Source organism: Lolium rigidum, chromosome 6 (genome assembly GCF_022539505.1).
Source record: "Lolium rigidum isolate FL_2022 chromosome 6, APGP_CSIRO_Lrig_0.1, whole genome shotgun sequence".
Taxonomy (NCBI): domain Eukaryota; kingdom Viridiplantae; phylum Streptophyta; class Magnoliopsida; order Poales; family Poaceae; genus Lolium; species Lolium rigidum.
The window spans coordinates 63,024,404-63,096,492 of NC_061513.1; the positions used below are offsets into that span (position 1 = coordinate 63,024,404).

The 72,089-nt window shown below is 44.6% G+C and overlaps 3 protein-coding genes, 1 long non-coding RNA gene, 2 other non-coding genes and 1 pseudogene across 10 annotated transcripts in view; 6 read left to right on the forward strand and 1 right to left on the reverse strand.

Moving 5' to 3' along the window:
- LOC124659054 (probable LRR receptor-like serine/threonine-protein kinase At1g51880) overlaps positions 1–1,679 on the forward strand; it is a 4,750-nt gene extending 3,071 nt beyond the window's left edge. Inside the window, exons 6-10 of the mRNA XM_047197013.1 lie at positions 1–58; positions 156–421; positions 536–662; positions 835–900; positions 1,003–1,679. The exon at positions 1–58 is cut by the window's left edge and continues 112 nt beyond it. Coding sequence (XP_047052969.1) covers positions 1–58; positions 156–421; positions 536–662; positions 835–900; positions 1,003–1,679 — 1,194 coding nt within the window. The remainder of the gene's footprint in view (positions 59–155; positions 422–535; positions 663–834; positions 901–1,002) is intronic.
- Positions 1,680–7,597: 5,918 nt separating this feature from the next.
- Positions 7,598–18,799, forward strand: LOC124667767. Of its 5 annotated transcripts, XR_006991393.1 has the most exons (9): positions 7,598–7,708; positions 7,791–7,892; positions 8,182–8,323; positions 10,667–12,536; positions 13,821–13,886; positions 14,566–14,663; positions 15,478–15,566; positions 15,753–15,990; positions 18,135–18,799. It is a non-coding gene; the product is annotated as an uncharacterized LOC124667767 (long non-coding RNA). The 5 variants fall into 5 exon arrangements; XR_006991395.1 differs by lacking the exon at positions 15,478–15,566 and having other exon boundaries at positions 14,566–14,729; XR_006991394.1 differs by lacking the exon at positions 15,478–15,566 and having other exon boundaries at positions 18,124–18,799.
- On the forward strand, positions 13,856–13,953 carry LOC124668846. The gene has a single exon (XR_006991919.1). It is a non-coding gene; the product is annotated as a small nucleolar RNA Z101 (small nucleolar RNA).
- On the forward strand, positions 14,015–14,099 carry LOC124668856. Its single transcript, XR_006991926.1, has one exon. It is a non-coding gene; the product is annotated as a small nucleolar RNA Z102/R77 (small nucleolar RNA).
- LOC124668850 lies at positions 14,192–14,276 on the forward strand (annotated as a pseudogene).
- A 7,129-nt stretch (positions 18,800–25,928) lies between the features above and the next one.
- Positions 25,929–27,697, forward strand: LOC124662705 (probable LRR receptor-like serine/threonine-protein kinase At1g51820; the record flags this gene model as incomplete). The annotated part of the gene is made up of 5 exons (XM_047200511.1): positions 25,929–26,076; positions 26,174–26,439; positions 26,554–26,680; positions 26,853–26,918; positions 27,021–27,697. Coding segments are annotated over 5 exons (1,284 nt in total), but the record flags the coding sequence as incomplete, so codon positions are not given.
- A 1,150-nt stretch (positions 27,698–28,847) lies between these two features.
- On the reverse strand, positions 28,848–30,206 carry LOC124668164. The gene has a single exon (XM_047205349.1). It carries the CDS (start codon positions 30,204–30,206, stop codon positions 29,040–29,042), a length of 1,167 nt encoding a protein of 388 aa, XP_047061305.1. The 3' UTR covers positions 28,848–29,039.
- Positions 30,207–72,089: the final 41,883 nt, after the last annotated feature.

A 72,089-nucleotide genomic window follows, 5' to 3' on the forward strand; every position in this document is an offset into this window, starting at 1 on the left:
ATAGTATCTGTGGCACTAGTAGCCTTTTGCCTGCTAAGACGGCGGAACCAGCAGAGAGGTGAGAGTGAGGCCCTTTTCTCCATGATTTAGCTATGGCACATCAATATCCAGAAGTGGTATGTATCAATTTATGAATTTCCTATGTCTACATGAAGGATTGATGAACAAGACCACAGTAAAGCCAGAAAACGAGGAAGAAATGTCGACGGGCTATGGCGATGACAATGATTCGCTGCGGCTAGTTGAGAACCGCCGGTTCACGTATGAGGAACTCGGTATGATAACCAATGGTTTCCAGCGAGTGCTCGGCCGGGGAGGCTTCGGCAATGTCTACGATGGCTTCTTACAGGATGGCATTCAAGTGGCAGTGAAGCTACGGTCTCACTCCTCCAATCAAGGAAACAAGGAGTTCCTCGCAGAGGTACCATGATACCAAACTCTTTTAAATGCATGGAGTGTTTACTGTATACATGTAGGTGTTCAGTTTTAAGTGGAAATCGGCGGTTTCGATATGAAAATTTATGTGCTTGTGCAGGCTCAGATTTTGACCCGGATTCATCACAAGAACCTTGTCTCTATGATTGGTTACTGCAAGGACGGGGAGTACATGGCACTTGTGTACGAGTACATGGCCCAAGGAACCCTACGAGAGCACATTGCCGGTATGTATACAAAGTTTATTTCACTTTAGAATGGTCATTAAAATGGTGTTTTGGACTCCGAGAAAAGATTAGAGCATATGAAAAGTCTAGCAATGCAAATATGCGAGTCTGGTTCATCTAAACTACCTACCGGTCATTGATTCAGAAATCATGGTGTTATTTGTATTTGCAGGAAGCAACCACAATGGAAATTTACCATGGGGAGAGAGACTTCGAATCGCACATGAATCTGCACAAGGTAAACACCACTCAACTTCATTTTTGAAACAAAGAAGACGCCACTTTTCAATCTTCAAAGCCACACATGAAACTTATAGTTGTCTGGTCATGTGATGTGTAGGGTTGGAGTATCTACACAAGGGGTGCAATCCACCCCTTATCCACAGAGACGTCAAGGCCACCAACATCCTACTGAATGCAAGGTTGGAAGCCAAGATCGCCGATTTTGGCTTGTCCAAGGCCTTTGACCAGCACAACGACGCCTACATTTCTACAAATACACTTGTTGGTACACCCGGGTACGTCGATCCGGAATACCAGACCACTATGCAACCAACGACTAAGAGTGATGTGTACAGCTTCGGCGTGGTGCTTCTAGAATTAGTCACAGGGAAGCAGGCCATCCTTTCGGATCCAGAGCCCACAAGCATCATCTATTGGGCACGGAGGCGACTGGCCCGAGGCAACATCGAGAGTGTGGTGGACGCGCGCATGCACGGCAATTACGATGTAAACAGTGTGTGGAAGGTGACAGAGATCGCCCTCAAATGCACCGCGCAAGCGTCGACACAACGACCCGCCATGGCTGACGTGGTGGCACAATTGCAGGAGTGCATCGACCTCGAGGCAGGCCGTGCTCATGGCTTGCACACCAGTGGTAACAGCGGCGAGGACTCGAGCTGGAATTATAATGCTTACACCAGTGCGCAGTCCGCTGATGTGAGCACCGATACTACATTTGAGACAGAGCTTAGAATGCCTACGGTGGTCACAGGTCCAGGTCCAGCTGCACGTTGAAGAACTCTTGGTCTAGAACCAGCTATATAATTGTTGTTTTCTTCAATTCTCTGTGAGAGATTGTTTATCATGTCGTTATTTACTATGTAAGTTAAGTGCAAATGGAGCAGTACTTATAGGTTGACAACTGGTGTCCTAATATTTATATACTCCTACAATGCTGCCTAAATATTTGTACTATAGTGGTTTTAACCTTACAGCAGCTTGGGAAGGAAAGCCACTCCAGAGATGGTTCAGGACTAGGCAGTTAGCTATGCCAAAATTATTATTCACGTACATAATGTATATGTGTATGGGTGAGTCCATGAGAAAAATTCAGAACCATTTGTGTGGCAGTGGCTAGCATGATTTATAGATGATGGTAGCACTTACAATATAAATTTCCCATTTGACAATTCAGAATCTCTGCTGCACTTGATGATGCCAAGATGATGCCAAGATGCCTCATACGTTTGGTCGTCCCTCCTCCACACACATCACCTCTGATTTTCTTAACATGAAACTGCAAACAAATTATTACCATCTGTTTGATCATCACCATACTTCTCTCGGGAGAGAAATTATGGGCACCAATAGGTATATAGGCTTACGGTAGTAACTTAGCACTTACCACCCAGAGTGTTCATCGTCATTGATCTGTACAATAGTCCTCCAGGCTGCAACATGTTCTGCTATTGAAGCTCTGATACTGGCCTCAAGGCAATTCAAGCAAGACGAAACTTTGCGCACAGTGTTTCAATGACAAATTCCAATTAATGAGCTGTCAGATTATAGTATGTCAAGATTGGATGACGAGGGTGAGCCTGAAGATAGAAAAAGAAGAAGAGGAATGGCCAATTCAATTCACGATATGTAATCCATGAAAAAAGAGGTGAGAGATGTAAACATATTCAGTTTGTCTTGCAGACAAAACATCTCCATGAATAAACTGATTATGAAGAAACAAGGAAATTGGAGAAATACCTGGTAACTTAGCAGACCCAAAAGAGTTAACCTGACAGAGTACCGTAAGAACCATTTGAGAACACTCCGCAGCTTCCGCATCATTATCCACAAAGATATCAATAGTGCAGACATACTAGTCACTGATACTTTCAATATGTGTCCATGAAGCATGGGTGTTGATAAGTTCACAACCATACCAATCTCTCTTCTCTACTGATTGATGTAGTGGGCATAACCCAACTCACAAATGAAATATCAACTTTCAGCTAGAAACGACAGAGCCAGCAGGCAATAGCAGAGAACAAACATCCAGTTAGACACAATGATACATGAATGACCAGCTTACAATAAATCTTTGTTGGTGGAGTATGCATTTTCAAAATTCAGCACGCTGCTCTTGGTTCAAGCAAATATGAACCTATCAGGCACTTCTCCTCTGCAAGCGGCTGCATAGTCTTGAGCGAGGTGCGGTGCGGCTTCACTGTGAGGGGATATGTACTTGTCCAAGAGTACCTTCTGGGTCGCCTGGACAATTGTATAGTACCCCAAATTGTGATGTAGCAATCCCTTTTCCTTTAGAAACTTTAGGACATAGTACCGGGGCCTGAGCCGGCCCTGCAGGCTAAGACAGATCATTACGGGCCGGTGAGCAACGTACGCCGGTTCCAACCCCACCTGAGAGATAAGAAACTCCGATTTGCTCTGCAGCATGTCCTTGGACCTGGTGAGCAGCAGCGGAGCCTTAGAAACAGCAATACGCACCTCAGCATCGGACCACCTGAACGTCTTCTTCAAGTGGTCCGCTTTCGCGGAGATCTTCTCCTCGCCGAGGAACGCGACGGCGTGCAGCGCGTGTCTGAACATGGGAGAGCCAGGGGACACGCCTAAACCTTGGGCGCAAGCCAGGAACACCCGGACGCGCTCCGGGTTGGTGGTGAGCATCCTCGGCATACCTATGCTCAGCTTGGCAATATCAGAGTCAGCTAGACCGCAGTCCCGCAGGATGGCGACGTTGGGCTTTATGATCCTCTCGAGGCTGTATGTGAGGAGACTATTGGCGAATTTCATCGCTCGGAGGAGTTTCTGGCAGGAGCCGTAGAGCAGCAGGCAGTACGTAATGGCGGCGGAAAGCGGGAGACTTCCGGCGGCTTGGGTATGCCGACCATAGATACTAGTAGTACGTAATGGGCCTCCATCGTCAAGTTTCATGGTAGGATGGGCTCCCAGACTCGATGGCCTCCTTCACGACTTGGAAAAGCCCGGGGACTTGACCAACCGCCCGTCCCGCAGCATCAACAAAGCGCGCGCGTCTCCTCGTTTCCAACTTCCACGGAATTAATGACCGCCTGGGTCATTCACTCACGCCGCAGTGGTACGTGCCGTCGATCAACACCATGCGTCAACGAGAGTCGATCCCGTCGTACGACCCTTCCTTTCCACGGAATTAATGTCCGCAGTTGGCCAGCCATTCGTCCCTAATTACGCCGCAATTAATGATCGCTCGCATTCCCTCCATCAGCTCGCCTGCTTTCTCCATCCACCCGCTCCTGAGCGCGAAAAAAACAAGCCAAACCGCCCGCCCGCCCGCCCGCACGCACGCAATTGCAGTTTATTGCGCTGCTAGTCTGGCCTTTTCTCTCGCTCGCCCTCTGGAATCCATCCTTTCCTTTTTTTTCTCAACGGCCCACTACAAAGATGCAAAGCTTTTTTTTCTTTTTTTCTTTTGTTGGTTTTGTGTGCATTTCCCTCGATACAAACATGCAAAGCTTTCGCTTTTTTCTATGCTCTGCTCTTCTCTTCTCTTCTCCTACGTACAATACGCAATTCCCCTCGAAAAAAAAAACGTACAATACGCAAACCTAGCGGCCTATTCATTGCGTCCTTGCACACTCCATCCAATTCCAACCCAATCACACCTGGCCGGGCAAGCACGAGTACGAGAGTGCAACCAACCACGGAATGCAAAGCCAATTTTTATTTAGACGGAAAAGGCAACAAAGCCATTTCATGATCCATGTAATTAAAAACCCAACTTACTTACTTAGCATTTCGCAAAAAAAAACTTACTTACTTAACAAAGCCTCCTTGTTGGAACGCATCGAAGAATTTAAAGTCAACGGTACCTACTACCCGTGTCATATCTTTTAGATTTGCTTCATAATTTTGTGAAACGATAAAGTTGGTACTATGCATGCATGCACAGTACGTAGTAGCTTCGATTAATATATGTAATCATAAAACGATCCAATATACCCGTTTGATCAAGATGCTCCATCTCCGGACGGTCTCTCCAAGTCGCGCTCTGCCGGCTCATGCTTAACATCGCCGCCAGCCGCCGATGACATACTCCTGATGGTCTTGCCGCCAACCATGTCATGCTTGTCGATTCGTTCATCATTCATCACGCTTCGCGGCATACACCTTGTCACTTTGAGACTTGCTTGCGCTGATTAGGGTCGTATTGTTTCATCACGCACGATGGCGGATACATCAACCATATGGAAGGTCGTGGGAACCAGTTCTTTGATTGCCTAACTCTTCCCAGACCCTCAACTGAACCTTTTATAACAGTAATCTGTCTTTATGTTTCCACACAAATGTATGAGCTAAAGCGACCTGGGGGGGGGGGGGTGGTCTGTGTTTCCTCCTTTCCGAATCTCGCTCCATTATTGCCCTACTGCCCATAAGGAATCATGTCATGGCCACAAGCAGACCCACTACTAGCTAGCTCGACGCGTTCATCATTCATCACGGCTTGCCGGCAGAGACCTTGTCACTTTGAGACTTGTCGTACCGTCATCACGCACGGTGACAGACACATCAACGAAACAAAAAGGTCGTGGGAACCATGGTTTCGGTTCCCCTAACTCTTTTCCACCTCTATCGAATCTTCTTAATAGTACCGTGGTAATCACTGTTTATGTTTCGAAACAAAAATGTATATGAGCTAAAGCGACTTGGGGGTCTCGGTGTTTCATCCTTCGGAATCTCGCTCCATTATTGTCCTGCTGCCCACAAGGACTCCTGTCATGGTCCGGTGTGGACCCAATGTGCGTCGCTCGAAAATGCTAGACATGCCCACCTATTATTTTATTGTAAATTTTGCTCACATCATGACGGCGAAGATTTAGGCCTTTATTGAACCACGGCAGCACATGTCCACCTATTATTTCATTGTAAATTTTGCTCTGCTCATGACGCTCGAAGAATTAGCCCTTTACTGGACCACCGCAACACATGTCCACCTATTATTTCACGTGTCTAAGAATTGTCTTTTTGACTAGCAAGTGACATCAGCTTTTAATTAGTAATTTTTTTGCATTACAAATATGTATATATCATGCATCTACAAATTACTCTTGCATTTGGCAAAACAATTAGTGAACACTTCTTTTTCACGATTGGACGTAAATATCACTAGTTAATAATACATGCAAGCTCCTCACGAGGCTTGATGGTGCTCCACCGTACCCCGTGCGTGTCCAGGAGGATTTTGTATATTTGATAGTAATTGTCTTGTTCGGGCAACCTCGTGGTAATCAGACGTGAGAGGGAAGCACCAAAATGCAAATACCTGCTGGAGCATATCCGTGTACATGTAGTTCTAGCCGACTATAGCATGCATGCTAGCCTGGCCTCCTATGCCAGCTTTTATAACTTGTCCATGGTGATTTCACAAAGTGTTGGTTGCTGGTGATATGATCAACCCCGACCAGATGCATAAAGTAACCTTGTCATTGATCATGCTAGTGGCGTGGTGGATTTGGGAGCATCAGAACAAGGCGGTCTTCGACAACGCTTAGTCCTCAGTACCCACGTTAGCCGACACGATTAAAGTAGAATCGAGATCGTGGGGAAACGCGGAAGCATGGGTGCTTATCCATATTCGCCCTTAGTTAGGGTTTTGTTCTATGGCGCGGTGTTAGTTCATTAATGGGCTTGTTGTACCATATAACCTTCTTTTTTATCAATGCATCAAAACACAATGTTTTTGCGTTTTCGCTAGAGAGAAAAACTAGTCGGCGCCCCTCGACTTAGTGATCAATTCATTAACCATGGTTCATCGCCGTCAATTTTAGATGGCATGCAAGTTGACAAAAATGAAAATAACCTAACAACAACTAGTTAATTTCATCTTTGTTATCCTTGTTAAGGGCGAAGATGCCAAAAGTTTAGAAAGGCAATATAGTCATTATGTGAAGGAAGGTGGCGGCGAGGATCTTGCCGCTCTGCGGATCGCGAAGAGGGCTTTATTGTCCTCAGGAGATGAGGGCGGTGTTGAACCGACGACAAGGAATATGCACCGGTGGTGCTCGCCATCCTCGTTGGTGTGATCTCTATTACCATGTCTTCTTTCTGCGATCTCGTCGTAAGCACCTTGCTTCGTGTAAGGTGATTTCTTTTTCTTCCCTTGATCATCATGATATATATGGTTCCATTTTTCACCACATGTGCAGAAGTATCAGTATTTGTGTTCTGCTCACAATAAAATGATGTGCGGTTCACGTCATCTGGTTTGGGCATGGTTGGTTAATTAATTTGATCCATCTAAAAACGAATCAGCTCCCAAATTACATCTCTCCCTATGCTCAACGGGCCAAAAGCCCAAAGCTAACATCACGACATTGTCTCCTCGATCCCGTTCCCAGCACGCATACCTCATTAATCTCTCGTATTCCCGAGACGAGACCAACTCAACCAAACCCAAAAATCTCTCTCCCTGGATTCCCCCTTTCTTCCATGAATCGAACCCCAACTTCGCCGCCGTCGTCGCTCCCCGCCCCCCGCCCGCAATTCCTCCACGCCGGCCACCGGCCCCGCGCCCGCGCCAAGCCATAGAGGCGGCTGGCGTCAAGGACCTCCGCCCAAGGAGGGGCCGTCGTACGAAGCGTCTGGAGCTGGGCGCCCCTCTCCCGCCGCCTCCCGCACCGGCGCCTTCGACCTGGGCTCTCCATTCCTGCGCCTCCCTTCCCGCCTCGACCCACCAGCCGTGGAGGCCATGGCGACGGCTCAAGCAGCAGCAGCGGGAGATGGACGACCTCCTCCGCTGCGCCCTGGACGTCGACCTCACCCGTCTCCCTTTTGTGAGCTCCCGATCACATCTCATCTTCCCATCCATACCTCGGATTTTTGTCATCTTGCTCATGTTCCTGCACGTTCTTGTAGATAACTATAAGGAGCTCATGCTTCTATTGCCCCCCACCGTGTGTGCCAGGGGTCGGATGCGCCGCTGGTCGGCGCGCACCGAGATGGCCATCCCCATCCCAGGTGAGCTCCGTGTCAGTCGCGATTCTTGCCCTTCATGTTTATATGTGATAAGGAGCAATTTTGGAATCGTATTTGTCAAGTAGCTACATTACTTACATTGTTCCAAGTCTGGACCGTATTCTATAGTTTGCACAACATGGCCAGACCTGTTTTTCATTCCTTTTCCCACTCTAGATTACCACTGAATGGCCAAAATTTTCAGGCATAATGTACTATACTTTTCAGCCTACATTTATTTGATTTATAGTCCCATTATTGGAACACTGACATGGATGGTATTCCACTGCAGAGAAAGTGGAAAAGAGAGGTGGGGGAGGTGATTGCGTGCATGGCCAACAACAGGGGTGTTGCCTCCTAATACCTTTCACCTCTGCCCTTGCTGCCGTGCGATGGCAGTAGAGATTGCCTTCCTCTGCGTCTCCTTAGTTTAGGTGAGTTCTTCTTTTTTTGCTTCTCCCCTTTCTCCTCCATGTGCTCTGCTTCTGTTTCTTATTGTGTGATGATCTCCAATAGTTGAAGCTGATATTTTACTGCCACTATTTGGGTGGGTGGATGGTCTCCGTTTTGGTCTTCCAACAGAGTAAAAAAATGCATTTCTATGAGCCTGTGTTTGCCCCAATTTCTCGTTACTCAAATAGGAAAATAGCAATTTCGTTGGGAGCTGGCATTGCCTTTGTGTTGTCACCATATTTTTATTTGAGATGTAATCGTCTAGTGCGATGCAAAGCACCGAGTTTTTTTTGACATCTAGCGCATACGTGCTTTTCGTGGGAGTTGAATGAGGGCTTCATACTTTTCTGTACTTGGCTGAATATTCCAAATCATATTAGTCAAATAGCTTGATTACTACTTACACTCTTTGAAAGTAAGAACAATAAATTGTAAGAAAAATCACAAGTCAAAATTCCTTTATAAGCTATAGCAAATGAGCCACAAGTCCTTGCGTTTTGTTGTCCCAAATTGCATCCAAGCAAAGTCTCCCATTGTTTATTTGTTTGCTGCAGTCTATTTCATAGACCTAGTGGCTTCATGTTCGCTATGTGTATGAGATGCAGGTTCTCTTCGTGGTTTTGCGCCTCTTGGTCTTAGGGTGTATTAGCCTGTGTCACTACAGAATCACTTCCCAGCTGAGACATGTTGACCCTGTACAAGCAAGGCTCAGATTTTATCATGTGTTTGGTAGCTCAGGTGACTTCATACATGCTGATCCAAGATATTTTTTGGTGGCATGTGTATGTTCAGATATGAGTTATTGCACACAAGTCCAGCTTTCTTCCACACGGGACCTTAAATAAAACAGTAAAAAGCAATCAAGTCTTGAGCCATGGTCTCCGCTCGCCTGCAGCCATGGTTCACTCGCATGCTTTGGGGCTGGGCTGTGAGACTGTGGGGAGGAGCTGCAGGCTGCACAACGGCGTTGGAGCTCTGTGGCCAGCGCTCGGAGCAGCATACGGGAGCCACCCGCGGCGTGTTGTAGGTAGTTCGCAGGACGAAGATGCAGGCGGAGGATCTTGGGACGGAGCTACCGTGTAGGCTGGGTACGGGGAAGGAGAAGGAGGGAACTCGACGGAGTCGGGGGCGAGCGGTGTTGGGTGCCTAGATCTCGTGAGGGAGAGAGGGGTGCGGGCAGGCTGCTCGGGGGGGGGGGGGGGGTTCCGGAGGGGTGAGGGAGAAAGTTTTCGGGGTGAGTAGCAAACCTCGATTTGACATTTTATACTCAGCCTTGCTGAGAGCTATTTTCGGGGTGGGGTGGGCAGTGCCCAGAGGAATAACACGGGCTAAGACTGAAATGTTGGGTGTAGTCTGCAAATCTGAGCTCCCCTGACATACAAAACATGCCCTTAATGTTTTAGGCGAGCTTCTGCTTCCTCCCTTCTTTTTTCCACGTGATTTGTGATACCTGCTGGTATAGGTTTCAATGCTCTTGCTCTTGTATAATGTGGCTGGTTGCTCAAAATTGTCTCATGCGCATTACTTGTCCTTCATATTCGTCTATTGATGGAGTTGTTATTTTGATTTCAACATATATAGTTGTTTGGTTGCGCTTCCGATCATTTTTTGTAATTGCTCATTCATAGTACTGTCTTGACCTTTTTGGTCACTCAACACTATGGTTCTGATATGGTAACTTGTGCTCATCCATTGCACTGGCTTGAACCGAAGGTTAGCTTTCAGCTGTGATAAACAGATGCAGCAACTTTGGTCTTAAGCTTCAAAATAAACCTTTTTTATCTTTCATAATGAAAAATTAAATGTGACTATGGTATTTCCTGATGGAGGATGTGCTCTTTATGATTGGTACAAGTGAGAAAAAGTAGATAAGCTTAGGCTAATTTTGTTTCCCTAAGATCTGGTACACCTGGTTATTGTCTGTCAAGTTGCGGTGCTATTTAGTACTCCATAGTCATCACTGCTTGTGGAATTTTTGTGGGCCAGTTCAGTATGTTATAACTATGTTGCTATGAAATAAATCTTAACATACGTAGTTGTTTGCATGTGATTATGCCGGTCGGTGCTTGTAGAATGTATTACCATTTGATTTCCTTATGTTCTAGAACTAATACAGTTTAATTTCTGTATGCAAGATGGTTATAATTACATTTCCTTTGGAAAATTTTGATTTTTGAATAACCGAACGCTAGTAGCACTACATATATAGGCAACTATAGCATTGCATAAATAGGCAGCAGTAGCACTACATACCCATTTATATGTATTTCTAGTATCTTGCAAATACTAATTGACATGTTATTTTTCCTAAATATATTCTGCAGGTTGCTGTCAGCCTTGAGGCAGCGTTGATGATGGGCGGCAGTGGGTTAAGGGAAGGCGACTTGCTCTGCATGTAGGATGTCAGGACAATGACGGCTGCTGCTGGATTGTGCTTCCAGCTGCCTTTTCTTTCGTTGACAGTGCTTTCTCTTTTATGTGCATGGTGTTGCCCTACTCACTAGGTTGCTGGAAGTACTTATTGATTGCAGATGGCATGTTATGTACTGGTTTGTGGTTTATTGGGAGAGTACTATATGGTACTATTAGTTTTGAGAGCGATTGGAAAATAGGTACCACCTTTGTGGTTGTGATGTAGTTTGAAACTAGAGTAAACTCTATCATTTTGGTTTTCTTCAAGTGTTGAGTCCTGTGTTATATTCTTCGAAATGGTTAGATCTATAGGAGTCATTTTCTGTACTTTTTCTATCGCATTGTTGTTGGTTTTGTGGTTTTCTGCCGATGAGTGAAGTTGTTGCTCTAAAATAGGTATGTTCTGCACATTGGTAGGTTCATTAGTGCTACACAGGTAAGATGCATGATAGCTTGAGATTAGCTTATCTAGTTTTATGATTTGACTTCAACTACACACAACAGTTGAGGTTGAAACATAAAATGTAGCCAACATGTATTTGCTGCTTTGTTCTGAATTATTCCTATGCTTATCACTGGTTTTATTTCTTTGTTATGAATTATTCCAGTGTTTAGCACTGTATGTTTACAATATACAAAATAAAATCAATTTACTGTAGCCAACATTCACATCTGTTTTGGAGTTAAACTCTTAGTTGTGTTTTTGGAAATAATATGGAGATTACCATCTGGAAGTTAAACTTTTAGTTGTGATTTTTATCCACTGCTGCTAGTTATTTAAACTATTAATATCCTGGTACTTAGTAAATATGTTACTATTTTTTTGAATCATTTCTGATTATCATACATATGAACATATGAATTCCCCATGTGCTATGAAAGGATCAATCTTCTCATGTCCTGTGTCTACACTAGATTACTTGTACTGAGATGATATTTCCGGTACCAAATTGTTCCTTCAGGTAGCAGTAGTAACATAGCCACCCTCTCGTTCTCTTTGCATCTTTGAAGGCTCTCTCTGGACTCTTTTTACATGTTCTCTTCATTGCTTTAAGCATCGTAGCATAAATCTAGCTACTTGTTGGTATTGAGTATTGACCTATTCTTGATTTATCTGCCTTGCCTGCTTTCAATGCTCAGATTAAGTCAGCCCGAGGTCATGAGCTGAGCTGGCACCCTCTTTTGATATCACAGTTAGAACATATATTGCTCATGTCTTGTTGTTGCACATGTAACTCAATCCGATTCATTCATTTTTTCCTTTTGCTGACATTTCTCATTGATTTCTTCTAGTTCATCACACCTAAGGTTTAGGCATGCAATCACACATGTAGTTGATACTACCGGATTTTGATTTGTAGTTGATACTAGCTGCTGGATAATGTTTACTCTACTGAAAAATATCTCCTCTTGATTACTATTTGATACTAGATGCCTTTAACTCTTGCGTCCAATGAGGAATCAATGACCAAATGCATCTCACCATGGCCGCTGTTGTGCAACATCTCCAGGTTGTGCATGCAAGAATCAAGAACCATCGACAGGAGGAGCTGTGGTTGGCGTACCTCTACCTTGAGGAGGAAGGATGAATCGACCCGGTTCTTGTGCTGCATCGCAAGTGGTACTGGTGTGGCACCCTTGCTGCCAAGGGTCACCATCGATGCTCCGGTCACTGACTGCAACGACGCTGCTTGTGTCACCGGAGAGGAGAACGCCGTCTTTTCCACAGCTGCCACATCGTATCGCTGTTTGAACGGGGACGACCATGACATCGTCAAGAAGGTGTGAACACTTTATGCTATATTGCATATTATAGTAAGAGAAGTTTCAGAGTATATTACTTGCTACATTCCAAAATTACATTTGCTCACAGGATTATTTTTTCTAGTTTGCACAGCCACCTGTTCCTGCTCTTTTCTACCGTGCTAAGCATTTCCCATTTTTCTTCACGCTCTAGTTTACTTTATGCTGGATAGAGAGAGAATATATCATGTACACAATACAAGGGTTTTAGAACGTTATACTAGCTTTGTTCACGCAACACTTGACATTGTCGTTATACTTTATTTTGCCCTAGGATTTACATGATTACGCCCTTATAATTTATTTTTGGATTGGTGCTTCATGGTTAGATTATAACGGTGTGGGCTTCGAGCGTTCCTTTACATGATGCATACAAAATTTTGTGTTTGATCTGCATTTTCACCAGAATACAAGTTGCATTGTCCACTATTTGATGCTCACTTAAGGTTATGCATGGGTGAAGTACTTCTGCAGTTCATGCGTCTTTCACCAATTGTGTCTGAATGAACAGAAGTTTAAATTTTTAGTCTTTCACCAATTGTGTCTGAACAAAAGTTGATATTTTAGGGTACTGGAGGAAAAAGCATCTACCGCTTCACCTTTAATGATGAGAACTTCAAATGTATGTGTTACAGTAAACTAGACGCTATGCACGCTTCAAATGCCATGATAGCTGATGATTGCATATCATTTAATGTTCTTAGTGGTTCATACTGGACCTTCTGCTTGACTGCTTACTTCTTGCGTGAATATTCTTAACTTCTGTAGGTGAGATGCATCTATTTTGTTGCAAAGCACCTGATGGATCTATCTTTGTATGGGGTAGCTATTTAAAACCTGATACAACCTAGTTGTTGTGTTGTTGATTATCCATGCTTATAAATAGTAGTACATCAGCCATATTTCTGTAGTGTTGCATCATATTCTAGAGTTATGAGCTTGGCTAGGTACTTATGTGGTGAAATACAAATTTTATGTTGGATAGCTGACCGTATCATTTTACTTGATTATTGGAGATCAAACCTCCTCTGTTCTGTTTGATCTAGTAAGTCTTGTAAAGAACACATTGTATGCTATGCGAGCTATATTTGTCTATCTACTCAGAATGAAGCCTGAATTTTTCGATTATGTACCTTATGCAAGTGATGTACTGATTCTGATGTGCAATGATTATGTATTAGCTCTATCTCATCACATCCCCCACTGAGTTCGATTCTGTATTTTGCACGAAAAAACTCACTGGTTTTTATTGCCCCCTTCTAGAATTTGATGGTTCAGTTTGTTTGGATGAATATGGTGCCATGCAGCTGATGAGATACGAGTTTATAGGTAATTTGTCTCTGAGGAAATTGTATGATTTCATTCTCTTTTTCACCTTGGAGATCTGACGCCTCCCCTCTCAATGATTCTTTTACGTTCTTAGTACTCCTTATTTTACTTTTGGTTTAATGGGCCAGAGATGAGATGATGAATCATATTAATATCCCTAATGGTTTGATTGGCTGATATGATGGCATAAATACTAAATGAATCTTATCATCTCATTTCCACGAGAAAACAAATGTTTTTTGCTTGCCTTATATATCTTCGCCAATTGTATATTCTTTCCTGTTGCTATATTTGGAGGAGCATTGTTAATGTAGATGAGGCCACACATGTTTTATGGGTAATTTGCGTCTAAGGCATCTATGCGAACACCTTGGATATCTTATGCATGAGAAGTGCTTTCTTTTTAATAAACTTTTATTGAGAATTATCCATGCTTAAGTTGTTCTCTGATTATTTAGTTATTGTGTGTAGCTACATTTCTCTATTGGTTTCGATCTGATTTTTTTAAGAAACATTGATAGCACATCAAGTGAATGAATGCATATTTCTTAATATTTCCTGTTCAAAAGCATTGATGTTAATTAATGAAACTACTAGTACTACTACTATACTTACTAAATGTACATGTTCAGATTTCTGAAGTTTAGGACTGATGTGGTGCTTGCTTACATTGTACCAGCTTCGGAGAATGGTGGTACATGCAGTGGCAGTGATGGGCGTCAGCGATTGGTTCATGTCCGACAACAACTTGCTCTTACTCAGCTCAGACGATGCTGGGTATGAGAACGCCTACGGCAAACCCCTTCTCTTCTCTTTAAAAAAATCACTTCATCACCTCTGTAGGTTGGTAGCTCGATGATGGCTAGTCCATCCTGTATTTTGCAGCCATCTATTTATCTAGTGACGCGTCTCCTGTCCACGGCCTGAATAATTAATTGATGTTTTGTAGTCATGCGCGCTACTTGTGCATGCGACGATGGAGTTGTTATTTAGATCTCGACATACATAGTTATAGTTTGCTTGCGATTCCGCCGCTGCTCGTGTAATGTACAAACGAATACACTCTTTTGACGAATGCATTCTTCTGTTCTGGAACTTGTACACTCTTAACATCCATTGATTGTGACTAGCATGCTTTAGTTGTAGATCAAGTTGATGATCCTTTAGGTGGCCTCAAGAGGACGCCCAATTGTTAAATTTTGGTTCTGAAAGAGGAGAGTAGCATCTAATTATTCATCTTTCATGCCTTTTGTTGCACCCTCTCATAAAAAACCTTTCCCTTTAGGGCTTGTTCAGTTTCAGCTGATTTGAGGGGGATTGACGTGTATTGAGCTGGTGGTTTAAACCCCTAGCTAGGGGTTTAACCGAACAAGGCCTTAGTGGGGAATACGACGCATGTGCTCTGCTGTCAAAACCTTTAATGGTTCTACACAATATGGAATTCTTTCCTGTTATCTGGTGGCACTAATTGCTCTAGTTACTGTTGCATAAGATTCTGGACCTGACTTGTATTACTTCAGTTTTTCTTGCTAGTCTTGTTCATACCCATGGCAAGATTGTAAAAGATTGATGTGCGTGTTTATCGACTCAGGTCTATCTAGTGCAGCTAGTTGTTGGAGCAGAATGGAGGCACTAGGTTCTGGTTTAAAATCACCATGTTTAATTAGTGCGTCAGCCACAGTAAGATATCAATTTGGACCTGTTTTGATGTATATTCTGGTCGTCTATTCTATATTTGCTTTTCCACAAAGCTAATCATTTTCTATGATCACCTTTTTTTCTAGTGAATGAACTGTGTGCCTGGTGTGTGAGATCTATTAGTTTCTATATTAGACATAACAAACTGATTTTGTCTCGGTTTGGCAGGGCAGAAGGTGATATCTTAATTGCGGTGCTGGAGCATGTGAAGGTGCAGCTGGCATCCCATCCATGTGAAGAGGGAGGACATAGACGGGATGCTGGACTGGGTGAGGGTGCTCGCCTAGAGTGTCTCGGAAGAAGGCGCCATGGCCGCTGGATTGGCGGATCGGTACTTCTGGCAGTGCGGGAGGCGGTGGCTAGGAAGAGGGTTCGGCACGCATCGACGAATGGCCAGTTCTTGCAGGTGATTCCGGTACTTATAGAACCTGTTATTGAAAAATGTTTTAAAATTCATCTGTTGAATCATTGCATATGTAGACATTAATAAGAATTGAATCTTCTTCTTTGACTAGTCCATATTGTAGATTTCCTGCTGTTTACGTTCTGGAAAGATCCAGTGTGCTTTATATCCGTGTGTGTTGCGTTGCTTCAGGTTGAAGGTTGAGGTGCTGATCTGGGCATGAGCATTTTATCCATATTATCCCTGGTCTATTCGGTTCATGTTTCAATGAAACCCAACCTAGTTATTTTCGGTTTGTTCATATTTATGTGTTCTAGAGAAATAGAGAACACCAGAAAACTAGCTTTAGATATTCATGTGGTTCAGTTCAACAAGACTGTAGATTGATTACTCATGTCACGATTCATCAATTTCTCTAGTCTTATATATTTTGACAAAACAATCCATGAATTCTTCCGGACAGGCAGCATAACATGTTATTCTTGACGATGTCAAGCATCCGAGATGAGCTTAGTTTCTTGCTTTGCCAAGTATTACTCTTCCGATGTTAGGAGCAACTATGGAGTCATTGCCACCTATTAGATTAGAACCATCTGTTTGTACCTCGGAAGATACAAACAACTGTGACTGCATATTTAGTGATTAGACTAAATAAAAAATGGAGATGCGTGTATGATTTTTTATATCATTCTCCATAAAATGTTTGTATCCAATATTTGGCAAACAAGTACCACCTTTATGGTTGCGTTGTAGGTTGAAACCCGAGTCATCGGTTGTTTGGGTTTCTTTGAAGTACTGATTTCTGTGTTATATTCTTGGAGATGGTATAGCTCTATAGGTCTCCTTTATGTATTTGTGGTTTAATATTTTCGTTGGTTTTGTTGTTTTATACAAGATTCAAATGGTGCTAGCTCATCTAAGGCTGTTTTCTTTTTATTGCATGCTTTGGTACTTCTTAAATCACAAGTTTAGTCTTTCTTGAACTTGGTTTTCGTCAGGATTATTACTTAAAACTGTAGTTTCTAGGATCTTGGTTTACTGTCTAGCCACACTGACTTAAAACCAACGAATAAGTTTTGAAGCTGAATAATTACTAGTCTAATGTTTCATATACTCCCTCCAATCCGAATTAATGGACTCAACTTTGTGTAGTTACGGATGGATCTAGACGTGTTTGTTAACTAGACATATTTCAAAATTAGATAAAGTTAAGTCAATTAATATGAATCGAAGGGAGTAGAAGAAATGTTGGTCGCATGATAGAAGCTAGACAGTGAATACCAGTTTAAGTGTTTGAGATGATTCAGCTGCAAATATGATGCACTATCCGCAAGAAGGATTGACTATATAAATAACATCAACAAATATGGGAAGAAAAAATACGTGTAGGCAGTTCCTATTTTTGTGTACAAAAATGCTATCATCTTATACATATCTTGATCATTGTAAGGACTAGCCACAACAACATCACATGCCTTCATGTTCTTTAATGTTGTGTCTTGTTGCATTCGTTCGGTATCATTATTGTCCATGCAGAAGTGCTGCTTGTTGAAACATCTAGGTGGAATTAATTCTAATTTTGAATGCATGTAGTCAGTGTATGTGCCAAATAGCATTAAGTTAAACAAAATTTTACCAGCGGAATATCTTTTTATGAAGACAAATTGTGCTCTCTCTCATAGGTTAAAACATAAAGCCAAAGTCAAAATTAGTACATAGTTTTCTGTAAATATTCAGTCACAGATGAATAGAGGTGTACTATGTCAAGAATAGGAAGCGACTATGCCAGGAGTATTGCTAGCTAGTTAGGATCATATGGCACTTTGACTAGCTAGTGTTTTCTTTCATCTTCATAGCTACTGCTTGTACCTACTTTTTCGAGCAACCCAGATCATCTCATGCTTCTTGTGTACTTTGATAGTTTGACTAGCTAGTAGCTAGTGCTTTTTCATGGATGTGTGAACCTGGGTGCTTCTTCTTTTCTGCAAGTTGTGCTTCTAGGTTTTTAGTTTTCATCAAATTTAACCTTACCATGAGCCTGAGTTGCCTGCTCTTGTTCAAGTCCTTAACTTGAACTTCTCTATTTGTTATTGTCTTGAGGGCTATTGTGTACATGATTGATGTTGATATATACAGTTGGAATGCAGGACCAACTCGATGAGAAGATTTTCTAATGTATTTTCATGGTAGATATTGTTGAGAAAATTCTGACCATGGTAGAGGCTGCTGATGGATCATGGTGGAACCTGATAATATCGACACATGTTTCCAGAGGTTGGCAGTGAGCTATACTCATGATCATCTAGCCGTCGAGCCTCGTTTGAGCATTGGTAGCCGGATGAGATGCTAGATGGAGCAGTCTGCGGGTTGCCATGGCGCTCATGTAGGGGATGCTCATTTTGCCAAGCCGGCCAGACTTGCTCTTTAACTTGATGGATGTTATGTGATGTTGGTCAAGCTAGATGTGTGTTCATCGTCAGCTCTCCAAGGCTATTTTTGATGTATGGTATTTTGAGATGGACATGGTAGTAGCTAGCTATTGGTTGGTGTCGTGTTGTGTTCTTTTTTTTAATAACAATCGTGTTTTGTTCTTGCGGCAACCTCGAGTCAATACTTGGATCTGATCGGTCGATGTGTAGGAAGCTAGCTAGCTTATGCATGGTGGGTTCATACGAAGGGTATGTGTGGTAGATTAACACACATGAATGCAAATCACCAGAATGACAAGCAGAACGCGGTAGCTAACATGTATGTTGGCTTGTGTATTCATATATATACAGAAATAAATCTAGAATTTCAGTTTGCTGTTCTATCTATGATGCTAGATTGTAGCGTACGTACCTGATGAAATCGATTCTTTTATATTTTGTTGGTCGAAACCATTACGTACCTGATGAAACCGATTCTTTGATATTTTGTTGGTCGAAACCATTACTCCCTCGATTCCGAAAAATAAGGTGTTCTTGTTTGCCGTGTTTTTTCTTCGACTAAAATTTTCTCCATATATGTAAAGATTGTTGGTATAAAATTAGAATCAACAGAAAGTGTTTTTCAATACGAATACAACGATACTAATTGCATACAATATAATCAAGATTTTGTTGCTCAATTTTTTGGGGTCAAAGTTCGTCTTTGCAAAGCGTGTGCGGATTATTCAGCGAAACGGAGGTCGGAGGTAGTAATCATCTAGATGACGGAAACAAATTCTTCGGCTGAAGCAAAGGTAGAAATGTGTATTGAAAATTTCAATTCACCGTATTAGGAAGCAGGGAAACTTATCATATTTATCGAAGAAAACAAAGCAGGAAGGACGATTGCTGTGTTCATCCAACGTAGCCGTGCATTAAGTAAGCATCGGGAACAAACATAGTGGGTTGATACCAAGGGTATGTGTGGGTGCAAGAGAGTTAAGCAAAGGACGACTTGTGTCATTTCCGAAACATTTTCTCCCACCTTTTGAGGAAGAAGCGGGTGACCATCACTGGTAGTAATTAAATAACGTGGGTGCAAGAGAGTTAAGATGAAATCCATGTCATCAATCCGTGTCACTAGTCATCTACACCGTTCAACCTCACCAGATCGCTGGTTCCATCCAACCTCACCAGGCTAGCAACAAAGGGAGAACAGAAAACTGCCTTTTCCCTCCAAACAACGTCTTAGCCTTCCTGTCTATAAATATGAGATGGGGTGCATCCAACGCGTGCGTCGCGTGTGACTTAGACTTTGACTCTTGCTCGGCGAGGAGAGGAGAGGAGAGGAGAATGAGGGCCATGGCCGAAGATGCAGAGGTACTTGGTGAGGCGATTCGACCGGCGGCCTTGTCCGTGATGCAGGTAAATCATCGCCCTATTTTATTGTTTGAATTGGTTTCGGTGACCCATTCTCCTTATCTCTCTTTAGATTGACCTGTTTATTTCGTCATCCTCATCTCCATAAAATGTTTGTATCCAATATTTGGCAAACAAGTACCACCTTTATATATGGTTGCGTTGTAGGTTGAAACCTGAATCATCGGTTGTTTGGGTTTCTTTGAAGTACTGATTTCTGTGCTATATTCTTGGAGATGGTATAGCACTATGGTTCAAAATTAGTCAACAAGGCATTCAGCCATTGGTTTTGGTGTATTTTATTTTTTGAGAATACACCATGAAAGGCGCATCTGGCCCCCGTGGTTCGACGCCACGATATGGACGGAGATGTCGACGACGGGCAGGGTGCTCAACGGTGACGAGAAGGACTTCTTCGTGGCCCCCACAACGGTGATGCAGACGGCGATGAAACTGCAAACAAATTTGCTGCCTAAATATTTGTACTATAGTGGTTTTCACCTTACAACAGCTTGGGAAGGAAAGCCACTCCAGAGATGGTTCAGAACTAGGCAGTTAGCTATGCCTAAATTATTATTCACGTACAGAATGTATATGTGTATGGGTGAGTCCATGAGAAAATTCAGAACCATTTGTGTGGCAGTGGCTAGGATGATTTATAGATGATGGTAGCACTTACAATATAAATTTCCCATTTGACAATTCAGAATCTCTGCTGCTTTAGCCTTGATGATGCCAAGATGCCTCATACGTTTGGCCGTCCCTCCTCCACACACATCACCTCTGATTTTCTTAACATGAAACTGCAAACAAATTATTACCATCTGTTTGATCATCACCATACTTCTCTCGGGAGAGAAATTATGGGCACCAATAGATATATAGGCTTACAGTAGTAACTTAGCACTTACCACCCAGAGTGTTCATCGTCATTGATCTGTACAATAGTCCTCCAGGCTGCAACATGTTCTGCTATTGAAGCTCTGATACTGGCCTCAAGTCAATTCAAGCAAGACGAAACTTTGCGCACAGTGTTTCAATGACAAATTCCAATTAATGAGCTGTCAGATTATAGTATGTCAAGATTGGATGACGAGGGTGAGCCTGGATGAAGATAGAAAAAGAAGAAGAGGAATGGCCAATTCAATTCACGAGATGTAATCCATGAAAAAAGAGGTGAGAGATGTAAACATATTCAGTTTATAAGGTTTAAGGACCAAATCTTGAACTGGACAGTAGTTTACAGACCAAAAGGCTTTTTTATTTATCTTTAGAAAATGAAACTGATCTTCGTGTATGTATTTTTTTAGGAATTTGTCCTCCAATGGCTTGAATGGTGATATATCATCTTCTTTCGCTAACCTCAAAGCTCTCCAATACTTGTATGTTTGGATTTCTTGATTTATTTGGCTTATTTATTTATAGTTTTCAGCAACATACGCTTTACGAAAATAAATATATTATTTCTTTACCTTGCAGGGATTTGTCAAACAATAACTTGATAGGCTCAATTCCAGATGCCCTTTCACAATTACAATCATTGACATTTATGTAAGTAGGGCAACAATAAACACAAATTAGCTAATTACACATTGCCTCGTACGCACATACATTTATTTACACAGTGAAACAACAACACATTGCATGTATGTAATAACGAGATCAATTAGTTCCAGCAAAGGTATATATAGGCAACTCTCAGGAAACATTGACCGATTTACTAATTGACTGATCATGCCACCAACATCCTACTGTATGCAAGGTTGGAAGCCAAGATCGCCGATTTTGGCTTGTCCAAGGCCTTTGACCAGCACAACGACGCCTACATTTCTACAAATACACTTGTTGGTACACCCGGGTACGTCGATCCGGAATACCAGGCCACTATGCAACCAACGACTAAGAGTGATGTGTACAGCTTCGGCGTGGTGCTTCTAGAATTAGTCACAGGGAAGCAGGCCATCCTTTCGGATCCAGAGCCCACAAGCATCATCTATTGGGCACGGAGGCGACTGGCCCGAGGCAACATCGAGAGTGTGGTGGACGCGCGCATGCACGGCAATTACGATGTAAACAGTGTGTGGAAGGTGACAGAGATTGCCCTCAAATGCACCGCGCAAGCGTCGACACAACGACCCGCCATGGCTGACGTGGTGGCACAATTGCAGGAGTGCATCGACCTCGAGGCAGGCCGTGCTCATGGCTTGCACACCAGTGGTAACAGCGGCGAGGACTCGAGCTGGAATTATAATGCTTACACCAGTGCGCAGTCGGCTGATGTGAGCAACGATACTACATTTGAGACAGAGCTCAGAATGCCTACGGTGGTCACAGATCCAGGTCCAGCTGCACGTTGAAGAACTCTTCGTCTAGAACCAGCTAAATTGTTGTTTTCTTCAATTCTCTGTGAGAGATTGTTTAGCATGTCGTTATCTACTATGTAAGTTAAGTGCAAATGGAGCAGTACTTATAGGTTGACAACTGGTGTCCTAATATTTATATACTCCTACAATGCTGCCTAAATATTTGTACTATAGTGGTTTTCACCTTACAACAGCTTGGGAAGGAAAGCCACTCCAGAGATGGTTCAGAACTAGGCAGTTAGCTATGCCTAAATTATTATTCACGTACAGAATGTATATGTGTATGGGTGAGTCCATGAGAAAATTCAGAACCATTTGTGTGGCAGTGGCTAGGATGATTTATAGATGATGGTAGCACTTACAATATAAATTTCCCATTTGACAATTCAGAATCTCTGCTGCTTTAGCCTTGATGATGCCAAGATGCCTCATACGTTTGGTCGTCCCTCCTCCACACACATCACCTCTGATTTTCTTAACATGAAACTGCAAACAAATTATTACCATGTGTTGATCATCACCATACTTCTCTCGGGAGAGAAATTATGGGCACCAATAGGTATATAGGCTTACGGTAGTAACTTAGCACTTACCACCCAGAGTGTTCATCGTCATTGATCTGTACAATAGTCCTCCAGGCTGCAACAGGTTCTGCTATTGAAGCTCTGATACTGGCCTCAAGGCAATTCAAGCAAGACGAAACTTTGCGCACAGTGTTTCAATGACAAATTCCAATTAATGAGCTGTCAGATTATAGTATGTCAAGATTGGATGACGAGGGTGAGCCTGGATGAAGATAGAAAAAGAAGAAGAGGAATGGCCAATTCAATTCACGATATGTAATCCATGAAAAAAGAGGTGAGAGATGTAAACATATTCAGTTTGTCTTGCAGACAAAACATCTCCATGAATAAACTGATTATGAAGAAACAAGGAAATTGGAGAAATACCTGGTAACTTAGCAGACCCAAAAGAGTTAACCTGACAGAGTACCGTAAGAACCATTTGAGAACACTCCGCAGCTTCCGCATCAGTATCCACAAAGATATCAATAGTGCAGACATACTAGTCACTGATACTTTCAATATGTGTCCATGAAGCATGGGGATTGATAAGTTCACAACCATACCAATCTCTCTTCTCTACTGATTGATGTAGTGGACATAACCCAACTCACAAATGAAATATCAACTTTCAGCTAGAAACGACAGAGCCAGCAGGCAATAGCAGAGAACAAACATCCAGTTAGACACAATGATACATGAATGACCAGCTTACAATAAATCTTTGTTGGTGGAGTATGCATTTTCAAAATTCAGTACGCTGCTCTTGGTTCAAGCAAATATGAATCTAGCAGGCACTTCTCCTCTGCAAGCGGCTGCATAGTCTTGAGCGAGGTGCGGTGCGGCTTCACTGTGAGGGGATATGTACTTGTCCAAGAGTACCTTCTCGGTTGCCTGGACAATTGTATAGTACCCCAAATTGTGATGTAGCAATCCCTTTTCCTTTAGAAACTTTAGGACATAGTACCGGGGCCTGAGCCGGCCCTGCAGGCTAAGACAGATCATTACGGGCCGGTGAGCAACGTACGCCGGTTCCAACCCCACCTCAGAGATAAGAAACTCCGATTTGCTCTGCAGCATGTCCTTGGACCTGGTGAGCAGCAGCGGAGCCTTAGAAACAGCAATACGCACCTCAGCATCGGACCACCTGAACGTCTTCTTCAAGTGCTCCGCTTTCGCGGAGATCTTCTCCTCGCCGAGGAATGCGAAGGCGTACAGCGCGTGTCTGAACATGGGAGAGCCAGGGGACACGCCTAAACCTTGGGCGCAAGCCACCAACACCCGGACGCGCTCCGGGTTGGTGGTGAGCATCCTCGGCATACCTATGCTCAGCTTGGCAATATCAGAGTCAGCTAGACCGCAGTCCCGCAGGATCGCGACGTTGGGCTTTATGATCCTCTCGAGGCTGTATGTGAGGAGACTATTGCCGGATTTCAACGCTCGGAGGAGGTTCTGGTAGGAGCCGTAGAGCAGCAGGCAGTATTGTAGGTTGGAGACGACGTACCTACGGCGGAAGCTGGATGGCACGAGCGAGAGGAGGCGCGCGATTTCTTTATTCGAGTCATTACTTGGATCTGATCGGTTGATGTGTAGGAAGCTAGCTAGCTTATGCATGGTGGGCTTGTTGTTGATACGAACGGTATGTGTGGTAGATTGGCACACATGAATGTAAATCACCAGAATAACAAGCAGAACGCGGTATAGCTAACAATTGATGTTGGCTTGTGTATTCATATATATACAGAAATAAATCCAGAATTTCAGTTTGCTTGCCTTATCTATGCTAGATTGTAGCGTACGTACCTGATGAAACCGATTCTTTGATATTTTGTAGGTCAAAACCATTACTCCCTCGATTCCGATAAATAAGGTGTTCTTGTTTGCCGTGTTTTTTCTTCGACTAAAAATTACTCTAAATTTGTAAAGATTGTTGGTATAAATTAGAATAATAGAAATTGTTTTTCAATACGAATACAACGATACTAACTGTGTATAATATAATTAAAATTTTGTTGCTCAATTTTTTGAGGTCAAAGTTGGAAAGCGTGTGCGGGTTATTCAGCGAAAGTAACATCTGGGCATGGGCAGCCCGGCCCGGACGACCCGGCCCGAAAATCCCGGGCCGGGCCGGGTCGGGCTTGCACTTCGGGCCGGGTTCGGGCCTGAAAACTGAGCCCGAACGTCGGGCCGGGCCGGGCTCGGGCCTGCGTTTTCGTGCATTTTAGCCTAGTCGGGCCGGGCTTCTCGGGCCGGGCCGGGCTTTTTGATCGTTCGGGCCGGGTTCGGGCTTAAAATACAGGCCCGACGGTCGGGCCGGGCCGGGCTCGGGCCTGACTTTTTACCCGCGGGCTTTTTTAAGCCCGGCCCGAAGCCCGGCCCGGCCCGAACTTTGCCCAGGTGTAAGCGAAACGGAGGTAGTAATCATCTAGATGATGGAAACAAATTCTTCGGCCGAAGCAAAGGTAAGAAATATGGCCAATTTTTTTTAATTCACCATGTTCAGAAGCAGGGAAACTTAACATATTTATCGTTGTTGAAGAAAACAAAGTACTGCTGTGTTCATTCAATGTAGCCGTGCATTAAGTAAGCATCGGGAACAAACACTTTCCTGGAGATACGAAACATTTTCTCCCACCTTTTGAGGAAGTGGGTGGCCATCACTACTAGTAATTAAATAACGTGGGTGCAAGAGAGTGAAGATGGAAATCCATGTCATCAATCCGTGTCAGTAGTCATCTAGACCATTCAACGTCACCAGATCGCTGGTTCCATCCAACCTCAACAGGCTAGCAGGAAAGGGAAGAACCGAAAACTGCATTTTCCCTCCAAACAACGTCTTGACCTTCCCGTCTATAAATATGAGATGGGGTGCATCTAACGCGTGCGTCAGAGGCACTTGGTGAGGCGATTCGATCGGCGGCCTTGTCCGTGATGCAGGTAAATCATCGCCCTATTTTATTTGTTTGAATTGGTTTCGGTGACCCATTCTCCTTATCTCTCCTTAGATTGACCTGTTTATTTCGTCATCCTCATCTCCTTAGTTCATCATTAGCACGTATCCTCAGGTAGAAAAGTTGAATCGAGCTGCTTTGTTTCTTTTGTGGCAGCAGCGTGAGGGGTGTGTACGTAATCGAGTAGTTCTTTCAGTCAGACGAGGAAAAGCAGATGAACCGGTGCAGTAATACCTTTGCACCAGCGGTAATTCATGTAAAGTTGCTGCTAAAAGAAAGAGCAAAGTGGCCATCTACATTGTCGTCCCAGTACTTGTCATTGTGGTGATAGTATCTGTGGCACTAGTAGCCTTTTGCCTGCTAAGACGGCGGAACCAGCAGCGAGGTGAGAGTGAGGCCCTTTTCTCCATGATTTAGCTATGGCACATCAATATCCAGATGTGGTATGTATCAATTTATGAATTTCCTATGTCTACATGAAGGATTGATGAACAAGACCACAATAAAGCCAGAAAACGAGGAAGAAATGTCGACGGGCTATGGCGATGACAGTGATTCGCTGCGGCTAGTTGAGAACCGCCGGTTCACGTATGAGGAACTCGATATGATAACCAATGGCTTCCAGCGAGTGCTCGGCCGGGGAGGCTTCGGCAATGTCTACGATGGCTTCTTACAGGATGGCATTCAAGTGGCAGTGAAGCTACGGTCTCACTCCTCCAATCAAGGAAACAAGGAGTTCCTAGCAGAGGTACCATGATACCAAACTCTTTTAAATGCATGGAGTGTTTACTGTATACATGTAGGTGTTCAGTTTTAAGTGGAAATCGGCGGTTTCGATATGAAAATTTATGTGCTTGTGCAGGCTCAGATTTTGACCCGGATTCATCACAAGAACCTTGTCTCTATGATTGGTTACTGCAAGGACGGGGAGTACATGGCACTTGTGTACGAGTACATGGCCCAAGGAACCCTACGAGAGCACATTGCCGGTATGTATACAAAGTTTATTTCACTTTAGAATGGTCATTAAAATGGTGTTTTGGACTCCGAGAAAAGATTAGAGCATATGAAAAGTCTAGCAATGCAAATATGCGAGTCTGGTTCATCTAAACTACCTACCGGTCATTGATTCAGAAATCATGGTGTTATTTGTATTTGCAGGAAGCAACCACAACGGAAATTTACCATGGGGAGAGAGACTTCGAATTGCACATGAATCTGCACAAGGTAAACACCACTCAACTTCATTTTTGAAACAAAGAAGACGCCACTTTTCAATCTTCAAAGCCACACATGAAACTTATAGTTGTCTGGTCATGTGATGTGTAGGGTTGGAGTATCTACACAAGGGGTGCAATCCACCCCTTATCCACAGAGACGTCAAGGCCACCAACATCCTACTGAATGCAAGGTTGGAAGCCAAGATCGCCGATTTTGGCTTGTCCAAGGCCTTTGACCAGCACAACGACGCCTACATTTCTACAAATACACTTGTTGGTACACCCGGGTACGTCGATCCGGAATACCAGGCCACTATGCAACCAACGACTAAGAGTGATGTGTACAGCTTCGGCGTGGTGCTTCTAGAATTAGTCACAGGGAAGCAGGCCATCCTTTCGGATCCAGAGCCCACAAGCATCATCTATTGGGCACGGAGGCGACTGGCCCGAGGCAACATCGAGAGTGTAGTGGACGCGCGCATGCCCAGCGATTACGATGTGAACAGTGTGTGGAAGGTGACGGAGATCGCCCTCAAATGCACCGCACAAGCGTCGAAACAACGACCCACCATGGCTGACGTGGTGGCACAATTGCAGGAGTGCATCGACCTCGAGGCAGGCCGTGCTCATGGCTTGCACACCAGTGGTAACAGCGGCGAGGACTCGAGCTGGAATTATAATGCTTACACTAGTACGCAGTCCGCTGATGTGAGCAACGATACTACATTTGAGACAGAGCTTAGAATGCCTACGGTGGTCACAGGTCCAGGTCCAGCTGCACGTTGAAGAACTCTTCGTCTAGAACCAGCTATATAATTGTTGTTTTCTTCAATTCTCTGTGAGAGATTGGTTATCATGTCCTTATTTACTATGTAAGTTAAGTGCAAATGGAGCAATACTTATAGGTTGACAACTGGTGTCCTAATATTTATATACTCCTACAATGCTGCCTAAATATTTGTACTATAGTGGTTTTAACCTTACATCAGCTTGGGAAGGAAAGCCACTCCAGAGATGGTTCAGGACTAGGCAGTTAGCTATGCCTAAATTATTATTCACGTACAGAATGTATATGTGTATGGCTGAGTCCATGAGAAAATTCAGAACCATTTGTGTGGCAGTGGCTAGCATGATTTATAGATGATGGTAGCACTTACAATATAAATTTCCCATTTGACAATTTAGAATCTCTGCTGCTTTAGCCTTGATGATGCCAAGACCTTGTACGAGATTTGGTCGTCCCTCCTCCACACACATCACCTCTGATTTTCTTAACATGAAACTGCAAACAAATTATTACCATCTGTTTGATCATCACCATACTTCTCTCGGGAGAAAAAATTATGGGCACCAATAGATATATAGGCTTACAGTAGTAACTTAGCACTTACCACCCACAATGTTCATCGTCATTGATCTGTACAATAGTCCTCCAGGCTGCAACAGGTTCTGCTATTGAAGCTCTGATACTGGCCTCAAGGCAATACAAGCAAGACGAAACTTTGCGCATAGTGTTTCAATGACGAATTCCAATTAATGAGCTGTCAGATTATAGTATGTCAAGATTGGATGACGAGGGTGAGCCTGAAGATAGAAAAAGAAGAAGAGGAATGGCCAATTCAATTCACGATATGTAATCCATGAAAAAAGAGGTGAGAAATGTAAACATATTCAGTTTGTCTTGCAGACAAAACATCTCCATGAATAAACTGATTATGAAGAAACAAGGAAATTGGAGAAATACCTGGTAACTTAGCAGACCCAAAAGAGTTAACGTGACACAGTACCGTAAGAACCATTTGAGAACACTCCGCAGCTTCCGCATCAGTATCCACAAAGATATCAATAGTGCAGACATACTAGTCACTGATACTTTCAATATGTGTCCATGAAGCATGGGGATTGATAAGTTCACAACAATACCAATCTCTCTTCTCTACTGATTGATGTAGTGGGCATAACCCAACTCACAAATGAAATATCAACTTTCAGCTAGAAACGAGAGAGCCAACACCCAACAGCAGAGAACAAACATCCAGTTAGACACAATGATACATGAATGACCAGCTTACAATAAATCTTTGTTGGTGGAGTATGCATTTTCAAAATTCAGCACGCTGCTCTTGGTTCAAGCAAATATGAATCTAGCAGGCACTTCTCCTCTGCAAGCGGCTGCATAGTCTTGAGCGAGGTGCGGTGCGGCTTCACTGTGAGGGGATATGTACTTGTCCAAGAGTACCTTCTCGGTCGCCTGGACAATTGTATAGTACCCCAAATTGTGATGTAGCAATCCCTTTTCCTTTAGAAACTTTAGGACATAGTACCGGGGCCTGAGCCGGCCCTGCAGGCTAAGACTGATCATTACGGGCCGGTGAGCAACGTACGCCGGTTTCAACCCCACCTGAGAGATAAGAAACTCCGATTTGCTCTGCAGCATGCCCTTGGACCTGGTGAGCAGCATCGGAGCCTTAGAAACAGCAATACACACCTCAGCATCCGACCACCTGAACGTCTTCTTCAAGTGCTCCGCTTTCGCGGAGATCTTCTCCTCGCCGAGGAATGCGACGGCGTGCAGCGCGTGTCTGAACATCGGAGAGCCAGGGGACACGCCTAAACCTTGGGTGCAAGCCAGGAACACCCGGACGCGCTCCGGGTTGGTGGTGAGCATCCTCGGCATACCTATGCTCAGCTTGGCAATATCAGAGTCAGCTAGACCGCAGTCCCGCAGGATCACGACGTTGGGCTTTATGATCCTCTCGAGGCTGTATGTGAGGAGACTATTGCCGGATTTCAACGCTCGGAGGAGGTTCTGGTAGGAGCCGTAGAGCAGCAGGCAGTATTGTAGGTTGGAGACGACGTACCTACGGCGGAAGCTGGATGGCACAAGCGAGAGGAGGCGCGCGATGTCTTTATTTGAGAGGCCGATTCCGGTGAGGCCAAGGACGACAGGGGCCAGGGTCGTCTCCACGCCGGCGCAGAGAAACTGCGGGTCCTTGGCGACGAGGGCAGCGACGTCGGCGGTGGAGAGGCCGAGAACGGCGAGGAAGGCGAGGACGGCGTCGGGGTTGGTGGGGGACTTGAGGTGGGAGAGCTTGGTGGAGGCCTTGGCGACTTGCGCTGTGGTGAGGCTGCAGGTGTCGACGAGGTACTGCTCGACGGAGAAGCAGGGGCTTGGGGAGGCAGCAGGCACGGGCGCAGCCGCTGAGAGCAGTCGGTGGAGAGGGGAGGTGGAGGAGGCGGCGGGAGAGGAAGAGAGGAGACGGGTGAGGATGCAGCTGCTGCGCAGGCGGAGCATGGCGGCGCGGCGGCGGAAAGCGGGAGACTTCAGCTGGGGTGTGCCGAACATAGATAGTACGTAATGGGCCTCAATTTTCATGGCAGGATGGGCTCCCATACACGATGGCCTCCATCACGACTTATATTTCCTTCTTTATAATTAACAGAAAAACCCTTGTTTGGAGTGGGTATCACTAGGGAAGTGATTTCGTTTTGAACTTCGAAAAGTCCCCGGAGAAATTGTCGTATTACAGTACTTTGCAGCGGATTCCATGTGGACAAGTATCTTCTATATCACCATAACTCTCACAACTTTGTTTTAGTAGCATCAGATAAGTCCTACTCCATGTGAGATTCAAACAATTGTTGTAGCTTCATTCCATGAAAAATTCATAAAACTGATGTATTCATCTAGAAATTCATACAAGTTGCAAGCCCTAGTATGAACTGTGTGAAGTTGACAGCGGATTATGCATACAACTGAGGGATTCATCTGGAAATTACGCTTGCACGGTACATGCAAGCTCTGTTACAAAATGTGTAAATCTTAACCAAGTATTATCAAAAGTAAATAATATATTTGATCTAAAATAAAGGTAAATAATCTACACAAAGGTACTACTAGCTGATTTGGAACCAGCATACTACTACTTGGGGGCTCTGGCACAAGCGTGGCCTACTCGGCAACTCCTTCCAGGCCGGCTTCGATGACAATATCGACACAAAAGATGCGGATGCAGCGGATCACATGCGGATTACAATTTACAACGAGAATTCATGTGCCCCATGAACGGTACCTGTTCTCGAACGTATTGCTGCACACCTTGCACACGTACCACATGGAGTTGATATTTCATTCCTCCTTTGGTTTTCACATTGTTTTTATACTTCACGACTGAAAGTGCTCATTTTCCCATACCATAGGGAAAGCTGGGGTAGGCCGGCATTAATATTTAGTATGTCTCAGTTTTAGGGAATATGGCTACTCCCAACACTTTGCTTTTGAAACGAGGGCAAAAATGTCGTCTTATCTATTAATTAAGAAGAGGGGCCTGGTTAATTAGTGGAAAACCAGATAAAAACCATACAATAAGGAAAAAAGGCTCAGACGGACACCAACACCACAGGGCATCGATCACCCACTCACATCACAAGGCGAATCTCACTTCTAGAACACGGAGCTAAGGAAAAGCAAAAGGGAAGCACCAAAGCCATGCAAGGACACAAACAAAGAGGACAAGCCGAGGAACCAAACATAATCAAGCAGATGCAGACGCATTTCCCACAATGCCACTCTTCTTTTATTTACACTTGAGCGACTTTACCTTCCGGATGCTAGACCCAGGGAAGTCACCCACCTTCTTCTTGCTTTAGCCTTTGATTTTCGTCCCCGATAGAAGGCAAGCAATCGCTCTACCCAATCTAGGACTAGCAGCCTCAGAGTTGCTGAGCAAGTCGCCAGGGCCGGGCCGGGACTAACCGGGGCCCTGTGCGAAACTTTATTATGGGCCCCTGTATCTCTAGGAAAATAGAACTAATAAATAATTATACAGTGTGTATATGCTTCTTATGCCTCTTATAGACGTTTAAATTGAAAAGCTAATGTCTAGATTCTGAACTTGTGATAAGTTCATCTTAATATCTATTTTAAGAGGAACATATAGTTTCCATAGCAAGTCTGACCACATCTAATGATTTTGATACATTTAAACTGTTTGGATTTTAAAAATAGAAAAAGAAAATTTTAGAATCTCAAAAGCTTATAGCATATAAGGCCATTCCAATAAGTACGTGTACATAGATAAATCTATTGTAAGAACTATCCCCTTGGGCGTCCCTAGCTGGCGCTCGCGCGCCAGATTCTTAATGCGCGATCGGTTTCCGACAACCTAATTAGGAAAAACCGTGTTTTCCTTTCTGACAGGTAGCTTTCACATAGTGCATGTCTCTCCTTTCATGTAATTAATGTTAATAATCAATGCATGCAAGTTAGCATGACAAAAAGTAGAAGGCATGCATGGGATGGACCACCTTTTCTTCTCTCTCCCCGCGTCACGTGCATTCCTAATTAGCATGGCTAATCACCGCATGCAAATTTAGGGTCACCTGTAGAATATATGTAGCAGAAACCATTGTTTAAAATGATTTATCTTTCAAATGAACGCTTCGATTTAAGATTCGTTTTCACCAATAAATCCGTCTCGACGAGATCTTCAGAACTAGCACCAATATTAATATGTTTCGACAAACTTTTTTCTGGCTAAAAGTTATCAACCCTCTCTATTTGAATAATCAACCCCTCCGTACTTCGAGTGATCAACGGTAAATGTATAAAATTATCAACCTGCAGTGCAGAGCTATTTAAGGAAAGTTACGCATTCATGCATAAATAGACGAATCTGCTGATGTCAGCGGAATCTTTTCCAAATTTGAAAATTCAAAATGTTTTAACTTTTAAACGATAACTCCAAATTAAGATCCGCTTTCACCAAAAAATCCGTCTCGACGAGATCTTCAAAACTAGCACCCATGTTGATATGTTTCGAGAAACTTTTTTTCGGGCTAAAAGTTATCAACCCTCTCTATTCGAATAATCAACCCTCCGTACTTGAGTGATCAACGGTAAATATATAAAATTATCAACCTGGTGTAGGCTATTGAGGGAAAGTTCTACATGCATGCACAAATAGACGAATATGCTGATGTCAGCGGAATCTTTTCCAAATTTATAAATTCAAAACGTTTTAACTTTCAAACGACAACTCCAAATTAAGATTCGTTTTCACCAATAAATCCGTCTCGACGAGATCTTCAAAACTAGCACCCATGTTGATATGTTTCGAAAAACTTTTTTCGGGCTAAAAGTTATCAACCCTTTCTATTTGAATAATCAACCCTCCGTACTTGAGTGATCAACGGTAAATATATAAAATTATCAACCTAGTATAGGCTATTGAGGAAAAGTTCTGCATGCATGCACAAATAGACGAATATGCTGATGTCAGCGGAATCTTTTTCAAATTTGTAAATTCAAAACGTTTTAATTTTCAAACGACAACTCCAAATTAAGATTCGCTTTCACCAATAAATCTGTCTCGACGAGATCTTCAAAACTAGCACCCATGTTGATATGTTTCGAGAAACTTTTTTTCGGGCTAAAAGTTATCAACCCTCTCTATCTGAATAATCATCCCCTCCGTACTTGAGTGATCAACGACGAATATATAAAATTATCAACCCCAAAGTTAATTTTATTTGAAACAGTTTAGCGATTTTTTTAGTTTAGAAGCTATCAACCCGGTGTCCTGTTATTTATCAACAGTAAATATAAATAACTACCAACCCTAAAAATCTAATTTTATTTTGAATATTTTGGCGACTTTTTTTAGTTTACAAGTTATCAACCCGATGCCCCGTTATTTATCAATGGTAATTATAAATAACTACCAACCATAAAAAGTATTTCATTTTGAATATTTTAGCGAATATTTTATTTATTTTTACAAGCTATCAACCTGATGCCTCATTATTTATCAACGGTAAATATAAATAAATAATAACCCTAAAACATATTTCATTTAGAAATATTTAGCGAGTCTCTTTTAATTTACAAGCTATCAACCCGGTGACCCGCTATTTATCAATGATAAAAATAAATAAATATCAACCCTAAAAATTTAATTTAATTTAAAATATGTAGGGATTGTTTTTTGTTTACAAGTTATCAACCCGGTGCCCCATTATTTATCAACGGTAAATTTAATTTAGAATATTTTAGCAAATTTTGTTAGCTTACAACTTAAACAATAGTACTTAATTTGAGTAGCAAGTGGTAGTTCATTTGAGTTGCAAGTGGATCTCCCCACCCGTTATTTCCCCCCTTAAAAACCACTAACCCGAAAAAGGGAATTATAAAAATTAATCGAAAAAACATAAATTACCGTATGAAATAACAACACAAAGGGAATTGCAAAAAAAGAGAATTGTCAAAAGGGAATTGCAAAAAAAAAAGAATTGAGAGTCCGCCTTGTGCTGAAAAAAAGAACGTGCATGCATGCAGAAACTTGTGAGAGCTGGTGCTAAAAAGTTGGCTCATTAAATGCAAACCCATGAGATAGTTTATGCATGCATGTAGTGTGAACGCTCTTGGTTGTATGCAACATGCAAGTGTGAACATGAGCTGTTAGTGTGAACACACATATGCATGTGTACGTAATTAAACACATGAGCTGTTAGTGTGAACACACATCTGCATGTGAACGTAATTAAACAGTAAGAGATAAAAAAGGGAATTGATTCGCGCTTCCGCGCGAAACTGATCGCTTGAGCGATCGATTGCCAAGGAGGGGATTCCCCCCATAAGATCAATAAAATCAAATTTACATCACCATCTGTAAATTAAAATGGCAGCTATTATTATTTAGATATTTCAAGTGAAGTGCAATTTTAAGATCACACGCATCAATCAGAATTAGCAAAAAACTAAAGAAAATAAAAAAAACACGACCTGGAGCCTACAAAAAAAAGAATCAAACCTGGAACCGCATGGTCAGACAACGCCCATTCATTAGGTGGCAACCGACTGGGCTGTAGTTATTTTGTTTTCATGTTCCGTATTTACGCTATATAGAAAGAAATTCCCATATTTTGGGGCCCCAAAAATTTGTGGGCCCTCTGCGCCCACATGGGCCGCACTCCCATGGGCCCGGGCCTGCAAGTCGCAAACCTCTTTTGCAAAAAGAGCATTGAGATTATGTGCTAGCTGTGGGTGTAATGGGTATAGAAGCCACATCCAATCACTTGGGCGAGCTCAGGGTCATTGGCGAGTCCACCTTCAAATGCTCATGCAAATCATGCCTTGCACAAAACTCGTGGAGCTCGAGCATGGTCTGCAGCAGCAGAGCCACGACCAAGATGACGACCTCGTCCTCAACGGAAGACGAAACATAAGGCAAGATGGACAACGGCGATGAACTGTCCCCAACACGAGGGGAGAAATCATCATTTCCATGTCCTCCACGGAGCCAACATCGACCTTATCCGGAGGACACATCGAAGAAGTGGTGTTCAACATAGCTGGCAAAAGAGAGAGCCTGCTCAGAGCAGCTTCCGCCCGTCTATAAAGATCCCAACCCGCTCTAGGCAACCTTGCAGCTGCTCAGCCTGAGCAGATAGAGCGGACTAGATAGAGCGGACTGCAACACCACATCATGTGGGGGGGGGGGGGAGCTAGCGGTAGCAGAAACAACCGACGCCCAAGACCCACAACGAAGCTCCTTCTGGTGTTGGATCTAATGTCGACTGCATGGAAAGAAACACTGTCAACTTGTTGCCTGCCAAAACCCACCGGCGGGCAGCGATGAGCAACACGTAGAGCCGGGAGGCTCCTAGGACTGCTGGTGGGCCCTGGTCCCTCGGGCGATGGCCCGCAATGCTCTGGCACACATCCTGACGGCTGCAAGGGCGTGCCACCTGACCTATACCTGGTCAGGAAGGTGTTGGATTGCTTCAATTAGTTTCCTGCATGGTAGACACGTAAACATTAAACGAGCCTCGATCGGCTCTCGAGGTTACCTCGTGAATCGGCTCAAAGAGCCGATTAACCCATGGTTCATAATGGATCTGCAATAACATGGGGGTTCTGCTTTATCAATGCTAAGCTAAATCAATCTACGACAGTTTAGGGTTTTCACCGCATAACCGGAACATCCTACACGTAGTTAAGCCTGGCAGATACGAAAGATAATAGCAAACTAACCCAAAACGAGGCCTAAAAACCAACACGGAGTCGATTCCCGGAACATCCCTTCTTGGATCGGCAAACCATACCTTACGCACCACTGGATCATTCAACCCGTTTGCAAGGTCTAACCATGCAGATATCAAACTAATCCTCGATGAACAAGGAACAACTATAACAGATCGAATCTACTAAACAAAGATAAAGCAAGATGCTGCCCTTACACCTAAATAGGTGTAAGGACAGCTAGATATCTAGGGGCGGCACAGCTACGCAAATATATCAGAAAAGCATCGATGCAAGCCCTAAGACATCTACGATAAACAGTGTTACTCGCCATCAAAAAGGCTTCAGTACGAGCAACACCAAACAACGAATAAACAGATACTGCCTAGATCGCAAGGCAGCATGACGCTTACCCGGAAGAAACCCTCGAAACAAGGGGTGGCGATGCGCCTGGATTGTGTTTGTTGTGAACGTGATCGTCCTCCTTTCTCAATAACCCTAGGTACATATTTATAGTCCGTGGACTTTCTATCTTTGGAAATACACCTAACCGTGTACGAGCTAAACTCTATCTCTTAATTCTAAACTAAGATGCAATCTACTATAATATACAAATACACGGGCAATCTAGCCCAAGTTCTCGCACGAGGCCGATTCAAAAACACATTACGTGTATATCCTTCAAGCCCATCTCCATCACGGCCCATCTCCTGATTTGGCCAAAATCTGGTGATAACACATGCCCCCCTGGTTTTGGCAATAATAATTCCAAAACCACTGCGTTTTCTTCACCATGATTTGACATAACAGAGCAAAACTGCGTTGCAGAGCCGAACCGCTACAGTGCCCTTTCATCATGATGCCTTGCCTTCTCAACTTCTCCGTACTGCACGATTTGACAGTTTTGGCAATGCATCCTCAAAACTGCCACAACATTGAACCATCTTTCATTATATCCCCTTATTTAAACTCGTCCAGGCAGTTTGCTTCTTCATCCCCCTGCTCCACAGTAGCCATCGGTAAAAACCCTCTCAGCCGCCATGGATTCCTCTTCCTCCTCTGTCTCCTCCGGCCTTTCCTTCCAGTCCTCCTCCTCCAGTGAGCTAGAACCGGAGGTCAATCTGATGGCCATCTACGAGGCCCGTGCCCCAGAGTATTGAGACGCGAGGGACTGGGACTCCTCCATCGAGTCGGAGGACGACGAGCCCCTCACCGACGGGGAGGAAGACCTCCAGTTCCTCGTCGACGGGGAGCTGGAGGCGGTGAGCGACGATGACCTCTTCTCGTGGGAGGCGGACCTCTCCTCCGACGAGAAGGAAGAGGAGGCGGAGGAGGACTCCTCCTCCGAGGAGTACCCACCGGCCAAGCGCTTCCGCGTCGGGTCGGATGACGACGACGACGACGACGACGACGACGATGAGGAAGATGAAGCCCCTGTCGGCGGCTTCATCAGCAGCGACGAGGACCTCGCCGGAAGCAGCGCCGACGGTAGCTACGACGGCGACGACGAGGGCAGCAATGGCCCTTAGATTAGGGACTAGAATAAGGCTAGTAGTAGTGCATTAGGCACTAGATGATCCTTTTGAGAGCAATCAGCTCTTCCTTGTAAAATCCCTCTTTGAATCAATGAAAATGTTCTTCCAATTTGATTTTCCAATTGTCCGATTTCAAATCTTCCGATTGTTAAAGTAGGTCAACGCCCCAAGAACCGATAGCAGCGTCTCGGTCTTTCACCATCAAACGCCCATAAGGCCAACCCGATAATCAAATTAGACAGGTTCAAGCAGACATTCCCAAAATTCAGATGATAACTTGATACCTGCTTGATACGTCTCCAACGTATCGATAATTTCTTATGTTCCATGCCACATTATTGATGATATCTACATGTTTTATGCACACTTTATGTCATATTCGTGCTTTTTCTGGAACTAACCTATTAACAAGATGCCGAAGTGCCGGTTCCTGTTTTCGTTGTTTTTGGTTTCGAAATCCTAGTAACGAAATATTCTCGGAATTGGACGAAATCAACGCCTGGGTTCCTATTTTGCCCGGAAGCATCCGGAACACCCGAGAGCCACCGTGAGGAGAGCCCTGGTGGGCCCAGATGATAGGGTGGCGCGGCCAGGGCTGGGCCCGCGCCACCCTATGGTGTCGTCGCCCCTTCGACCCTCCTGCGCCGCCTCTTCGCCTATTTAAAGCCTCCATCGCGAAAACCATATTACAGAGGAAGCCACGGTACGCGAAACCTTCCAGAGCCGCCGCCATCGCGAAGCCAAGATCTGGGGGACAGGAGTCTCTGTTCCGGCACCCTGCCGGACGGGGAAGTGCCCCCGGAAGGCTTCTCCATCGACACCGCTGCCATCTCCACCGCCATCTTCATCACCGCTCGCTGCTCCCATGAGGAGGGAGTAGTTCTCCATCGAGGCTAAGGGCTGTACCGGTAGCTATGTGGTTCATCTCTCTCCTATGTACTTCAATACAATAATCTCATGAGCTGCCTTACATGATTGAGATTCATATGATGATGCTTGTAATCTAGATGTCATTATGCTAGTCAAGTGAGTTTTACTTATGTGATCTCCGGAGACTCCTTGTCCCACGTGTGTAAAGGTGACAAGTGTGTGCACCGTGTGGGTCTCTTAGGCTATATTTCACAGAATACTTATTCACTGTTATGAATGGCGTAGTGAAGTGCTTATTTATATCTCTTTATGATTGCAATGTGTTTTGTATCACAATTTATCTATGTGCTACTCTAGTGATGTTATTGAAGTAGTTTTATTCCTCCTACACGGTGTAATGGTGACAGTGTGTGCACTCGTGCTAGTACTTGGTTTATGCTATGATCATGATCTCTTGTAGATTGCGAAGTTAACTATTGCTATGATAGTATTGATGTGTATTATTCCTCCTACATAAGCGTGAAGGTGACAGTGTGCATGCTATGTTAGTACTTGGTTTAGTCGTTTCGATCTTTCATGCACTCTAAGGTTATTTAAATATGAGCATTGAATTGTGGAGCTTGTTAACTCCGGCATTGAGGGTTCGTGTAATCCTACGCAATGTGTTCATCATCCAACAAGAGAGTGTAGAGTATGCATTTATCTATTCTGTTATGTGATCAATGTTGAGAGTGTCCACTAGTGAAAGTCTATTCCCTAGGCCTTGTTCCTAAATATCGCTATCATCGCTTGTTACTGTTTTACTGCGTTACTACTGCTGCGTTACTACTGCATGTTTACTTCCCGCAATATTACTACCATCAACTGCACGCCAGCAAACACTTTTCTGGCACCGTACTACTGCTCATACTTATTCATACCACCTGTATTTCACTATCTCTTCGCCGAACTAGTACACCTATTAGGTGTGTTGGGGACACAAGAGACTTCTTGCTTTGTGGTTGCAGGGTTGCATGAGAGGGATATCTTTGACCTCTTCCTCCCCGAGTTCGATAAACCTTGGGTAATCCACTTAAGGGAAACTTGCTGCTGTTCTACAAACCTCTCGCTCTTGGAGGCCCAACACCTGTCTACAAGAATAGAAGCACCCGTAGACATCAAGCACTTTTCCGGCGCCGTTGCCGGGGAGGGAAGGTAAACGGCACTCACACATTGGCAAGCCCGGCAACTAAGCACTTTTCCTCCCTCGTCAACTACGCGCCAAGCACTTTTCCGGCGCCGTTGCCGGGAGGAAAGGTAAAAGGCACTCATACTCCGGTTCCAGTGTAGCAGTACTTTTCCGGCGCCATTGTGTGTGTGCTCGAAGCTATTTCCTTTAGACTCGCAATTGCGACATTTGGTTTCTTGTTTACACTAGTTAGGCATAATGGACAACAATGACCTTTTTATTCTATTTCCTGATTTAAGACATGGATGGTTTGATGCTAAAATTAAAAAACCCATGGAACATATTAATATGAATGCTTTGAACACTATTGTTGCTAATGCTATGGAAGATTCTAAGCTTGGGGAAGCTGGCTTTGATGAGCATGATATTTTTAGTCCCCCAAGCAGTGAGGAGAAGATTTACTTTGAGGATACTTTGCCTCCTATATTTGATGATGAGAATAATAATGATAGCTACTTTGTTGAATTTGCTCCCACTACAATTAATAAGAATGACAATGCTTATGTTGGGAGTAGTAATTATTTTATGCATGAGACTCATGATAAGAATGCTTTATGTGATAGTTATATTGTTGAGTTTGCTCATGATGCTACTGAAAGTTATTATGAGAGAGGAAAATATGGTTGTAGAAATTTTCATGTTACTAAAATGCCTCTCTATGTGCTGAAATTTTTGAAGCTACACTTGTTTTATCTTCCTATGCTTGTTACTTTGCTCTTCACGAACTTGTTTATTTACAAGATTCCTATGCATAGGAAGCATGTTAGACTTAAATGTGTTTTTAATTTGCCTCTTGATGCTCTCTTTTGCTTCAACTACTATTTCTTGCGAGTGCATCATTAAAACTGCTGAGCCCATCTTAATGGCTATAAAGAAAGAACTTCTTGGGAGATAACCCATGTGTTTATTTTACTACAGCAATTTTTGTTTTGTTGAGTCTTGGAAGTTGTTTACTACTGTAGCAACCTCTCCTTATCATGTTTTTGTGCCAAGTAAAGTTTCTATGTTAAAGTTGATGTTATATTTGGGATCGCTGCGCAGAAACAGCATTGCTATCTATCACGAATCTGGGCACAAGTCTCTGTAGAAAATTCGAAAAAATCTGCCAATTTACGAGCGTGATCCTCAGATATGTACGCAACTTTCATTAGTTTTGAGTTTTTCCGTTTGAGCAAGTCTGGTGCCATTTTAAAATTCGTCTTTACGGACTGTTCTCGTTTTTGACAGATTCTGCCTTTTATTTCGCATTGCCGCTTTTGTTAAGTTGAATGAGTTTCTTTGTTCCATTAACTTTCAGAAGTTTTGTGCAATGTCCAGAAGTGTTAAGAATGATTGTGTCACCTCTGAACATGTGAATTTTTGATTATGCACTAACCCTCTAATGAGTTTGCTTGAAGTTTGGTGTGAAGGAAGTTTTCAAGGGTCAATAGAAGAGGGTGATATAATGTGATCGAGAAGAGTGAAAGGTCTAAGCTTGGGGATGCCCCGGTGGTTCATCCCTGCATATTTTAAGAAGACTCAAGCATCTAAGCTTGGGGATGCCCAAGGCATCCCCTTCTTCATCGACAATTTATCAGGTTTCTTCTAGTGAAACTATATTTTTATTCAGTCACATCTTATGTACTTTACTTGGAGCGTCTGTGTGCTTTTATTTTTGTTTTTGTTTTGTTATCTTAGTTCTCTGAATAAGTTCATCCTTGTGTGGGAGAGAGACACGCTCCGCTGGTTCGTATGAACATATGTGTTCTTAGCTCATTATATTCATGGCGAAGTTTCCTCTTCGTTAAATTGTTATATGGTTGGAATTGGAAAATGCTACATGTAGTAATTGGTAAAATGTCTTGGATAATGTGATACTTGGCAATTGTTGTGCTCATGTTTAAGCTCTTGCATCATATACTTTGCACCTATTAATGAAGAAATACATAGAGTTTGCTAAAATTTGGTTTGCATATTTGGTCTCTCTAAGGTCTAGATAATATCTAGTATTGAGTTTGAACAACAAGGAAGACGGTGTAGAGTCTTATAATGTTTACAATATGTCTTTTATGTGAGTTTTGCTGCACCGGTTCATCCTTGTGTTTGTTTCAAATAACCTTGCTAGCCTAAACCTTGTATCGAGAGGGAATACTTCTCATGCATCCAAATCCTTGAGCCAACCACTATGCCATTTGTGTCCACCATACCTACCTACTACATGGTATTTCTCCGCCATTCCAAAGTAAATTGCTTGAGTGCTACCTTTAAACAATTCAAAAGTTATTACCTCTTATTTGTGTCAATATTTTATAGCTCATGAGGAAGTATGTGGTGTTTATCTTTCAATCTTGTTGGGCAACTTTCACCAATGGACTAGTGGCTTCATCCGCTTGTCCAATAATTTTGCAAAAAGAGCTAGAAATGGGATTCCCAGTCCCAAATTAATTAACAAAAATAGACACTCCTCCATGGTATGTGATTGTTGGACGGCACCCGAAGGATTCGGTTAGCCATGGCTTGAGAAAGCAAAGGTGGGGAGGAGTGTCATCATAATAAAACTAAAATAAAAAGGCACTCCTTCATGGTATGAGATTGTTGGCGTGCACCCGAGGATTCGGTTAGCCATGGTTTGTGAAAGAAAGGTTGGAAGGAGTGCCACCCAAAAATAAAATAAAATGGGAGCCGCTCTTTGAAGGTTTGTCTGGCAAGGGGGTTAGAGTACCCGCTACCATTCGTTGACAACAACAAACACCTCTCAAAACTTTACTTTTATACTCTCTTGATGTTTTCAAAATCAAAGCTCTAGCACAAATATAGCAATCGATGCTTTCCTCTTTGAAGGACCTTTCTTCTACTTTTATTGTTGAGTCAGTTTACCTATTTCTCTCCACCTCAAGAAGCAAACACTTGTGAACTGTGCATTGATTCCTACATACTTGCTTATTGCATTTGTTATATTACTCTATGTTGACAATTATCCATGAGATATGCATGTTGAAAGTTGAAAGCAACCGCTGAAACTTAATCTTCTTTTGTGTTGCTTCAATACCTCTACTTTGAATTATTGCTTTACGAGTTAACTCTTATGCAAGACTTATTGATGCTTGTCTTGAAAGTACTATTCATGAAAAGTCTTTGCTTTATGATTCAGTTGTTTACTCATGTCATTACCATTGTTTTGATCGCTGCATTCATCTCATATGCTTACACTAGTATGATCAAGGTTATGATGGCATGTCACTTAAGAAATTATCTTTGTTATCGTTTTACTCGCTCGGGACGAGCAGTAACTAAGCTTGGGGATGCTGATACGTCTCCAACGTATCGATAATTTCTTATGTTCCATGCCACATTATTGATGATATCTACATGTTTTATGCACACTTTATGTCATATTCGTGCTTTTTCTGGAACTAACCTATTAACAAGATGCCGAAGTGCCAGTTCCCGTTTTCTGCTGTTTTTGGTTTCAGAAATCCTAGTAACGAAATATTCTCGGAATTGGACGAAATCAACGCCCAGGTTCCTATTTTGCCCGGAAGCATCCAGAACACCCGAGAGCCACCAGAGGAGAGCCCTGGTGGGCCCAGATGATAGGGTGGCGCGGCCAGGGCTGGGCCCGCGCCACCCTATGGTGTCGTCGCCCCTTCGACCCTCCTGCGCCGCCTCTTTGCCTATTTAAAGCCTCCATCGCGAAAACCCTATTACAGAGGAAGCCACGGTACGCGAAACCTTCCAGAGCCGCCGCCATCGCGAAGCCAAGATCTGGGGGACAGGAGTCTCTGTTCCGGCACCCTGCCGGACGGGGAAGTGCCCCCGGAAGGCTTCTCCATCGACACCGCTGCCATCTCCACCGCCATCTTCATCACCGCTGCTGCTCCCATGAGGAGGGAGTAGTTCTCCATCGAGGCTAAGGGCTGTACCGGTAGCTATGTGGTTCATCTCTCTCCTATGTACTTCAATACAATAATCTCATGAGCTGCCTTACATGATTGAGATTCATATGATGATGCTTGTAATCTAGATGTCATTATGCTAGTCAAGTGAGTTTTACTTATGTGATCTCCGGAGACTCCTTGTCCCACGTGTGTAAAGGTGACGAGTGTGTGCACCGTGTGGGTCTCTTAGGCTATATTTCACAGAATACTTATTCACCGTTATGAATGGCGTAGTGAAGTGCTTATTTATATCTCTTTATGATTGCAATGTGTTTTGTATCACAATTTATCTATGTGCTACTCTAGTGATGTTATTGAAGTAGTTTTATTCCTCCTACACGGTGTAATGGTGACAGTGTGTGCACTCGTGCTAGTACTTGGTTTATGCTATGATCATGATCTCTTGTAGATTGCGAAGTTAACTATTGCTATGATAGTATTGATGTGTATTATTCCTCCTACATAAGCGTGAAGGTGACAATGTGCATGCTATGTTAGTACTTGGTTTAGTCGTTTCGATCTTTCATGCACTCTAAGGTTATTTAAATATGAGCATTGAATTGTGGAGCTTGTTAACTCCGGCATTGAGGGTTCGTGTAATCCTACGCAATGTGTTCATCATCCAACAAGAGAGTGTAGAGTATGCATTTATCTATTACTGTTATGTGATCAATGTTGAGAGTGTCCACTAGTGAAAGTCTATTCCCTAGGCCTTGTTCCTAAATACTCGCTATCATCGCTTGTTACTCGTTTTTATCACGTTACTACTCGCTGCGTTACTACCGCATGTTTACTTCCCGCAATATTACTACCATCAATCGCACGCCAGACAAGCACTTTTCTGGCGCCGTACTACTGCTCATACTTATTCATACCACCTGTATTTCACTATCTCTTCGCCGAACTAGTACACCTATTAGGTGTGTTGGGGACACAAGAGACTTCTTGCTTTGTGGTTGCAGGGTTGCATGAGAGGGATATCTTTGACCTCTTCCTCCCTGAGTTCGATAAACCTTGGGTAATCCACTTAAGGGAAACTTGCTGCTGTTCTACAAACCTCTGCTCTTGGAGGCCCAACACTGTCTACAAGAATAGAAGCACCCGTAGACATCACTGCTCATAATATTTTGTACCTCTATAGTCGATGGCTGCGCATCGGCTGTTTTATTCTGAAGTCGATGTCTGTGCATCGGCTGTGCTTAGCATCCTGTTGCTTTGCATATATCTTTTTCTTACTGGCCGATCTCATGCATCAGCCCCCATATTTCACTGTGTAAATTTTTTTTGTACTGGCCGATTTCATGCATCGGCCTCCATGTTTTACTGCCCATCATCCCACATACTTGGGAAATACTTCTTGAGATGCTGGCCATTGACAGCCACTGGGAATTTCACACCGTCCAGCTGCTCGAGCATGTACGCATTACCCTTTAAAACTTGGTCGACTCTGTACGGCCCGTGCCAATTTGGAGACCATTTACCATATACTGCATCCTTAGTTCCCAATGGCAATACAGCTTCCCATACCAGGTCACCAACGTGGAACTCCTTCGGTCTCACCTTCCTATTATATGCACGAGCTACCTTAGCTTTGTTCTCCTTAATCTTCTCAAGCGACCACAGCCTGAGCTCCGTCACATCCTCAATGCTATCACTCATCAGGGCTGCATATTCTTCAGTCGTTAAATCATTCTGAAACGCAACACGTCTCGATCTAGCCGTGATTTCCCAGGGTAGTACAGCTTCTTGTCCATAGACCAGATGATATGGCGAGGTTTTGATCGCTCCATGACATGACATACGGTAAGCCCACAAAGCTTCTGACAATACCTCGTGCCAACTTCTAGGATACTCGTCGATCTTTCTCTTAATCAGCTTGATAAGGCTCTTGTTGGACGCTTCAGCTTGTCCATTTGCTTGAGCATAATATGGAGACGACCGGATCAGCTTAATTCCCATGTCCTCGCAGAATTCTCTGAACTCATGGGAAACGAAAACCGAACCTCCATCGGTCGTGATAGTCTGGGGAATCCCGAATATGTGAATGACATGTTCCTTCACAAAACTGATAACATCTTTTGATGCCACGGACCTCATAGGGACGGCCTCCACCCATTCAGTGAAGTAATCTGTAATGGCCAACACCCATGCATGGCCTTTGCTCGAAGGAGGATGTATTTTGCCGATCATATCCATGCCCCACCCTCGAAACAGCCACGGCTTGATGATGGGGTTCATTGCTGATGTAGGTACCATCTGAATGCTTCCAAACTTCTGACATGCTTGACACCCCTTATAATAATTAAAACAGTCCTCAAGCATGGTGGGCCAATAAAACCCTGATCGCCTGATCAGCCACTTCATCTTATGAGCCGATTGGTGAGTTCCACAGGCACCTTCATGCACCTCATGTACGAGCCGATTCGACTCGGCTGGTCCCAAACATTTGAGAAGTAAGCCTTCCAAAGTCCTTTAGAACATGTCATCTCCAATAAGGACATACTTCATGGCCTTGTATCTTATCCGTTTAGGTGCCCCCCGAGCCGAATCTTTCAAGTAATTGAAGATATCGGCTCTCCAATCATCCAGCTCCATGAACTGAACCTGAACATCGGCTCCATCTGCTACATCCTTGTAGCCTGACGCCATCTGTGCGAGATCGTTGGCCTCGGCATTCTGCGACCTTGGGATCCAATTGAAGTTTATATACTTAAATTGCGCCATCAGCTCACGGCATTGCATCCATAATGGGAAGAGCGACTCGCTCTCACATTTGTATTCTAGCGTGAGTTGAGAAATCACCAATTTGGAGTCTCCAAAAAGTTCCACCGCTCTCCGCCCGGCTTCTAATAGCAACTCCATTCCCTTGCATATGGCTTCGTACTCAGCAACATTATTGGTGCAAGGGGTAGGTAACCTGATGGAGAAGGAATACGTTGCCCCCCGGGGCGATACGATTAGAATGCCGATGCCGCAACCACCATCACAAACCGATCCATCGAAAAACATGGCCCATGCACGTACAGACAGTGCAGCTATATCAGTGTTGATTCGTTCAGCAATAAGATCGGCCGCCGCTTGTCCCTTGATCGCCTCGCAGGCTGATACCGGATATCAAATTCCGATAATGCAAACATCCATTTAGCGAGTCGGCCTTTCAACACAGGAGCCGACAGCATATGTTTGATGACATCTGATTTGCAGATGACGACAATCTCCGCAGTCCACAAGATGTGGTGAAGTTTGGTGCAGGTAAAAAATAGGCAGAGGCACAACTTCTCAATCTCAGGGTACCTCGTTTCTGCATCCAACATCCTTCTGGTGAGGTAGAAAACGACTCTCTCCAGGCCATCATAAACTTGCACCACCACTGAAGCAATGGAAGTGTCAGCTACTGACAAGTAAACATAGAATGACCTGTCTTGCTGGGGTGGCACCAACACAGGTGGTTTCGTCAGATATTCTTTAATCTCGTCAAACGCTTGCTGTTGTTCTGCCCCCCAGCAAAACTCGTCATCAGATTTGATTTTTACTAACCCCATGAACGGCTCAATTCGTCCTGAAAGGTTGGAGATGAACCTTCTGACGAAGTTGATCTTGCCGATGAGACGCTGGAGTTCCTTCTTCGTGGTAGGTGGCTTCATTGTTCGCAGTGCTTCCTGGCTTTTCAGGCCGATCTCAATTCCGCGTTCATGAACCAAGAAACCCAAGAATTGACCGGCCGTTACACCAAAAGCACACTTCTTTGGATTCATTCTTAGTCCGAATTTTCTAGTTCGGTCCAGGATTTGTCGCAAATCCTCCAAGTGTCCTTCCACTGAAACAGACTTGACTACCACATCATCAATATAAATCTCCACCAATTTGCCAATCAGATCATGAAAGATGTAATTCGTGGCTCTTTGGTATGTTGCACCGGCATTTTTCAGTCCAAATATCATGACTACATATTCAAACAAGCCCACCGTCCCTTGTACTCTGAATGCGGTCTTGTGTATATCTTCTGGAGCCATGAAAATTTGGTTGTAACCGGCATTGCCATCCATGAAACTTAAAACCTTATGACCAGCAGCCGCACTGATCAATGTCTCTGCTACTGGCATCGGATACTGATCCTTTGGAGTGGCGTTATTGAGATTCCGAAAATCTATGGCGACGCGCCATCGGCCATCCTTTTTCTCCACAGGTACGACATTAGAAATCCATTCAGCATACCTGCATGGCCTGATGAACCCCGCGTTCAACATTTTCTCGATCTCTTTCTTGACTTCTTCTAAAATTTCGGCCTTCATCTGTCGTGCTCTTTGTTGGAACGGCCGAAATCCTTTCTTCAGAGGGAGCCGATGCTCGATGATGCTCCGGTCTAACCCGGGCATCTCTGTGTAATCCCAGGCAAAGCAATCTGGGTATTCCTTCAACAAAGCTATCATTGGGCCCCTCAGATGCGGTTCTAACTTTTTGCTGATAAATGTTGGTCGTGACTTATCCCCAGGACCAATGTCAATCTCTTCTAGCTCATCAGCCGATGTAAACCCATATCCTAGCTTTCCGTCGCCTGCTAGACCGACGCTGAACACAGGCAAAACGTATGGTGGGGATAATTTTGGCCGATTGCTGGAATCAGCCTCCTTTTGAATTGCATTGCCCAATGAAGGTTTACAACTTATTTGTGCTCTACGACTACGTGACATGCTTGAAGTGAGATCCTTGCTTTTTTATTTTTTGGGGCCGATTGCAGGGATCGGCCTTGCCACGTATGTCTGTCGACTTTGGTCTGGCTACTCTGTCAGGCCGGTGGAAAAGACCAGCCTCACCCCGTTTTTTGAAGCCTCGATGCGCTCACAGCCGTCCAAACTGACTCCAGAGATCGGCTCTTGGTCGTCTGCGTCCCAAATATTCATGCCGGCTATTGAGATCTCGATCGAGTCATCTGCATGAACGACCTCCACTTCATCTCCATCCCACTGTATCAGGCATTGGTGCATTGTGGATGAAATGCAGCAGTTGGTGTGAATCCAATCCCTCCCTAGCAGGACAGCGTAGGTGCTTTTGCTGTCGACGATGAAGAACGACGTAGGGATGTTTTTTCGGCCCACGGTTAGGTCGACGTTCAGAACGCCTCGTGCTTCTGATGCTTGGCCGTTGAAGTCGCTTAGTGTGACGTTGGTTTTGATCAGATCTTCAGTAGAGCGTCCCAAACGCCGTAGCATGGAGTATGGCATTATGTTGACTGCCGCTCCCGTGTCAACCAGCATCTTGCCGACAGGCTGCCCGTTGATGTAACCTCTTAGATACAGGGCCTTCAAATGTTTATAGCTCTTCTCCTGTGGCTTTTCAAATATGACTGGCCGTGGGCCGCAGTCAAACTGAGCTACTGGCACTTCTCCGGTTATTGGAGCACAAAACTCCGACGGAAGTATGAACACCATGTTTGTGCCAGCCGATGCCTTTGCATCGGCTTTTGTTTGTTTGGGGCGCCATTCCTTCTTCTGTGGACGTGTATCCGCCTCCAAAGTTTGCTGAATTTTCACGGCCAGATCGGGCCGAGCTTTCCTCAACGTGTACAGATACTGCGCCTCGGCTTCCTCCAAACTACGTAGCCGTTGCACCTCGCGCTTTTGAGAGTGGCCGAGTCCATCAGGGCACCACCTTGGCCGGTGGTATCTATCTTCTTCTTCGTCATCTGACTCCTCGAAATCCTCCCCTTGAGATGACTCAGCTTTTCTGTTCTGGGATGGGAGAGGCCCTAGACGCCTGAATACTGAAAAATCTCCCTTGTCCTTCTTCCGCTGTCTGCACTCCGGGAAGTTGTCGATTGTAGGCAATCGGCTCATTCCTGAATCCCAGCAATGCCTGAAGAAAGGACAATTCCAGTGTCTGTCCATGTCTTCTTGTTCTCTTGACCTCCCATTAGCGCGGCGTTCATAACCTTCGTCGTCTCTATCGTACCGACGAGATTTTCTATTGTCTGCATCAGACCGACAATATCTTTCGTCATCTGTATCGTGTCGCCGACGTCGGTCGTACTGATGCTCATACTTGTTAAGGAGGTGCGCGGAAAGTGGTCGTTGATACCGCACACTTCTGACTTGTTGCTCGGTGATGTACCGCCTATCATCACATCGGGGCCGGTCGCGTGGACCGTCCTCCTCCTTATCCTTGCCACGGGAGTGACCGATTTCTTCTTCATCGTTGCCCTGGTGGCGTACAGGCCCTGCCATGTTAATACCAAATGAGAAACCTGGCCGACGCTGCACAGGGTGATCTAGTTCCACCATGTTGACGCTAGGAAACGGTTGCGTGTCCACTTTCATGGCAAACTGACTAAAGATCAAACGGCCTTGTTCTATCGCCAACTGGATCTGCCGACGCAACTCTTTGCAGTCATTGGTGACATGGGTGAACGAGTGATGCCACTTGCAGTATGGTCTCCCATTCATCTCTTGCGCCGTAGGGATTTTATGGCCTTCGGGTAACTTCAGCTGTTTCTCCTTGAGCAATAAATCGAATATCTGCTCAGCTTTGCTTATATCGAAGTCAAACCCTTTTGCAGGCCCTTGTGGTTTCACCCATTTGCAGGACACAGGGACTCCCCCCCGAGCCCATTCAGCCACGGCTACTTCCTAGTCTTCAGGGTCCTCAACGTCCGCTGTCTCGACCAGGCTGATCGGGCGCTTGACGAACTTGTCCTGGTACAATTATGGATGGCGCTGCTCATACAAAGTTAATCTCTGGACCATGTGCGCCAGTGAGTTGTACTCCGCTTGTAAAGCCAAATCCTTGAGCGGCGCGGCAAGGCCCAACGCTGCCAGCTCGACTACTTCTTTCTCATTCAAACGAGCCGAATAACATCGGTTCCTGACAGTCCTGAAGCGCTGGATGTACAATGACACCGTTTCTCCTCGCTTCTGCCGTACCTGCGTCAGATCGGCAATGCCAGCCTCGGTAGCCTCTGAGTGATATTGCACGTGAAGCTCGCTCTTCGAGTTGCTTCCGAGTCCGGACTGAATCGGTGGCAACGAGGTGTACCACCCAAAAGCTGGTCCGGTGAGAGACTGCGCGAAAAATCTCACACGTAACGGGTCGATGCTTGAAATCATGCCCAGACTGTGCCAAATATCGGCTCACATGCTCAATTGAGCTAGATCCTTCTGACCCACTGAACTTTGAGAACTCAGGGAGCCGATATTTGGGTGGCAGTGGAATCAAATCATATTCATTGGGGTACGGCTTGGAATAGCCGATTATTCTCCTCTTTGGCAGGATGCCAAATTGGTCTCTCAAGATTGTACTGATCTGTTCCACTGTATGTGCTGCAGGGGCCGAACTTTCATGACTCGTTCCGGTGGCATATTTAGCTAGCCACGCCTGTTTATCGGCATCTGCTCCAGAAATTCCTCCCGCGGAAATCCCTGCTGCTGCAATCTGGTTTGTGCGCGTGAAGTTGTTGCAGTCAGGCACGTATGTGCACACGTATCCATGTGGGATTTCTTTGGGCGGCTCGTACAGGAATTGGCAATCTCCAGGACCGCCTGCAACCTTGTAGACGACGTATGCCGGTGAAACCTGTTGCTATGGGGCGGCAAGCGTGAACGGCAGCTGCGGTCTGGTGTGGAACGGTATCTCTCCCTGGTGAGTGCCTAGGGTAGGTCCTGACGGAGAGTGCTGGTGCTTCGCGATTTCCTGCACCACGCGAACCGCAATGCGCTCGAAAGCGTTTACCAGGCTCTCAGAATGATGGTGCAAAGAGTGAGCCACCATGTAGTTAACTTCCTGGCGCAGAGCTCTGGTGCGTTCCTCTGAAGGGAGAGACAGGTCTACCCCGTCGAGAACGCCTTCAGGTGAGAATCCCTTCCACCTGATGCCATGTGAACGGGTTCTCTCGAAAGAGCCGATGAGATCGGCTTCGAACTGAGATTTGAGCTCATCATAATTCTTCTTGTGATCCTCAGTGAGCTCTTCGTATGTGACTGGTGTGTCCGTGATACGTCTCCAACGTATCGATAATTTCTTATGTTCCATGCTACATTATTGATGATACCTACATGTTTTATGCACACTTTATGTCATATTCGTGCATTTTCTGGAACTAACCTATTAACAAGATGCCGAAGTGCCGGTTCTCGTTTTTCGCTGTTTTTGGTTTCAGAAATCCTAGTAACGAAATATTCTCGGAATTGGACGAAATCAACGCCCGGGTTCCTATTTTGCCCGGAAGCATCCGGAACACCCGAGAGCCGCCGGAGGGGCCCTGTGGGCCCCGGATGACATGGTGGCGCGGCCGGAGGCTGGGCCCGCGCCACCCTATGGTGTGGTCGCCCTTCGACCCCCCTGCGCCGCCTCTTCGCCTATATAAAGCCCCTGCATCGAAAACCCTTACGGAGGAAGCCACGATACGAGAAAACTTCCAGAGCCGCCACCATCGCGAAGCCAAGATCTGGGGGACAGGAGTCTCTGTTCCGGCACCCTGCCGGAGCGGGGAAGTGCCCCCGGAAGGCTTCTCCATCGACACCGCTGCCATCTCCACCGCCATCTTCATCACCGCTGCTGCTCCCATGAGGAGGGAGTAGTTCTCCATCGAGGCTCGGGGCTGTACCGGTAGCTATGTGGTTCATCTCTCTCCTATGTACTTCAATACAATAATCTCATGAGCTGCCTTACATGATTGAGATTCATATGATGATGCTTGTAATCTAGATGTCATTATGCTAGTCAAGTGGGTTTTACCTATGTGATCTCCGGAGACTCCTAGTCCCACGTGTGTAAAGGTGACAGTGTGTGCACCGTGTGGGTCTCTTAGCCTATATTTCACGAAGTACTTATTCACTGTTATGAAGAGCGTAGTGAAGTGCTTATTTATATCTCTTTATGATTGCAATGTGCATCGTATCACAATTTATCTATGTTGCTACTCTAGCAAAGTTATTAAAGTAGTTTTATTCCTCCTGCATGTGTGCAAAGGTGACGATGTGTGCACCGTGTTAGTACTTGGTTTATGCTATGATCATGATCTCTTGTAGATTGCGAAGTTAACTATTGCTATGATAATATTGATGTGATCTATTCCTCCTACATATGCATGAAGGTGACAGTGTGCATGCTATGCTAGTACTTGGTTTAGTCTTTTGATCTATCTTACACTAAAGGTTACTAAAATATGAGCATTATTGTGGAGCTTGTTAACTCCGGCATTGAGGGTTCGTGTAATCCTACGCAATGTGTTCATCATCCAACAAGAGTGTAGAGTATGCATTTATCTATTCTGTTATGTGATCAATGTTGAGAGTGTCCACTAGTGAAAGTGTAATCCCTAGGCCTTGTTCCTAAATACTGCTATCGCTACTTGTTTACTGTTTTACTGTGTTACTACTGCTGCAATACTACCACCATCAACTACACGCCAGCAAGCTATTTTCTAGCACCGTTGCTACTGCTCATATATATTCATACCACCTGTATTTCACTATCTCTTCGCCGAACTAGTGCACCTATTTGGTGTGTTGGGGACACAAGAGACTTCTTGCTTTGTGGTTGCAGGGTTGCATGAGAGGGATATCTTTGACCTCTTCCTCCCCGAGTTCGATAAACCTTGGGTGATCCACTTAAGGGAAAACTTGCTGCTGTTCTACAAACCTCTGCTCTTGGAGGCCCAACACTGTCTACAGGAAAGGAGGGGGAACGTAGACATCAAGCTATTTTCTGGCGCCGTTGCCAGGGAGGAAAGGTAAAAGGTACTCACACTCCGGATCTCGGCTACTAAGCTATTTTCCGGCGCCGTTGTAAGTACTCGAAGCTATTTCCTTTAGACTCTGCAATTGCGACATTTGGTTTCTTGTTTACACTAGTTAGGCATAATGGAAAACAACAAAAATATGAGAGATCTTTATGAACTTTATCTTGAATTAGGACATGATGTGTTTGAAGAAAGAATTAAGAAACCCATGGAACTTTATATGCATGCTAATGGGAATGTTATTACTATGAATGCTTTGAACACCATTGTTGATAATGCTATGGAAAATTCTAAGCTTGGGGAAGCTGGCTTTGATGAGCATGATATTTTTAGTCCCCCAAGCATTGAGGAGAAAATTTACTTTGATGATACTTTGCCTCCCATTTATGATGATTATGATGATAGTAGTCTTTTGTTACCACCTGTTATGGAGGATAAATTTGATTATGATTACAATATACCTCCTATATTTGATAGCTCCTTTGTTGAATTTGCTCCCACTACAATTAATAAGAATGACTATGCTTATGTTGGGAGTAGTAATTATTTTATGCATGAGACTCATGATAAGAATGCTTTATGTGATAGTTATATTGTTGAGTTTGCTCATGTTGCTACTGAAAGTTATTATGAGAGAGGAAAATATGGTTGTAAAAATTTTCATGTTACTAAAACACCTCTCTATGTGCTGAAATTTTTGAAGCTACACTTGTTTTATCTTCCTATGCTTGTTACTTTGCTCTTCATGAACTTGTTTATTTACAAGATTCCTTTTCATAGGAAGCATGTTAGACTTAAATGTGTTTTGAATTTGCCTCTTGATGCTCTCTTTTGCTTCAAATACTATTTCTTGCGAGTGCATCATTAAAACTGCTGAGCCCATCTTAATGGCTATAAAGAAAGAACTTCTTGGGAGATAACCCATGTGTTTTTTTTACTACAGTACTTTGTTTTATATTTTTGTGTCTTGGAAGTTGTTTACTACTGTAGCAACCTCTCCTTATCATGTTTTTGTGCCAAGTAAAGTTTCTATGTCAAAGTTGATGTTATATTTGGGATCGCTGCGCAGAAACAGCATTGATGTCTGTCACGAATCTGGGCACAGTTCTCTGTAGAAAATTCGAAAAAATCTGCCAATTTACGAGCGTGATCCTCAGATATGTACGCAACTTTCATTAGTTTTGAGTTTTTCCATTTGAGCAAGTCTGGTGCCAGCTTTAAATTCGTCTTTACGGACTGTTCTGTTTTTGACAGATTCTGCCTTTTATTTCGCATTGCCGCTTTTGTTAAGTTGAATGAGTTTCTTTGTTCCATTAACTTTCAGAAGTTTTGTGCAATGTCCAGAAGTGTTAAGAATGATTGTGTCACCTCTGAACATGTGAATTTTTGATTATGCACTAACCCTCTAATGAGTTTGCTTGAAGTTTGGTGTGAAGGAAGTTTTCAAGGGTCAATAGAAGAGGGTGATATAATGTGATCGAGAAGAGCGAAAGGTCTAAGCTTGGGGATGCCCCGGTGGTTCATCCCTGCATATTTTAAGAAGACTCAAGCATCTAAGCTTGGGGATGCCCAAGGCATCCCCTTCTTCATCGACAATTTATTAGGTTTCTTCTAGTGAAACTATATTTTTATTCAGTCACATCTTATGTACTTTACTTGGAGCGTCTGTGTGTGCTTTTATTTTTGTTTTGTTATTTTCATTCTCTGAATAAGTTCATCCTTGTGTGGGAGAGAGACACGCTCCGCTGGTTCGTATGAACACATGTGTTCTTAGCTCATAATATTCATGGCGAAGTTTCCTCTTCGTTAAATTGTTATATGGTTGGAATTGGAAAATGCTACATGTAGTAATTCTAAAATGTCTTGGATAATGTGATACTTGGCAATTGTTGTGCTCATGTTTAAGCTCTTGCATCATATGCTTTGCACCCATTAATGAAGAAATACATAGAGCTTGCTAAAATTTGATTTGCATATTTGGTTTCTCTAAGGTCTAGATAATATCTAGTATTGAGTTTTGAACAACAAGGAAGACGGTGTAGGGTCTTATAATGTTTACAATATGTCTTTTATGTGAGTTTTGCTGCACCTGTTCATCCTTGAGTTTGCTTCAAATAACCTTGCTAGCCTAAACCTTGTATCGAGAGGGAATACTTCTCATGCATCCAAAATCCTTGAGCCAACTACTATGCCATTTGTGTCCACCATACCTACCTACTACATGGTATTTCTCCGCCATTCCAAAGTAAATTGCTTGAGTGCTACCTTTAAAATTCCATCATTCACCTTTGCAATATATAGCTCATGGGACAAAATAGCCTTAAAAACTATCGTAGTATTGAATATGTACTTATGCACTTTATATTTTATTAAGTTGCTTGTTGTGCGATAACCATGCTTCGGGGAATGCCATCAACTATTGTTGAATATCATGTGAGTTGCTATGCATGTCCGTCTTGTCCGAAGGTCTATCATTTTAGTGGTTGGAGCATGCAAAATTGTTAGAGAAGAACATTGGGCCGCTAACTAAAGCCATGAACCATGGTTGAAGTTTCAGCTTTGGACATATATCCTCAATCTCATATGAGAATAATAATCATTGCTACATGCTTGTGCATTTAAGAGGAGTCCATTATCTGTTGTCCATGTTGTCCCGTATGGATGTCTAAGTTGAGAATAATCAAAAGCGAGAAATCCGAAATGCGAGCTTTCTCCTTAGACCTTTGTACGAGGCGGCATGGAGGTACCCCTTTGTGACACTTGGTTGAAACATGGCATGCGAAGATCCGGTAGTCCAAGCTAAGTAGGACGAGGTGCGGACACTATTAGTATACTATGCATGAGGCTTGCAACTTGTAAGATATAATTTACATAACTCATATGCTTTATTACTACCGTTGACAAAATTGTTTCATGTTTTCAAAATAAAAGCTCTAGCACAAATACAGCAATCGATGCTTTCCTCTTTGAAGGACCTTTCTTTTACTTTTATTGTTGAGTCAGTTTACCTATCTCCTTCCACCTTAAGAAGCAAACACTTGTGTGAACTGTGCATTGATTCCTACATACTTGCATATTGCACTTGTTATATTACTTTGCATTGACAATATCCATGAGATATACATGTTATAAGTTGAAAGCAACTGCTGAAACTTCATCTTCCTTTGTGTTGCTTCAACACCTTTACTTTGATTTATTGCTTTATGAGTTAACTCTTATGCAAGACTTATTGATGCTTGTCTTGAAGTACTATTCATGAAAAGTCTTTGCTATATGACTCACTTGTTTACTCATGTCATTACCTTTGTTTTGATCGCTGCATTCATTACATATGTTTACAAATAGTATGATCAAGATTATGATGGCATGTCACTTCAGAAATTATCTTTGTTATCGTTTTACTCGCTCGGGACGAGCGTAACTAAGCTTGGGGATGCCGATACGTCTCCAACGTATCGATAATTTCTTATGTTCCATGCTACATTATTGATGATACCTACATGTTTTATGCACACTTATATGTCATATTCATGCATTTTCCGGAACTAACCTATTAACAAGATGCCGAAGTGCCGGTCCTCGTTTTCTCGCTGTTTTTGGTTTCGAAATCCTAGTAACGAAATATTCTCGAATTGGACGAAATCAACGCCCAGTGTTCCTATTTTGCCCGGAAGCATCCGGAACACCCGAGAGCCGCGCGGAGGGGCCCTGTGGGCCCCGGATGACATGGTGGCGCGGCCGGTGGCTGGGCCCGCGCCACCCTATGGTGTGGTCGCCCCTTCGACCCCCCTGCGCCGCCTCTTCGCCTATATAAAGCCCCTGCATCGAAAACCCTTACGGAGGAAGCCACGATACGAGAAAACTTCCAGAGCCGCCACCATCGCGAAGCCAAGATCTGGGGGACAGGAGTCTCTGTTCCGGCACCTGCCGGAGCGGGGAAGTGCCCCGGAAGGCTTCTCCATCGACACCGCTGCCATCTCCACCGCCATCTTCATCACCGCTGCTGCTCCCATGAGGAGGGAGTAGTTCTCCATCGAGGCTCGGGGCTGTACCGGTAGCTATGTGGTTCATCTCTCTCCTATGTACTTCAATACAATAATCTCATGAGCTGCCTTACATGATTGAGATTCATATGATGATGCTTGTAATCTAGATGTCATTATGCTAGTCAAGTGGGTTTTACCTATGTGATCTCCGGAGACTCCTAGTCCCACGTGTGTAAAGGTGACAGTGTGTGCACCGTGTGGATCTCTTAGGCTATATTTCACGAAGTACTTATTCACTGTTATGAAGAGCGTAGTGAAGTGCTTATTTATATCTCTTTATGATTGCAATGTGCATCGTATCACAATTTATCTATGTTGCTACTCTAGCAAAGTTATTAAAGTAGTTTTATTCCTCCCGCATGTGTGCAAAGGTGACGAGTGTGTGCACCGTGTTAGTACTTGGTTTATGCTATGATCATGATCTCTTGTAGATTGCGAAGTTAACTATTGCTATGATAATATTGATGTGATCTATTCCTCCTACATATGCATGAAGGTGACAGTGTGCATGCTATGCTAGTACTTGGTTTAGTCTTTTGATCTATCTTACACTAAAGGTTACTAAAATATGAGCATTATTGTGGAGCTTGTTAACTCCGGCATTGAGGGTTCGTGTAATCCTACGCAATGTGTTCATCATCCAACAAGAGTGTAGAGTATGCATTTATCTATTCTCGTTATGTGATCAATGTTGAGAGTGTCCACTAGTGAAAGTGTAATCCCTAGGCCTTGTTCCTAAATATCGCTATCGCTACTTGTTTCATCGTTTTACTGTGTTACTACTGCTGCAATACTACCACCATCAACTACACGCCAGCAAGCTATTTTCTGGCACCGTTGCTACTGCTCATATATATTCATACCACCTGTATTTCACTATCTCTTCGCCAAACTAGTGCACCTATTTGGTGTGTTGGGGACACAAGAGACTTCTTGCTTTGTGGTTGCAGGGTTGCATGAGAGGGATATCTTTGACCTCTTCCTCCCTGAGTTCGATAAACCTTGGGTGATCCACTTAAGGGAAAACTTGCTGCTGTTCTACAAACCTCTACTCTTGGAGGCCCAACACTGTCTACAGGAAAGGAGGGGGAACGTAGACATCAGTCCGCCATCTCAGTTGCAGATGTTGACGCAATTGTTGTAGAGTGTCCCACCGGGCATGCCAGAATGTGTTGCCTGCCAAAACCCACCGGCGGGCAGCGACGAGCAACACGTAGAGCCGGGAGGCTCCCAGGACTGCTGGTGGGTGATACGTCTCCGACGTATCGATAATTTCTTATGTTCCATGCTACATTATTGATGATATCTACATGTTTTATACACATTATATGTCGTATTTACGCATTTTCCGGCACTAACCTATTAACAAGATGCCGAAGAGCCAGTTGCTGTTTTCTTCTGTTTTTGGTTTCAGAAATCCTAGTAAGGGAATATTCTCGGAATTGGACAAAATCAACGCCCAGGGTCCTATTTTTGCACGAAGCTTCCAGAAGACCGAGGGGGAAAGGAAGTGGGGCCACGAGGCGCCGCCACACTCGGGCGGCGCGGCCCAGGCCCTGGCCGCGCGGCCCTAGCGTGTGGGGCCCTCGTGTGGCCCCCGCGTTGCCCTTCCGCCTACTTAAAGTCTTCGTCACGAAACCCTCACGTACCGAGAGCCACGATACGGAAAACCTTCCGCAGACGCCGCCGCCGCCATTCCCATCTCGGGGATTCAGAGATCGCCTCCGGCACCCCGCCGGAGAGGGGAATCATCTCCCGGAGGACTCTTCATCGCCATGATCGCCTCCGGAGTGATGAGTGAGTAGTTCACCCCTGGACTATGGGTCCATAGCAGTAGCTAGATGGTCGTCTTCTCCTAATTGTGCTTCATTGTTGGATCTTGTGAGCTGCCTAACATGATCAAGATCATCTATCTGTAATACTATATGTTGTGTTTGTTGGGATCCGATGGATAGAGAATACTATGTTATGGTGATTATCAATCTATTACCTATGTGTTGTTTATGATCTTGCATGCTCTCCGTTATTAGTAGAGGCTCTGGCCAAGTTTTTGCTCTTAACTCCAAGAGGGAGTATTTATGCTCGATAGTGGGTTCATGCCTCCATTAAATCCGGGACGATGGATGTAAAGTTCTAAGGTTGTGGATGTGCTGTTGCCACTAGGGATAAAACATTGATGCTATGTCTAAGGATGTAGTTGTTGATTACATTACGCACCATACTTAATGCAATTGTCCGTTGCTTGCAACTTAATACCGGAAGGGGTTCGGATGATAACTCGAAGGTGGACTTTTTAGGCATAGATGCATGTCGGATGGCGGTCTATGTACTTTGTCGTAATGCCCCGATTAAATCTCACTATATTTATCATATCATGTATGTGCATTGTTATGCCCTCTCTATTTGTCAATTGCCCGACCGTAATTTGTTCACCCAACATGCTTTTATCTTATGGGAGAGACACCTCTAGTGAACTCGTGGACCCCGGTCATATTCTTTACATAGCATACAATCTATCGCAATTGTTCTTTACTCGTTTTCTTCGCAAACAATCATCTTCCACACAATACGGTTAATCCTTTGTTACAGCAAGCTCGGTGAGATTGACAACCTCACCTGTTTCGTTGGGGCAAAGTACTTTGGTTGTGTTGTGCAGGTTCCACGTTGGCGCCGGAATCCCCGGTGTTGCGCCGCATCACATTTCGCCACCATCAACCTTCAACGTGCTTCTTGGCTCCTACTGGTTCGATTAAACCTTGGTTTCATACTGAGGGAAACTTGCTTCTATACGCATCATACCTTCCACTTGGGGTTCCCAACGGACGTGTACATCTACGCGCATCAAGCTAAATTTCTGGCGCCGTTGCCGGGGAGATCAAGACACGCTGCAAGGGGAGTCTCCACTTCCCAATCTCTTTACTTTGTTTCTGTCTTGCTTTACTTTATTTACTACTTTGTTTGCTGCACCTAAACAAAACACAAAAAAACTAGTTGCTAGTTTTACTTTATTTACTGTCTTGCTCTGTATATCAAAAACACAAAAAAATTAGTTACTTGTTTTTATTTACTTAGTTACTTTTACTACTGTTATCATGAGTAATCCTGAAGTTGAAGTTCGTTCTTTTAAGCAACAAGGGGGAGAAAGTTTTAAAGATGCTTGGTATAGAATTAGTAATGCTCATCATAGGTGCATTAAGAAACACTCCACCACTATCCTTCTTAGGAACTTTTATGTTGGTTTATCTAGTTGGAATAGGTATGTTCTTGATACTCTTTCGGGAGGTAATTTCCTAGGTACTCCCGCTTTAGAAGCTAGTTGCATCATTGAGAGTCTAGTTGGAATACCACCTGTTAATGAAGTTAAAATTGAAATCTCTCTTGAGGATGTTATGAAAAAATTGGAAACCATAGAGAAAAATTTTCCAAGTATTGAAACTAAATTGGAAATGTTATTGGATAAAACTGATGAACTTGATAAATCCCTAGGAGGAGTTGAAGAAAGAATTAATGTCCTAGAAACTTGTGTTGTCCATGATAATCAAACCAACAGGATTGATGAACTTGAAAAAGCTATGGGAACCTTGGGTTCAACCTTTTCTTCTCTCAAGTATAATGAGAAAGCTTATGTGGGTAAAGAGCAAAAATTCATGTATGCCTCTAAAGTGCCTAAACAAAAGAATTATTATAGGCCTAAAATTGCTAAAATCCCTAGCACCACCATAGAAAATTTAGATAATGGAGCGCCTAAAGTACCCTCTGCAACAAGTTGTGTTTGCAAGAAAAATAATGTTGATGCTTCATCTCTTGATAATACTTGAATTACACTTTCTGCGCCTAGCTGAAAGGCGTTAAAGAAAAACGCTTATGGGAGACAACCTATGTTTTTACTATACCAATTTTTGTTTTGTTGAGTCTTGGAAGTTGTTTACTACTGTAGCAACCTCTCCTTATCATGTTTTTGTGCCAAGTAAAGTTTCTATGCTAAAGTTGATGTTATATTTGGGATCGCTGCGCAGAAACAGCATTGCTGTCTGTCACGAATTCTGGCATAAGTGTCTGTAAAAAATTCTAAAAAATCTGCAAATTTACGAGCGTGATCCTCAGATATGTACGCAACTTTTATTAGTTTTGAGTTTTTCCATTTGAGCAAGTCTAGTGCCCCTTTCAGGTTCGTCTTTACGGACTGTTCTGTTTTTGACAGATTCTGCCTTTTATTTCGCATTGCCGTATTTGCTATGTTGGATGAATTCGTTTGACCCATTAATGTCCAGTAGCTTTGTGCAATGTCCAGAAGTGTTAAGAATGATTGTGTCACCTATGAATATGAGAATTTTTAATTGTGCACTAACCCTCTAATGAGTTTGCTTGAAGTTTGGTGTGAAGGAAGTTTTCAAGGGTCAAGAGAGGAGTATGATATACTATGATCAAGAGGAGTGAAAGCTCTAAACTTGGGGATGCCCCCGTGGTTCATCCCTGCATATTTTAAGAAGACTCAAGCGTCTAAGCTTGGGGATGCCCAAGACATCCCCTTCTTCATCGACAACATCATCGAGTTCCTCCCCCGGAACTATATTTTTATTCAATCACATCTTATGTTCTTTACTTGGAGCGTCGGTTTGTTTTGTTTTTGTTTTTGTTTGAATAAAATGGATCCTAGAATTCACCGTATGGGAGAGAGACACGCTCCGTCTGTTGCATATGGACAAATATGTCCTTAGGCTTTACTCATAATGTTCAAGGCGAAGGTTGAAATTTCTTCGTTAAATTGTTATATGGTTCGAATCGGGAAATGCTACATGTAGTAATTCTAAAATGTCTTGGATAATGTGATACTTGGCAATTGTTGTGCTCATGTTTAAGCTCTTGCATCATATACTTTGCACCCATTAATGAAGAAATACATAGAGCTTGCTAAAATTTGGTTTGCATATTTGGTCTCTCTGAGGTCTAGATAATTTCTAGTATTGAGTTTTGAACAACAAGGAAGACGGTGTAGAGTCTTATAATGTTTACAATATATCTTTTATGTGAGTTTTGCTGCACCGGTTCATCCTTGAGTTTGCTTCAAATAACCTTGCTAGCCTAAGCCTTGTATCGAGAGGGAATACTTCTCATGCATCCAAAATCCTTGAGCCAACCACTATGCCATTCGTGTCCACCATACCTACCTACTACATGGTATTTCTCCGCCATTCCAAAGTAAATTGCTTGAGTGCTACCTTTAAATTTCCATCATTCGCCTTGCAATATATAGCTCATGGGACAAAATAGCCTTAAAAACTATTGTGGTATTGAATATGTACTTATGCACTTTATCTCTTATTAAGTTGCTTGTTGTGCGATAACCATGCTTCTGGGGACGCCATCAACTATTCTTTGTTGAATATCATGTGAGTTGCTATGCATGTCCGTCTTGTCTGAAGAAAGAGAGATCTACCACCTTAATGGTTGGAGCATGCATATTGTTAGAGAAGAACATTGGGCCGCTAACTAAAGCCATGAATCATGGTGGAAGTTTCAGTTTTGGACATATATCCTCAATCTCATATGAGAATATTAATCGTTGCCACATGCTTATGCATTAAAGAGGAGTCCATTATCTCGTTGTCCATGTTGTCCCGGTATGGATGTCTAAGTTGAGAATAATCAAAAGCGAGAAATCCAAAATGCGAGCTTTCTCCTTAGACCTTTGTACATGCGGCATGGAGGTACTCCATTGTGACACTTGGTTAAAACATGTGTATTGCGATGATCCGGTAGTCCAAGCTGATTAGGACAAGGTGCGGGCACTATTAGTACACTATGCATGAGGCTTGCAACTTGTAAGATATAATTTACATAACTCATATGCTTTATTACTACCGTTGACAAAATTGTTTCATGTTTTCAAAATAAAAGCTCTAGCACAAATATAGCAATCGATGCTTTCCTCTTTGAAGGACCTTTCTTTTACTTTTATTGTTGAGTCGGTTTACCTATCTCTCTCTCCACCTTAAGAAGCAAACACTTGTGTGAACGTGCATTGATTCCTACATACTTGCATATTGCACTTGTTATATTACTTTACATTGACACTATCCATGAGATATACATGTTATAAGTTGAAAGCAACCGCTGAAACTTAATCTTCCTTTGTGTTGCTTCAATACCTTTACTTTGATTTATTGCTTTATGAGTTAACTCTTAAGAAAATACATTTGTACACCCAAGCATGGGTATGGGTGTTGTTATAGCCATCCATTTGTTTGAGATTCGGAAAACATAGACGTGAGAGAGAATCTTTTAAAGCCATTTTCTCCATTTATGCAAAGCATGCGGTCCTGGCAGAATAGTGCTAAAGCCATCCGACACGGCTTTTGCATGCAGGAATGCCGGGGCGACGAGGCATAGCGCGCCAGTGCTGTACCATTTCGTCCTCTCTCTTGACACGCAAATCAGCCCTCCCCTCTGGAACATCAACCCATTCGTTCCTCTCGAGCTTGTCCTCATCCGCGGCCGCGTCGAGGCCACCTGCTCCGGCATCGTCCGCATGCTCACGCACCACATCCACGCATCCCCGCTCGATACACACGCTATTCTCCACACCACCATTATCCACCTCACGGACGCACGCGCGCGCTCTCTCTCTCTCCAGCTGCGCCGTCTGTTTGCCCGACCATGGCGCCGACGCCGACAGCGATGCTCTCTGGCTGGTGCACTAGCTGAGCCTGAGAGACAAGCACCTTGTTGTCTTGTTCTGGGCTCGCAGGTCCGACCCGCCGATGACCCCGACGTGCTCGACGTAATGTCCAACGAGGCCGGCAAGGTGCTCTGGATGGGACCGGCTCTCGCGACGGCGAGGAGCGGCGACATGTAGCCACCCGGATCCGTGGTCGCCATATGGCATGGAGCGGCGGAATGGAGCCACCCAGAGGAGTGGCAGTCGCTCCGTGATAGGCTCTTCGAGCAGCACGGTGACGGGTGACCTTCTATATGGGAAGCACGCAGCGGCAACGGCGAACAAGGCCATCCACTCCGTCTAGTGCGCCATGTGCGGCATCATGCAGAGGAAGATGCACTCCGTCGCCAGGCTGCGGCACGCCGCTGCCGACCAAAGCATGCGAGCCGAGCAGAGCTCGCCGTCGACGCCATCGCCCGGAGGAGCGCGTTCTCGTTAGCGATGGTGAACGACGAGGATGCTAGACGCTGATGATGAGCCGCGTGCCGTTCGGCCTCCACGCGCTGGCTAGGGAGGCCGTGGCTGTCGCGCCGGAGCATAGCCATGGCGGTGAAGGGCACCTCCAAGCCCGTCGTCGCTGACGCCGGCGTCCTGCTCAGGATTGCTGTTCACTCATGCCACAAGGACAAGAACACCGAGGCTCTCCACTCTCCACACCTCTGGTACTCCACACTTTTTAAAGCTGAAGCGTCACATCATTCAGCAGCATGGCCATGGCGTCACGGTATGGGCTACTCTACAAATGTTCGCCACGACCTGGTCTCCAAATGACCTCCTTTTTTCATTACATCAAGGATCCTGCATCCAAACTTTTCAACTGCCTAATATTAACAAATCTAACAGGATGGCACTCAAATCTTGAGTGGAATGAAAAAGAAACCTACCTTCATTTGCATTGCTTACATGCAAATTGTGAGACCTCAAAGCTCTCGACAGAGTAACTGTCAATAATCAAACTGTCCATAATGAGAATGCCTCCCTCTTCCCGTGCGGCGCTGCGACAAATTTGCGCTAGAGCACTCGCTGTCCCGTCGGGTGCACCGTCGCTTCATCAGCCTCTCCGGTCGGCGCGCGCAGCGGCCGCGTCCCTCTAGCCCAGAACGGGCCCGCGCTGCCGCCGCTCGCAGGCCCCTGCAATGACGCGCCGGAGAGCGCAGCCGAGGGCCGTCGCATCGTCCGCCTCGCCTACTCCTCCATGGCGCCACCGCGTGCGCGACCCGCTCGACAATGCCCCTCCGCGAGAAGAAGCTCTGCCAACGTGCACCCTCACTCCCTCCGCCATCGGAGTCCGGGCGCCGCCGCCATCGTCGACGGCCAAGGTGCGCCTCCACCCTGGCCGCACCCTCGCGTCGCTGGACGAGCTCCATGTCTCCGGCCTGAGGTAGCGACGGGAAAGACCCTGAGGTAGCGCGGGCAGAGAGATAGCTCTCAAACGAGGCGGCCAAGGCGGAGATGCGGTGGCGACGTAAGGCGGAGCTTCGAGAAGAGGCGACGGCCGTGTCGCGCCTACACACGGCGCTGGACGCAGCGATCTCCGGCCGGCACCGGAAGGTCGGCCAGGGCGCGTGCCTCACCGGCAAGTTGGCGCGCAAGGTGGCAGGCGGCGGCCGGACGGAGCAGTCGCACGCTCGGGGAAGATGGCAGGCGGGGGGAAAAGCTAATCTTTGCCGGCAGCGAGAGCAGAGTAAAGCTGGAGAGAGAGGAGCAAATACAGAAGTGGACCTCTACTAATGCCAGGTCCCGACATGGAGGACATTGCTCCGGATCACGCGGAGAAAAGCCACGGAAAAAGGAGTGAGCGATGTGACGGAAAAATTGCCTCAGGCCAAGCGAAATGTCCAAGTGTCCTGTTCCTGCACGAATCTCAAGCTAGCAACGAGTGGTACAGGATACACCCACACCCATGCGTGGGTGTACAAAATCCACACTCTTAACTCTTATGCAAGATTTATTGATGCTTGTCTTGAAGTACTATTCATGAAAAGTCTTTGCTTTATGATTTATTTGTTTACTCATGTCATTACCATTGTTTTGATCGCTGCATTCATTACATATGCTTACAATAGTATGATCATGGTTATGATGTCATGTCACTCCAGAAATTATCCTTGTTATCGTTTACACCGCTCGGGACGAAGCGAGAACTAAGCTAGGGATGCTGATACGTCTCCGACGTATCGATAATTTCTTATGTTCCATGCTACATTATTGATGATATCTACATGTTTTATACACATTATATGTCGTATTTACGCATTTTCCGGCACTAACCTATTAACAAGATGCCGAAGAGCCAGTTGCTGTTTTTCTGCTGTTTTTGGTTTCGTAAATCCTAGTAAGGAAATATTCTCGGAATTGGACGAAATCAACGCCCAGTGGTCCTATTTTTGCACGAAGCTTCCGGAAGACCGAGGGGAAAGGAAGTGGGGCCACGAGGCGCCGCCACACTAGGGCGGCGCGGCCCGGGCCCCGGCCGCGCGGCCCTAGCGTGTGGGGCCCTCGTGTGGCCCCCGCGTTGCCCTTCCGCCTACTTAAAGTCTTCATCGCGAAACCCTCCGTACCGAGAGCCACGATACGGAAAACCTTCCGGAGACGCCGCCGCCAATCCCATCTCGGGGATTCAGGAGATCGCCTCCGCACCCTCGTCGGAGAGGGGAATCATCTCCCGGAGGACTCTTCATCGCCATGATCGCCTCCGGAGTGATGAGTGAGTAGTTCAACCCCGGACTATGGGTCCATAGCAGTAGCTAGATGGTCGTCTTCTCCTAATTGTGCTTCATTGTTGGATCTTGTGAGCTGCCTAACATGATCAAGATCATCTATCTCGTAATACTATATGTTGTGTTTGTCGGGATCCGATGGATAGAGAATACTATGTTATGGTGATTATCAATCTATTACCTATGTGTTGTTTATGATCTTGCATGCTCTCCGTTATTAGTAGAGGCTCGGCCAAGTTTTTGCTCTTAACTCCAAAAGGGAGTATTTATGCTCGATAGTGGGTTCATGCCTCCATTAAATCCGGGACAAGTGATGTAAAGTTCTAAGGTTGTGGATGTGCTCGTTGCCACTAGGGATAAAACATTGATGCTATGTCTAAGGATGTAGTTGTTGATTACATTACACACCATACTTAATGCAATTGTCTCGTTGCTTGCAACTTAATACTGGAAGGGGTTCGGATGATAACCCGAAGGTGGACTTTTTAGGCATAGATGCATGCTGGATGGCGGTCTATGTACTTTGTCGTAATGCCCTGATTAAATCTCACTATATTTATCATATCATGTATGTGCATTGTTATGCCCTCTCTATTTGTCAATTGCCCGACTGTAATTTATTCACCCAACATGCTTTTATCTTATGGGAGAGACACCTCTAGTGAACTGTGGACCCCGGTCCTATTCTTTACATAGCATACCATCTACTGCAATTGTTCTTTATCGTTTTCTTCGCAAACAATCATCTTCCACACAATACGGTTAATCCTTTGTTACAGCAAGCCGGTGAGATTGACAACCTCACTCGTTTCGTTGGGGCAAAGTACTTTGGTTGTGTTGTGCAGGTTCCACGTTGGCGCCGAATCCCCGGTGTTGCGCCGCATCACCTTTCGCCACCATCAACCTTCAACGTGCTTCTTGGCTCCTACTGGTTCGATTAAACCTTGGTTTCATACTGAGGGAAACTTGCTTCTATACGCATCATACCTTCCACTTGGGGTTCCCAACGAACGTGTACATCTACGCGCATCAGTGGGCCCTGGTCCCTCGGGCGACGGCCCGCAATGCTCTGGCACACGTCCTGACGGTTGCAAGGGCGTGCCACCTGACCTATACCTGGTCAGGAAGGTGTTGGATTGCTTCAATTAGTTTCCTGCATGGTAGACACGTAAACATTAAACGAGCCTCGATCGGCTCTCAGGTTACCCTGTGAATCGGCTCAAAGAGCCGATTAACCCATGGTTCATAATGGATCTGCAATAACATGGGGGTTCTGCTTTATCAATGCTAAGCTAAATCAATCTACGACAGTTTATGGTTTTCACCGCATAACCGGAACATCCTACACGTAGTTGAGCCTGGCAGATACGAAAGATAATAGCAAACTAACCCAAAACGAGGCCTAAAAACCAACACAGAGTCGATTCCCGGAACATCCCTTCTTGGATCGGCAAACCATACCTTACGCAGCACTGGATCATTCAACCCATTTGCAAGGCCTAACCATGCAGATATCAAACTAATCCTCGATGAACAAGGAACAACTATAACAGATCGAATCTACTAAACAAAGATAAAGCAAGATGCTGCCCTTACACCTAAATAGGTGTAAGGACAGCTAGATATCTAGGGGCGGCACAGCTACGCAAATATATCAGAAAAGCATCGATGCAAGCCCTAAAACATCTATGATAAACAGTGTTACTCGCCATCAAAAAGGCTTCAGTACGAGCAACACCAAACAACGAATAAACAGATACTGCCTAGATCACAAGATGCGATCTAGGCAGCATGACGCTTACCCGGAAGAAACCCTCGAAACAAGGGGTGGCGATGCGCCTGGATTGTGTTTGTTGTGAACGTGATCGTCCTCCTTTCTCAATAACCCTAGGTACATATTTATAGTTCGTGGACTTTCTATCTTTGGAAATACACCTAACCGTGTACGAGCTAAACTCTATCTCTTAATTCTAAACTAAGATGCAATCTAATATAATATACAAATACACGGGCAATCTAGCCCAAATTCTCGCACGAGGCCGATTCAAAAACACATTACGTGTATATCCTTCAAGCCCATCTCCATCACGGACCATCTCCTGATTTGGCCAAAATCTGGTGATAACACAACTATGGCCTACAATAAGAGTTGGGAAATTAGTGGAGCATACGAGAATTACAAAAAAAAGGAAGGCTGATCTTGACCCTCATCTGGCCCCCACGTCGCTCTCAGGAGCGGCTCGGGCAGAAAACCCTACCCCCGCTGCCGCCGCCCCTACTCTCCATCCCTTTGCCCTGCCGCCGCCGACGTGCATCGCCGGGCAAAATGCCCCGCCGGCGGTCGGTGGCGGCAGACCATGGTGTCTCCCCGCGCGCAGGTTTATCTGGGAGAGCTCGGTGGTGGTGAAGGTACGGTTGCTCCACGCGCGTCGCGCCGCTCAGGCAGGCCCCTGGTCCCTCGCCGGTCTTTTCCGGCCGCGGCGCCTGCTCGCTCGCGGGGGAAGTCCCCGTCGGCGCAACTGTTGTTCCATGCGACCATGGGACTTGGTTGTGCGCGTTGCTTCCGTACGGCGCGGGTGGTTGCCCCTGGTGACCGCTGGTGAGGCTGGCCCCCAGATCTCGCCTCGTCCTGGCGTGGTGGCGGCGTCCGTGCTCAAATTTTGGCCCAGATTTGTTGGTGGTGCTCGTCTCCGGCCTCGGTGGTAGGTGTCCCCCAGGCCTCGGCGCGGCCGTCTCGCTTGTTGGTCGGGCGGTGCCTTGGTGTCGCGGGTGCTCCCCGGTGTGGTGTCGGGCATTGCCCTGGGGCTCTAGGTGCTTCCCGGCTAGGTGGTATGGGATGTTCCACTTTACCGGCCGACGTGGTGCTGGGCGATGGGTGGCTTCCTTTGGTGTGCTGGCCACTGGTGGCCAGTGGTGTGCACTCTGGTGGTTGAAAGGGTTGTCCACCTCTGTGCTCGGTCATCATCCTCGGCGGGGTGCCGTTGAGGCTGGCCGGTGTCGTGGTTTCACAGTGGCGACCATGGTGGCGACTTGCTCCCTACGTGGGGGGCCGTCGGGGCCAGTGTTGAGCCTTCACTGTCTTGCAATCAGTTTTAGAGGGCGCTGCTCCCTCTGTACTGATGTGCCCCCTGGTTCTGCAGTTGGCGGCCATGGGTGTGGTCTCCCTCTAGCGAGGCGAGCCGTGGCAGTGGTGGTGGTGGTTTCTCCATACTAGTTCCTAGGCTCCTGCATCAGGTTCTTGTCGGAGCTCTATGGCGTGGCTGGCGCAAGTGGTCTTCGCTCGTGCTCTTCGGCTTTACCACCCTTCGAGTATATTGGACCCAGGTGGGGTTGGGGTTGCTCTCGGTGGTGCTATGCCTTTCGACTACGGCGGGTAGGCACACAGGCGGCGTGGCGTCATCTCGGTCACGCGCGCCTGATACGTCTCAAACGTATCTATAATTTCTTATGTTCCATGCTACTTTTATGACAATACTTGAATGTTTTATACATACTTTACAACATTAAATTATACTTTTTCCGGCACTAACCTATTAACAAGATGCCGAAGTGCCAGTTGCTGTTTTCTGCTGTTTTTGGTTTCAGAAATCCTAGTAAGGAAATATTCTAGGATTTGGACGAAATCAACGCCCAGGGTCCTATTTTTCCACGAAGCTTCCAGAAGACCGGAGGGATAACAAAGTGGGGCCACGAGGTGGCCAGACCATAGGGCGGCGCGGCCCAGGCCCTGGCCGCGCGGCCCCGTGGTCCGGGCCCTCGCGTCGCCCCCGACCTACCCTTCCGCCTACAAATAGCCTTCGTCGCGAATACCCCGTACCGAGAGCCACGATACGGAAAACCTTCCGAGACGCCGCCGTCGCGAATCCCATCTCGGGGATTCAGGAGATCGCCTCCGGCACCCTCGCCGGAGAGGGGAATAATCACCGGAGGGCTCTACATCATCATGCCCGCCTCCGGATTGATGCGTGAGTAGTTCATCCTTGGACTATGGGTCCATAGCAGTAGCTAGATGGTTGTCTTCTCCGCTTGTGCTATCATTGTTATAGATCTTGTGAGCTGCCTAACATGATCAAGATCATCTATTTGTAATGCTACATGTTGTGTTTGGTGGGATCCGATGAATCTAGAATACTATGTTAAGTTGATTATCAATCTATCATATATGTGTTGTTTATGTTCTTGCATGCTCTCCGTTGCTAGTAGAGGCTCTGGCCAAGTTGATATTTCTAACTCCAAGAGGGGGTATTTATGCTCGATAGTGGGTTCATGCCTCCATTGAATCTGGGACAAGTGATGCAAAGTTCTAAGGTTGTGGATGTGCCTGTTGCTACTAGGGATAAAACATTGATGCTTTGTCTAAGGATATTTGTGTCGATTACATTACGCACCATACTTAATGCAATTATCTGTTGTTTACAACTTAATACTGGAGGGGGTTCGGATGATAACCCGAAGGTGGATTATTTAGGCATAGATGCATGATGGATAGCGGTCTATGTACTTTGTCGTAATGCCCTGATTAAATCACATAGTAATCATCGTTGATATGTATTGAATCTTGATTTGTCAATTGCCCACCCGTAATTTGTTCACCCAAGCATGTTAGTTATCTTATTGGAGAGACACCACTAGTGAACTGTGGACCCCGGTCCATTCTTTTACATCTGAATACATTCTACTGCAATTATTGTTCTTCACTGTTCTTTGCAAACAAACACCATCTTCCACTCGATACGCTTAATCCTTTGTTTTCAGCAAGCCGGTGAGATTGACAACCTCACTGTTACGTTGGGGCAAAGTACTTTGATTGTGTTGTGCAGGTTCCACGTTGGCACCAATTTCACTGGTGTTGCGCCGCACTACATTCCTCCACCAACAACCTTCACGTGCTTCTTGGCTCCTACTGGTTCGATAACCTTGGTTTCTTACTGAGGGAAAACTTACTGCTGTGCGCATCACACCTTCCTCTTGGGGTTTCCAACGGACGTGTTGACTACACGCCAGCAAGACTTTTTCTGGCGCCGTTGCCGGGGAGATCAAGACACGCTGCAAGGGGAGTCTCCACTTCCAATCTCTTTACTTTGTTTTTGTCTTGCTTTATTTTATTTACTGTCTTGTTTGCTACATATTAAAAACACAAAAAAATTAGTTACTTTACTTTCTGTATTGTTTATTAGCTCTATATCAAAAATACAAAAAATTAGTTACTTGTCTTTACTTTACTTGCTTAGTTTACTTTTGTTTATTTCATCATGCTCCATCCTAAGTACACTCTAAAAGACATACCGGTAGGCCGAGGGTCTATAATTGGAAGAGATAATATAGAAGAATTTTTCACTCATGTTAGTATAGCTGAAGATTTTGAAGATAGACACTTGGTAGAACTAGC

Excerpts from the sequence above, each read along its gene's own strand:
- LOC124668164 (XM_047205349.1), bottom strand. The coding sequence starts at position 30,206 with ATGCTCCGCCTGCGCAGCAGCTGCATCCTCACCCGTCTCCTCTCTTCC.